This window comes from Heterodontus francisci, chromosome 11, assembly GCF_036365525.1.
Source record: "Heterodontus francisci isolate sHetFra1 chromosome 11, sHetFra1.hap1, whole genome shotgun sequence".
Taxonomy (NCBI): domain Eukaryota; kingdom Metazoa; phylum Chordata; class Chondrichthyes; order Heterodontiformes; family Heterodontidae; genus Heterodontus; species Heterodontus francisci.
The window spans coordinates 20,902,439-20,963,386 of record NC_090381.1 but is presented as its reverse complement, the minus strand read 5'-3'; the positions used below and the strand labels follow the sequence as shown (position 1 = coordinate 20,963,386).

Here is a 60,948-nt window from a genome sequence, read left to right as displayed (position 1 = left end):
TATCTCTGGCCACCCACTGAGCCACAGCTGACACCTAAAGGTAAAGAGATCTGCATTGTCTGGGAAACCACAAATCTGTCCAAAGTTCGGAAACTGGTGTTCCTGCTCTCAGTGACGATCAGAGAGAAGGGGCAGAGAGAGAGAAAGAGGAGGGGACAGAGAGAGAAAGAGAGGGCGGGACAGAGAGAGAGGGGGCGGGGAGGGCAGAGAGAGAGAGGGTGACAGAGAGAGAGGGGGCAAATAGAGAGAGGGGACAGAGAGACAGAGAGGGGCAGGGACAGAGATGGGGGGATCAGAGAGAGAAGGGGCAGAGAGAGAAGGGAAGACAGAGAGAGAGGACAGAGAGAGGTGGAGGCAGAGAGAGGGGGGACAGAGAGGGTAGTAAGGGGACAGAGAAAGAGAGAGGTGACAGAGAGAGAGAGAAAGGGTGTACAGAGATGGGGGGGACACAGAGAGAGGGGATGGGGGGGGGGAACAACACAGGGGGACGACATGGTGGGGAATGACAGAGAGGGAACAATAAAGTGAAGGGGATGACATGGGTCGGGGAACAACACAGAGGGGGGAACCCTGGAGGAACACTGAGAGGGGGGCAGAGAGGGAGGGGGAGAGACAGACAGCTGGAATATTCCACATTGCTCCAAGTATGCAGGCAGACATTGACTACTTGTACAAGTAAAAAAATGCCAGGTATCTCACTAAATCAGTGTCCAACATAGTGATGAGAAAGTAAGTCAATAAATGAGTCTTCTCATTTAAAGCTTCTTCACAAAAATGTACCTTTGTTGTTGTTTTGAATAATTGAAAGATACATTTTAATGCCTTTACGAAATTGTCTCGCTCCCCCGCCCCAACTTTTAAGATAAAAATTGTAATGTGCCCCGCCCCCCCCCGAAAAGGTTGGAAACCCCTGGTTCAGCGTTTTAATGAACAAATCACACTTCACCGAGACACGCTTTCATTTTCAGTTGTGGAGTGGCCAGAAAGCGGCAGTGTGTTTCCAAGGAGTGTGACTTGATGTGTTTAGTCTGAGATGCCGAGAGAGAGAGAGAGCTTTGTGTTCTCCTTGAGGACGCCTGTTGTTCTTTGTGTGTAAGGCGGGTTGTTCAGTGCTAGAGAGTGTGGATGTGAGCGGAGCCTCCGATCAGGGCTTTTTCCATAAATGGGTTTGTTTGTGAAAGTTGCTGGAAGCCCAGAGGCATTTTAACGCGAGGCACATCGGAAAAACGTCTCACCATAAAAGGGGAGCGAGTGGAGAGGGAGTGGGAGAGGCAGCGGAGGGAGCGGTGAGCTCGATTTGTCAGCACATCACCAAAGGAACAGTCTTGGAATTCAACCCCCAGAGCCGCATCCCCCTGGACAACAAGGCAAGAAGTTCCACTTGCAGAAAAGCCCAGAGCAGGAGGTCAGTCCAACTCAAAACCTCTCCATTTGGGAAAGTATTTTCCTGGCAGGCTGCTGCCTGGGATAATTCAGAGCAGTTTCTCACTGCGATCTGGAGATGGAAGACGTTTTGTTCCTTTGCCTCCTTGCTTTAGCCATGTTGCTGTTTCTAACACCTTGGAGGAGGAGGATCAGTCTCTCCACATCTTCACTGAAATCTCCCAGCTCACCTGGCCAACTTCCCAACTTTATTCTTCTTTCTCCCGGGAGTTCAGCAGCTTGTGGTCGAGGTCCACCTGTGTTTAAAAAGTTCGTGGTTTCCTTTTTGTCTTAACACTGGCTTTATTTTTTTTGCTGAGAATTTCTTACGCCTCATACTTTGATTTGGCGAAGGGCTTCCAGTGATAGCGGCTCTCACACTTCACCCTCAATTTCTTTCGCCTGGGGGTTTTTTTTGGTCGAGTTTGTTGCAGGTTTTGAAAGCGATTTTTCCAAATCCAGTTTTGCTAATGATTTTCAGGCTTTAATTTTGCAGGTTTGAAACGGATTTTTAAGCCGCAGCAGATTTGACGGAGGGTTTTTTTTCCCCAGTTTGTTTTGGGTTGCATGCTGATTTATTTCTGGCACATTTGATGCTTACGTTACAGCTTTGTTGGTGATTTTTTTTTTTTGCCTGCCTGAATGTTACTGCGGATTTGTTTAGCTTGTAAGTTTGGAGCTGATTTTTTTTTTCAGTTTGTTGCAATTTTCTGAACTAGGTTTGGATGAAGATGGGCCTTAAGCCTGTTTAAATCCCAGCTTAAATCTTGCTGCTGCAGCATCTATTTCTTACGTCTGGCCTGGCCTCAGTGTCAGTGCCCTAGGTTTAATCTTTCTTCTTGGTAGACTAGGCAATGAATTCCAGTCATCAATCACTTTTGATAAAGAAATATTCCCTGGCATTTGCCAGCCGTGGCTCAGTGGTAGTGCTCTTGCCAGAAGCTTGTGGGGGTCAGTGTCCACTCCAGAGGCTTCAGCACAAGATAAGACTTTAAACCAAGTCCCTGTCTGCCCTCTCGGGGTGGATGCAAAATAACCCTCAGCATTTTTTGAAGAGCAGGGGAGTTATCCCTGATGTCCTGGCCCAATATTTATTCCTCAACTAACACCACTAAAATAGTCGAGCTTCAAAAATAAAAGCACTTTGGGACATCAGGAGGTGAAAGGCGCAACATAAATGCCAAGTTCTGTCTCCTTTCTTTCTGCCATGCCCTTTCCAACCCTCACCCTGTGCTCTGTACTGTCCTGGGTTTACTCTATCCCATTCAGTATTGTATATATTTCTGTGTGTGCTTCAAAACACCTTTAGCTTATCCAGCTCCTGAGTTTATCTTCTGGTGATCCTCAATGTCATCACTGTCCTCAGCACTGCCCTTTATGCCTCAATGACCAGCTCCACATGTGGCCTGACAAGGATATTGCATAGCTTCAGCATTACTGCTGGGAGTTTGAACACACATTTAGCAAAAGAAAATAAGAATGTGCATTTATACATCTATAACACGTTATTATTTATTCTTGGGATGCAGGCAATGCTGGCAAGGTCAGCATTTATTGCTCATTTCTGGTTTTTGCCAGAAAGTGGTGGTAAGCCTTCTTCTTAAATTACAGTCAGTGTGGTGAAGGTGCTCCCATGGTGCTATTGGGTAGGGAGTTCCAAGAATTTGACTCAGTGACGATGAAGCTATTCAGAATCTCATGACGTCTAAAAGTGCTGTATAGCCAGTGTCATGCAGGCCCTCACCTGCCAAGAATGAGGCACACATTATTTCACCACATGAACATTAAAACTTAAAATTGGTGCTGGGAAGAAAAGAGGGCCTGCCTCAAGGAATTGCCAGGCCCCTCACCGGAAAGACTTTTTTTGCATACTAGCAGACAGTGTTGGAACAAAGGAACCAGTCCCTACTTCTCCAATACACAGAAGACCTGGTTTGACCAGTTTAGTCACATGACTAACTGGCTGTTTCAACTTGCCACAGAGTGTTTGAAAGGCAGAAAGCTCTTTGCTCCTGGACTGAAAAGATCCCTCTCCTGTCTGCTTCCATCTCTTTCTCACAGAACTGAAGAGCCATTGAAGACACATGAACCCCAAGACAGAAAAGTCTCCTACAGTGAACAAGGTTTAAGAAGAATACTGGGCCCCAACCAAAAGCAAGACTACCTACAATCAAGGACTACAGCGAGCTCAAACACAGTAAAAACCCCTCTTCAGAGATTGCCTCAAACTTTATTTTTCTTCTGCTCTTTTCTGTCTCCATTTGCGTATCGTGTATGCATGCTAGAGTGGGACGTAGTGTGTATCCATAGGCGTTAACTGAATTAGAGTTTAAGTTTAAATTTCACTTTTCTTCTTTAAACCTGAGCGTGCTCATTTCTTTGCCTTATAATTGGAAAGTGGTGAGCAAGAATTCACCAAGGGGAAGCTCAAAACACTGTTTAAAAATGAAACCCTGTTACGATAAGACCCCTTTCTCACCTGGTTGTAACACCAGTTAAGTACTTTTGAAGTGTAGTCACTGTTGTGATGTAGGAAATTGCAGCATTCAATTTCTGTACAGCAGAGTCCCACAAATAGAGATAAATAATCAGATAGTCTGTTTTCTTAGCGATGTTGGTTGAGTGATAAATATTGGCAAGGACACTGGGGAGAATCCTCTGCTCTTTTTTGAGATAGTGCTGTGGAATCTTTTGTGGAATCTACTCCCCAAGTAGCATCAGCCTAGATTAGGCAGTCAAGTCTCTGCAGTGAGCCTTGAACCCACAACCTTCTGACTCAGAAATAAGTGTGCAACCCACCGAGCCACAGCTGACACCTAAGAGTAAAGAGATCTGCATTGTCTGGGAAACAAATCCTGACCTCCAGTGAGGCAAGCAAGAATTCTATTACTGAACCACCCATATGGTCGTAAATTTAACCCACCACCCTAATAGGCATATGAACATACATACATATGAACTAGGAGCAGGAGTAGGCTAATCGGCCCTCCAGCCTGTTCCACCATTCTATAAGATCTTGGCTGATCTGTTTGTGGACACAACTCCACTTTCCTGCCTACCCTGATAACCTTTGACTCCCTTGTTTGTCAAGAATCTGTCTACCTCTACCTTAAAAACATTCAATGACCCTGCTTCCACCACTCTTCGGGGAAGAGAGCTCCACAGACTCATGACCCTCAGAACAAACTTCCCCTCATCTGTCTGAAATGGGAGATCCCTTATTTTTAAACTCTGCCCGCTAATTTTAGTCTCTCCCACAAGAGGAAACATCCTTTCAACATCCAAACTTTCAAATCCCCTCAGGATCTTATACTTCAATAAGATCACCTCTCATCCTTCTAAACTCCAATAAATACAGACCCAACCTGTTCAACCTTTCCTCATAAGATAACCCTCTCATCCCAGGAATCAGTTGAGTGAAACGTCCTGGAACTGCTTCCAATGGAACTGTATCCTTTAAGTAAGGAGACCAAAACTGTACACAATACTCTAGATGTGGTCTCACCAATGCCCTGTACAACTGTAGCAAAACATCTCTACTTTTATATTCCTTTTGCCTTGCAATAGACCAAAACATTGCATGTGTCTTCTTAATCACTTGCTGAATACTAACTGTGTTTCATGTACTAGGACACTCAGATCCCTCTGCATCTCAGTTCTGCAATCTCGCTCTCTGTTTAAATATGTTGCCTTTCTATTCTGGTCAAAGTGGACAAGTTCACACTTTCCCATATTATACTTCTGCCAAATCTTTGCCACTCACTTAACCTACCTATATCCCTTTGCAGACTCCTTATATCCACTTCACAACTTACTCTCCGACCCATCTTTGTGTCATCAGCAAATTTAGCTACCGTACATTCTGTCCCTTCAACCAAGTCATTGATATAGATTGTAAACAGTTGAGGCCCGAGCACTGATCCCTGTGGCAGTCCACTAGTTACAGCTTGCAAACCTGAAAACGATCCATACTCTGTTTCTTGTTAGCTAACCAATCCTCTATCCATGCTAATATGTTACCTTCTATACCATGGGCTGTTTTGTTTAGTAACCTTTGATGTGGGACCTTGTCAAATGCCTTACTACTGTGCTTCCAAATTCCTTACTGTCTAGCCTTTGTCTCTCCATTCACCATGACATTTCTGCAGCAACTAATCAGGTCAATCACACCTTAATCTCCACCCTTGATGTACTTGTCCCCATTAAAATATTTACTCTTGCTCATCCTGGTCATTCCACCTGGTATGGCTGTGATCGCCACTCCCTTAAGTCTAAAGGACAGAAACTTGAACGTTTATGGCAGACAACCAGTTTAACCACTTAGCAGTAGATCTGGATGGACACCATAAAGCTGATTGGAACTTGCTTTCTGTCAAAATTGCTCACAATTCCAGGATCATCCTGGAATGCAAAGATAACCTCTGGCTTCTTTTCACTACAAAATGGCCTCCTTAAACCTCTTTCCCAGGTCCCGTCCACCCTCACCACCAACAACAAAAGCGAAGAGCTCATGGAGTTGTTTGTCACTAAGATTGAGACATCCAATCAGCTGCTTCTGTCTCTTCCCTCTTTTCCAGTGGCCCACCTGGCCAAACTTCTTTTAAGGTTCCCTCTTGGCCCCAGTCCTGAACTCATCTTTCTCTCGTTTCTCTTCGATCTCCCCTCATGTCCTCTGAGCTCATCTTGTCCATGAGACCCACCTCCTGCTCCCTCAGCCTTTTCCCCCACTAAACTGCTGAGCACGCAACTTCCCTTTCTGGTCCTCATGTTTGATATTGTTAACAGTTCCGTCTCGTCAGATACTTTCCCTCTCTCCTCTAAGTCCGTCATCATTGCCCCTCTCCTCAAAGAAAACCCCCTTGATTCCTCCATCCTTGCAAACTACCACCCCATCTCCAACGTCCCTTTCCTCTCCAAAGTCCTTGAATGTTTTTTGCCTCCCAGATTCGTGCCTACATTTCCCACAACTCCATGTTTGAATCTGTCCAGTCAGATTTCCACCCCTTCCAGAGTACTGAAACAGCTCTTATCAAAGTCACAAATGACATCTTATGTGACTGTGACAAAGGTAAATGTTCCCTCCACATCCTTTTCGACCTGTCTGCAGCCTTTGACATGGTTGATCACACTATCCTTCTCCAAAGCCTCTCCACTGTCATCCAGCTGGGTGAGAGTGCTCTCACTTGGTTCCATTCTTATCTATCTAATCGGATCCGGAGTATCACTTGCAATGGCTTCTCTTCCCCTCCAGCACTGTTACCTCTGGAGCTCCAAGGATCTATCCTTGGCCCCCTCCTATTTCTCACCTACATCCTGCTCCTCGGCGACATCATCCAAAACCACAGCGTTAGTTTTCACATGTACACTGACGACACACAGCTCTACCTCACTACCACCTCTCTCAACCGAGTCACTGTCTCAGATTTGTCAGACTGCTTGTCCGACCTTCAGTACTGGTTCAGTAAAATTTTCTCCAACAAATTATAGGGAAAATTGAAGCCATTGTCTTCAGTCTCTGCCACTGACTCCATCCCTCTCCATGGCAACTGTCTGAGGCTGAACCAGACTGTTTGCAGCCTTGGTGTTATATCTGACGCTGAGATAAGCTCCCAACCCTATATCCTCTCCATCACCAAGACTGTTTACTTTCACCTCTAACATTGCTTGACTCCGCTCTGACAGAGCTTATCTACTGCTGAAACCTTCATCCATGCCTTTGTTACCTCTAGACCTGACTATTACAATGTGCTCCTGGCTGACCTCCCATATTCTACTGTCCATAAACCTGGGGTCATTCAAAACCCTGCTGCCTATGTTTTAACTCGTACCAAGTCCTGTTCCCCGTTCACCCCTGTGCTTGCTGACCTACATTGCCTTGTGATTAAGCAACACCTTGATTTTTAAAACTTTAATTTTAATTTTCAAATCCCTCCATGGCCTCCCCACTCCCTTTCTCTCTAATTTCCTCCAGCCCTATGAACCTGCAAGATCTGTGCTCCTCCAATTCTGGCCTCTTGAACATCCCCAATTTGAATTACTCTATCATTGATGGCTGTGCCTTCAACTGCCCAGACCCTAAGCTCTCTATTTCTCTACCTCTCCTTCACTGAGTCTTTAAAACCTAGCTCTGACTAAGCTTTTGATCCTCTGTTTTAATATTTTATTTAGTGCTGTCTCAAATTCTGTTTGATAATGCTCCAGTGAAGCCTCATGGAATGTTTTACTATGTTAAAAGGTGCTATATAAATCCAAGTTGTTGCTTTGTTTATTTTGCATTTTACTCTCTAGATGTGAATGGTGAGCCATGGAGTTAATCGCCATTTAAATTTTTCCTTCGGCAAGTTCTATCCTACCCACAAAGTATAAATATCTCCTACTTCCGGTTCAGTTCTGGTCACCACAATACAACAGGATACTGCAGCTGATGAGAGATTACAGAAGAGAGCAGTGAGAATGATTGCGGGGATGGAGGGATTGGATTATGAGGAGTGATTGTGTAAATTGGTCATGCTCTTGCTGGAAAAGAGAAGGTTGAGAGCTGATATGATTGCTGTTCTCTGGATTCTAAAAGGAATACATAATTTAGACCATGACGGGCTGTTTCAACTTGTCCAGAACAATAGAACCAGAGGACATGGCCTGCACTTGAAAAAGTGTAAATTCAAAATGAATCTGGGGAAATACTATTTCAGTGAGTGAATCGTCAGTCTGTCGAAAAGATTTCCCATGGAGTCAGTCGAAGCAGATAGTACTGCTCCATTCAAATTCAAATTAGATGGATTACTTTCAAAAAAACATTTTGGAATCCAGTGTATGAATAAATTGAGACAGCTGTCATATGATCCCCCCCACACAAATCTGTCATATTACCCCTATGCACCTTTACTCGTTTTTCTCTTGCTCTTGTTTTCAGATGGCAGCTGTTCACCAGTCTCGACAGATCTTGTTTCTTTTATTTCCCATTACCACTCCCTTTGGCCCTGCACCACAACTGTTTTGTCATTTGATTGCTCCTGTCTTCCACCCTCTCACAAACCTTCTCTTGTTCTTTATCCCACCCTTCCCCCCTCCGCCCCTTTATCTTTCCTAAAACCTATTACATTCAAATTTTTTTCCGTTCTGTTGAAGGGTCATCGGCCTGAAACGTTAACTCTGTTTCTCTGTCTCTCCACAGATGCTACCAGAACTGCTGAGTATTTCCAGCACTTTGTTTTCAAATCTGAAATAGCCTCTTCCCTCGGTTCCATGAGCTACTGTTCTAGGAAATTGTCTTGAATGCATTCCGTGAATCCGTCCTCCAAACTACTTTTGCCAATTTGATTTGTCCAGTCTATATGAAGATTAAATTTCCCCATGATTGTTGCATTGGCTTTGTTACAAACTCCTCATTTTTCTTGATTAACACTCTGTCCAACAGAACAGTTTCTGTAAGGGGGCCCATAAACTACTCATACCAGTGTTTTCTGATCCTTGTTATTTCTTATCTCTACCCATACTGATTTCCCTTCCTGAGCATTGTCCTTATGTCATCCTTTATTATCAGGGCTTACCCACCCACCTCCTCCATTTCCACTTTGGCTTTTCGAAACCTTGAATACCCTGAAGTATCCCAATCTTGGTCACCGTGCAATCACGTCTCTGTAATGGCTGTTAGGTTGAACCCATTTTTCCTCAATCTGTGCCATTAGGTGAAATTTAATGCAGAGAAGTGTGAAGTGATACATTTTGGTAGGAAAAATGAGGTGAGGCAATATAAAATAAAGGATACAGTTCTAAAGGGGGCACAGGAGCAGAGAGACCAGGGAGTATCTGTGCACAAATTGTTGACGGTGGCAGGGCAGGTTGAAAAAGTGGTTAAAAAGGCCATGCAGTATCGTGGGATTTATAAAGGGAGGCCGAGAGTGCAAAAGCAAGGAAGTTATGGTAAACCTTTCTAAAACACTGTTTGGCCTTCAATTCTGAGCACCACACTTTAGGAAGAATGCGAGAGCTTTAGAAAAGTTGCAGAAAATATTCACAAGAATGATTTCAGGGATGAGGGAATTCAGTTACAAGGATAGATTGGAGAAGCTGGGATTCTTCTCCTTAGAGAAGAGAAAGTTGAGAGGAGATTTGATAGAGGTGCACAAAATCATGGCGTCTAGACAGAGCAGATCGAGAGATACTTCCCATTGGTGGAAGGGTCAAGAACCAGAGGTCACAGATTGAAGGTGATTGGCAAAATAACCAAAGGCAATGAGAATTTTTTTTTAAATGCAGCGAGTTGTTAGGATCCGGAATGCACTGCCTGAGAGTGTGGGGGAGGCCGGTTCAATGGTGGCTTTCAAAAGGGAATTGGATAAATACCTGACAATAAAAAATTTGCAGGACTACAGGGAAAGAATGGTGGAGTGAGACTAACTAAATTGCTCTTGCAGAGAGCTGGCATTGACACGACAGGCCAAATGGCCTCCTTCTGTGCCGTAACCATTATATGATTCTACGAATAATTTGTTTATCTTGTTACAAACACCTTATGCATTCAGATAAAGTACCTTTAATTTTAAGGTATTTTTCGCCAATTTCACCTTATTCACTAATGCACAATGACTGTTAAAACGTACGTCCCTTCCTGTCACACTCTGCTTATCTTTACCCAAATCACTACACAATCACACACAAGACTCTGTGGCCTTGGCTTGTCTCTTTAGATTTATAGATTTCCCTCACTTGCACACACCCCACCCTTTAATTTAAAACACTATCTACAACCCTCGTTGTACAATTTGCCAAGACACTGGTCCCAGCACAGTTTAACTGGAGTCAATCCCAAAAGAACAGGACTCTCTTTCCCCAGTATAGATACCACTGCCCCATGAATCAAAACTCCTTCCAACACCACTCTTTCAACCATACATTCAACTCTTTGATCCATTTGACCCCATGCCAATTTGCATGTGGCTCAGGTAGTAATCCAGAGAATATTACCTTTGAAGTTCTAAATTTTAATTTGGACCCAAACTCCTCAAACTCTTTCAGCAGAACCTTATTCCTCGTTCTACCTATGTCATTGGTTCCGATGGGGACCACAACAACTGGATTCTTCCCCTCCTACTCCACATTCTTTTCCAGCTGCAGGGAGATGCCCTTAACCTACAACACAACATTCAGAACTCCTGCTGGAGAGAACAGTATCTACCCCACTGACTATACAGTCCCCTATCACTACCACATTCCTTTTCACTCCCACTTGAATGGCTTCTTGTACCACGTACTGTGGTCAGTTTGCTCATCCACTTTGCAGATTTTGCCTTCATCTACACAGGCAACAAGGACCTTGTACCTGTTGGATAAGGGAAAAGGTCAAGGCTCCTCTAGCACTGGGGTCCACTTACCTGCTTGATTCACAGTCACACCCTCTAGTCCCTGACCACTACTTAACCTAAGAGGCATGACTGCCTCCCAAATTATAGTGTCCAGCGAACTCTCCCCCTCCATGATGCCCAGCAATTTCTGCAGCTCAGACTCCAGCTCAACAACTCTGAGCTGTAACTCCTCAAGATGCAGACACTTACTGCAGCTGTGGTTCTCTGGTATCATGATGCTGTCCACAAACTCACATCTTCTGCAGCTGCAGCATACCATCTGCACTTTCATCCCTATATAAGTCATTTCTTTATTTCATTAGTCTATGTATTTTAATCAACTTAGCTTATACTTTTGAGTCTTTTAACTAATTACTTTACCTAGTTTAAGTTATAGATTATTAAATTAAATACTTACCTGTAACTACAAATATTGGAGGCAAAAAGCAGCACCTCTTTGCCCCTCTGCACCAAATTTCCAACCATTACACTCTGTTCTACAACCACTCCATTCACCAGCCCATACTGTTTACTTTTATAGACCTTTTTGAGCCACACCCAAGTTACACCTGCTGACTCAGCTTCCTGCTCAAAGTAATTAGCACCCTTTTTTTTCCAAAATATACTTTATTCATAAAAATCTGTGAAAAATACATTACAAAAGAGTTCAAAACAGCACCAAGTTGACATTCCAAAAAGTGCAAAGGAAATCAGTTTTCTTCAATCCTGGAGTGAGTTGCCTCACAACCCTTCCATTCCGTTTTACCTGCCATGTACATTTTACAGCAAAACCATATTTGGTGTTTACAGCCCGAGGGGTTTCCCACGTGTCCAACCCCTCAGTTCACTTTCGTGGGAGGACCTTACACTGTGGTCTTTCCCCCATTGAGCCTTTGCAGCATCTGCCCCAAGCTTTAGTGTGTCCCTCAGCACGTAGTCCTGGATCTTTGAATGTGCCAGTCTGCAACACTCGTTCGTGGACAACTGTTTGCGGTGGAAGACCAGCAAGTTTCGTGCAGACCAAAGAGTGTCTTTCACCAAATTGATGGTCCTCCAGCAGCAGTTGATGTTTATCTCGGTGTGCAGACTCCTGTGTTATAGAGCTGATTGGGATGAACCTCGACAAAAACCACTGCATCTCTTTCCACACCCGCTTTTCAAAGACACATTCCAGAAAGAGGCGGGCAACCGTCTCTTCCCCACCAGCCACCGCGAGGGCAGCGTGTGGAGGGGGTGAGACTCCGGGCATGCAGGAAGGATCTGATGGGGAGGGCCCTTCTCACCACCAGCCAAGCTACATCTTGGTGCTTGTTTGAAAGTTCTGGTGATGAGGTATTCTGCCAAATGACTTTGGCGGTCTGCTCGGGGAACCATCCGACAGGATCCACCATCTTCTTTTCCCGTAGGGCCTTGAGGACATTCCGTGCAGGCCACTGCCTGATGGATCGGTGGTCAAAGGTGTTTTCCCGCAGAAAATTTCCCACGACGGATAGGTGATATGGCACAGTCCAACTGGATGGAGCGTTCCGCGGCAATGTGACCAGGCCCACCCTTCGCAACACCGGGGACAGATAGAACCTCAGCACGTAGTGACACTTGGAGTTTGCGTACTGGAGGTCTACACACAGCTTGATGCAGCCGCACACGAAGGTGGTCATCAGGATGAGGGCAACGTTGGGTACATTTTTCCTGCCCTTATCCAGAGGTTTGAACATTGTGTCCCTCTGGACCCGGTCCATTTTAGATCCCCAGATGAAGCGGAAAATGGCTCAGGTGACCGCCACAGCGCAGGAGTGGGGTATGGGCCAGACCTGCGCCACGTACAGCAACAACGTGAGCGCCTCGCACCTGATTACCAGGTTCTTACCCACAATGGGGAGAGAACGCTGCTCCCGCATGCTCAGTTTATGGTGTACCATGGCTGCTCGCTCCTTCCAGGTTTTGGTGCACGCCCCGGCCCTTCTGAACCATATCCCCAGCACCTTCAGGTAGTCTGGCTTGATGGTGAAGGGAACAAAGGATTGGTCAGCCCAGTTCCCAAAGAACATGGCCTCACTCTTGCTGTGATTTACTTTGGTTCCCGAGGCCAGTTCAACCTGGTTGCAGATGCTCATCAGTCTGCGCACGGACAGCGGATCCGAGCAGAAGACGATGATGTACAGGGAGGTTTTTACCTGAGTGCCTCCGCTGTCTGTGATTGTCACCCCTCTTCTGCTCGCATCCTTCCTAATGGACTCAGCAAAGGGTTCAATACAGCAAACAGACAAGACCGGGGAGAGAGGACAGCCCTGTCTGACTCCAGATTAGATCGGGAAACTTTCCGATTCCCACCCGTTGATTGAGACTGCATTACTGATGTTTGTGTGGAGCAGTTTGATCCAATTGCAGATTCCCTCCCCAAACCCCATTTTGGAGAGCATGTCCATCATGTAGGTGTGCGATATCCTGTCAAAAGCCTTCTCCTGGTCCAAGTTGATGAGGCAGGTGTCCACCCTCCTGTCCCGTACATAGGCGATCGTATCCCTGAGTAGCGCGAGACTATCAGAGATCTTCCTGCTGGGTACAGTGCAGGTCTGGTCAGGGTGAATCACCGACTCCCAGACTTGACCTGACTGGCGATGACTTTGGACAGAATCTTGTAATCAACATTAAGCAGTGAGATGGGCCGCCAATTTCTGATTTCCGCCCTCTCCCCCTTCAGCTTGTAGATGAGGGTGATGATGCCTTTCCTCATGGATTCTGACATGCTGCCGGCCAGAAGTATACTCTCATACACTTCTAGCAGGTCTGGGCCAGTCCCACAGAGTCGAATACAACTCAACCGGTAAGCTGTCGCTTCCGGGAGTTTTACTCGTCTCGAAGAACCGGACGGGGTTTGTTCGCTCATCCAGAGTTAGTGGCTTGTCCAGTCTCTCCCTCCTGCTGTCATCTAAGACTGGGAAGCCGTGCTGTCCATGGGCTTCATGTCGTACAGCCCAACGTAAAAGGATTTGCTGATCCTTAGTATGTCAGACTACTGTGATGTTACTGAGCCATCCTCTTCCTTCAGGCTGCTGATCACAGAGCTCTCTCTGTACCTTTTGGAAGAAGTAACGCGAGCACGTCTCATCCTGCTCGATGGAGCGGACTCTGGACCAGAAGATGATCTTGGAGGCCTCCGTGGCAAAGAGTGAGGCCTGCTGGCTCTTCACCTCTTGGAGGTCCTCCTTGACCTCGACCCGCATCGACTGCAGATTTTGCATTCTTTTCTGGAGTCGGGACACTTCCCTCTGTCTGACTCTCGCCCACTGAACACCTTTGAGGATAAAAAACCTCTTGATGTTCTCCTTGATCGCCTCCCACCAGTGAACTGGAGACTCAAAGAAGGGTTTCACGGTTCTCCAACCTTTGTAATCCCTTTTGAGTTCCTCAACGTTCTCTGGGGTTAGCAGTGGAGCATTGAGCTTCCATATCCCCCTGCCAACCTGCTGGTCATCCTGTAAGTGACAGTCGGCCAGTAAGAGGCGGTGGATCTGACTGTGACAGCACGGGACACAAACAGGAAGTCAATCCTGGAACGGGCAGACACGTCCGGTCTTGACCAGGTGTATCTACGCTGCGCTGTCTGCAGGTTTGCTGAAGACGTCGTGCAGCTTGGCATCTTTTACTGTGTCCATTAGGAATCTGGACGTAGCGTCCAGTTTGCTGTCGTCACTGCTGGATCGTCCAGCTGCATCAATGATACAGCTGAAGTCACCACCTTGAATGACTGGCCTGGACGTCGGCAACAGCAGTGGGAGCCGCTGGAAGACGGTCAGCCGCTCGCTGCATTGATTCGGGGCGTACATGTTGATCAACCGGAGTGGAGCATTGTTGTACATTACATCTGCTACGAGGAGGCAACCGCCCACCACCTCCTTAACTTCGGAGATGGTGAAGTTACCTCCCCGCAGCAGAATACCCAGGCCGGAAGAACGGGAATCAATACCCCCTGACTAGATCGTTGGCCCGTGGGACCACCATCGTTACCATTGCTTGTAGCTGCTGAGGTGTGGTATTCCACACTCCTGCAGAAACAGTAGGTCGGCTTTGACCTTGGCGAGGTAGTCCATGGTTGAAACACATCGCGTAGTGAATTTAATGCTACGCATGTTAATCAAAGCAATCTTTATACCAATTTTTAAGTTAGTTGTTGCTTCCCACACCAGTTGTCCTTGCTAGTCTCAGTCCTTGGGTATGTTCCTGCATACCCATTGTCGACACAAGCTGTTTCACATTCGTTGGGTTTCGAAACCCCTCCTGGTTTTTCATGGGGGGTTTGTTACACTGGGGTGACATGGTCGTGGCGGGGCGGAGGGGGGGGGGGGGGTCTTGTAGGCAGCAAGGATGGGGCTGTCCTCTGCTGTTGTTGTCTTTCCCCTCTGTTCCTCCTTGAAGACATCACTGCTCCCGGCTTCCCGGAGCTGGAGTGCGCCAGACGCTTCTTTGCTCTCGGTGTCCCAGAGCTGGGATGCGCTGGGCATGTCGCTAGGTTCAGTGCTTCGGGTTTGGGGCGTGCTGGACCCATCACAGCTTCCAGTGCCCTGGAGCTGGGGGGCTTTCTCTTTCAGCTCCTTTGAGTTCTGCTGCTTCTTTTGCAGGTGCCGTCTTTCCGGCCCTTCCTTGTCCAATGCGGAGGAGCTGCCATAGTCTGTCTCAGACAGTAGCTTCCTCTTGCCACTGGTTCTGGTGGTGACCTGTTCCTTTTTTGAAGGTTTTGTCTTTGTGGTTTTCCTTTGTACCACTTGCCACTGACCAGTTTGTCCATCTGCTGCCTCCTCCTCCATTGATTCTGTCTGTAGAGGGGTTTCCGGACACGGGTTATGTGTTGGGTCGCTGATTGCAGCTGCCTCCCCTTTCTTCTCCTCAGCTAGACATTCCTCGCTGCAGAGAGGGTTGCTTGTCTCCTTCCCAGCACCAGACGCATTCGCCATTCCTTCTCCCGGCCTTTCCTTGGATTTTGTTGCCTGAGCATAACTGAGGCAGTGTTCGGGGCAGGTTTTGTACAGGTGGCCTGCCTCACCGCACAGGTTGCAGCATTTACTCTGCTTACAGTCCTTCGTCTGATGGCCTTCCTTCTTTCAGTTCTTTCAGACGACTGTGCTGCAGTTAGCTGTCACATGACCAGATTTGTCACAGGTGCAACAAACTCTGAGCTGCCCCGCATAGACCAAGAAGCCTCGACTTCCCCAGATAGCGAAGCTGGAGGATGGATGATGGCTCCGTTGGCATCGACCTTCAAGGTCACCTTGACCTGCCGCTTGCTGGTCCAAAGCCCAAATGGGTCCTCGACATCAGTACTGCTCCCGCCCCCTCGACGTACCTGGTGAGGAAGATGAGCATATCGACGACAGGAACATGGGGATTGTAGAGGTGGATTGTCACCACCCGGTCGCATTGTGACAGCAGCGTGAAGAGTGGCTCCACTGTGAGGATCAACAGCAGCACCTGGTCTCCCCTCTCCTTGAACACCTTCAGGAACTTGATGCATCCCGCCACGTTCCTGAATGTCACATCGAAATATCCACTGCTGGGGAAGTCCTGCAGGCAGAAGATGTCCGCAGCTTGTAATCCACAGCAATCAATAAGGATTTTCTTAATGAAGAAGGTACGGTCAACCAGTGCACCTCCTTCATTATCCTTCACCACCACCCGAACGGTGTTGAGCTCTCCCTGGCATCTATTCAAGCACTCACAGCTGATTGCCAGTTCACCACTACTGACAGGCAGTTTCTGCTAACTGCTGATTAACTTGCATTCCTTTTAAAGTTTTTAAAGTTCTAATTTAAATTCATAAAGTTAAACCAAATTGATACAGTTTGCTAATGATACCAAACTGGAAGGTGTGGCAGACAGTAAGGATGATACCAATTGACTGCAACAGGACATAGATAGGCTAGCAGAATGGACAGACAAGTGGCAGATTGAAGAATTTAATACAGAGAAGCGTGAGGTGATGCTTTTTGGCAGTGGGCTAGGAAGCGGCAATATAGACTTAAAGGCACTACACTAAAGAGTGTGTAGGGACAGAGGGACCTAGGGGTTCATGTGCACAGATTTTTGAAGATGGCAGGACATATTGTGAGAGTAGTTGGCAAAGCATATGGGATCTTGGGTTTCATAAACAGAGGCATTGAGTACAAAAGCAGGGAAGTTATGCTGAATCTTTATAAAGCTCTGGTTAGGCCCCAACTAGAGTATTGCATCCAGTTCAGGTCACCATACTTTAGGAAGGATGTGAGGGTCTTTGAGAGGGTGCAGAGGAGATTTACTGGGATGGTTCCACAGATGAGATTAGGTTGGATCAAGGGAGGTTGAGCGGTGATTTGATAGAGGTATACATGATTATGACAGGTTTAGATAAGATAGTCAAAAGCAATTCCCATTGGCTGATGGTACAGGACTAGGGGACACAGATGTAAGGTTCTGTGCTAGAGACACAGTGGGAATCTTTTACACAGTGAGTGGTAATGACCTGGAACTCACTGCCTACGAGGGTGGTGGAAGTGGAGACGATCACTGATTTCAAAAGGAAATTGAATAGGCACTTGAGGGAAAATAAACGTGTAGGGCTACAGTGATAGAGCTCAGGAATGGGACTGACTGGATTGCTATACAGAGAGCTGGCATGGACTTGATGGGCTACAATTCTAGAGTCCCACTTGCAACAAATTCCCAACCTTTACACTCTGTTTGTAATGCACTCTCTCCTGTGAGCATACTGTGCTGACCTTTGTGTTGATATTCTCCAGTACAATTCAGGTTTGGCTCTATCTAACCTCATGGTTTCCTTTCTCCCAGATGGAGATGCTTCGACGCTCTTCCGTCTTTGCTGCTGAAGTGATGGAAGTGTTTGATCGCTCTCCTCCCGATAAGGAGCTTATTTCTCAAGCGAAGGCACTGTGTCGAGATTACATCCACTCCCGTCTGATCCGAGCTGGTATTGTCTGGAGTAAACCGGAGCCTGCAGTTTCCAGTCCAGCGAGCAAACTTACTGAGGTATCAGCTGCACTCCTTCACTTGGGTAAGTCCACCAGCTGCAGGGACACAGAACCAGAGAGAGAGAAAGGAATCAAGAGCAAGGGATAGAAATTCACAGAGTTTATGCCAAGGGATGGAAAGGGGATTAAGAACAATAAATAAGCTAAAGTCAGAAACAGTGCACATTTGTCACACTTGCAGCTGATACAAAACTACGGAGAGGTTTGGGATTGTAGACGTACTCATGTCTGATGAAGCAGTTAGAATTACCGAGAATCTCAACAATATTTCCAATCCGGCAGAAGCTCAAGTTGGTACATTTTGCAGCAATTAACAAAGCAAACAGAATATTGCAATACAGGAGGTCATTTATGACTCTGTGCTGCTAATGTGGGCTTTGCCATCTGGCAATGCTAATCTGAAACTTTGATGGCACTGCCCATGATTTCCCAACCTTTAAAATGAAAGCTGAAAGGCAGTTTGAGCCCAATTTCCAATCGGTGCTCCCCCGTCCTCCCCCGTCCTCTCCCATCCTCTCCCATCCTCTCCCATCCTCTCCCATCCTCTCCCATCCTCCCCCGTCCTCCCCCGTCCTCCCCCGTCCTCTCCCGTCCTCCCCCGTCCTCTCCCATCCTCCCCCATCCTCCCCCATCCTCTCCCATCCTCTCCCATCCTCCCCCATCCTCTCCCATCCTCTCCCGTCCTCTCCCGTCCTCCCCCATCCTCTCCCGTCCTCTCCCATCCTCCCCCATCCTTCCCCATCCTCTCCCATCCTCTCCCATCCTCCCCCATCCTCTCCCATCCTCTCCCGTCCTCTCCCGTCCTCCCCCATCCTCTCCCATCCTCTCCCGTCCTCTCCCGTCCTCCCCCATCCTCCCCCATCCTCTCCCATCCTCTCCCATCCTCCCCCATCCTCTCCCATCCTCTCCCGTCCTCTCCCGTCCTCCCCCATCCTCTCCCGTCCTCTCCCATCCTCCCCCATCCTCCCCCATCCTCTCCCATCCTCTCCCATCCTCCCCCATCCTCTCCCATCCTCTCCCGTCCTCTCCCGTCCTCCCCCATCCTCCCCCATCCTCCCCCATCCTCTCCCATCCTCTCCCATCCTCCCCCATCCTCTCCCATCCTCTCCCGTCCTCTCCCGTCCTCCCCCATCCTCTCCCGTCCTCTCCCATCCTCCCCCATCCTCCCCCATCCTCTCCCATCCTCTCCCATCCTCCCCCATCCTCTCCCATCCTCTCCCATCCTCCTCCATCCTCTCCCATCCTCTCCCATCCTCCCCCATCCTCTCCCATCCTCTCCCATCCTCCCCCATCCTCCTCCATCCTCTCCCATCCTCTCCCATCCTCCTCCATCCTCTCCCATCCTCTCCCATCCTCTCCCGTCCTCTCCCATCCTCCCCCATCCTCTCCCATCCTCCCCCATCCTCCCCCATCCTCCCCCATCCTCTCCCATCCTCTCCCATCCTCTCCCATCCTCCCCCATCCTCTCCCATCCTCCCCCATCCTCTCCCATCCTCATCCATCCTCCCCCATCCTCTCCCATCCTCCCCCATCCTCTCCCATCCTCCCCCATCCTCCCCCATCCTCTCCCATCCTCATCCATCCTCTCCCACCCTCTCCCATCATCCCCCATCCTCCCCCATCCTCCCCCATCCTCTCCCATCCTCCCCCATCCTCTCCCATCCTCCCCCATCCTCCCCCATCCTCCCCCATCCTCTCCCATCCTCTCCCATCCTCCCCCATCCTCCCCCATCCTCTCCCATCCTCTCCCGTCCTCTCCCATCCTCCCCCATCCTCTCCCATCCTCTCCCATCCTCCCCCATCCTCCCCCATCCTCCCCCATCCTCTCCCATCCTCCCCCATCCTCCCCCATCCTCTCCCATCCTCTCCCATCCTCCCCCATCCTCTCCCATCCTCTCCCATCCTCTCCCGTCCTCTCCCATCCTCCCCCATCCTCTCCCATCCTCTCCCATCATCCCCCATCCTCCCCCATCCTCCCCCATCCTCTCCCATCCTCCCCCATCCTCTCCCATCCTCCCCCATCCTCCCCCATCCTCCCCCATCCTCCCCCATCCTCTCCCATCCTCCCCCATCCTCTCCCATCCTCCCCCATCCTCCCCCATCCTCCCCCATCCTCTCCCATCCTCTCCCATCCTCCCCCATCCTCTCCCATCCTCTCCCGTCCTCTCCCATCCTCCCCCATCCTCTCCCGTCCTCTCCCATCCTCCCCCATCCTCCCCCATCCTCCCCCATCCTCTCCCATCCTCTCCCATCCTCCCCCATCCTCTCCCATCCTCTCCCATCCTCTCCCGTCCTCTCCCATCCTCCCCCATCCTCTCCCATCCTCCCCCATCCTCTCCCATCCTCCCCCATCCTCTCCCATCCTCTCCCATCCTCCCCCATCCTCTCCCATCCTCCCCCATCCTCCCCCATCCTCCCCCATCCTCTCCCATCCTCTCCCATCCTCCCCCATCCTCTCCCATCTTCTCCCATCCTCCCCCATCCTCCCCCATCCTCTCCCATCCTCCCCCATCCTCTCCCATCCTCCCCCATCCTCTCCCATCCTCCCCCATCTTCTCCCATCCTCCCCCATCCTCTCCCATCTTCTCCCATCCTCCCCCATCCTCCCCCATCCTCCCCCATCCTCTCCCATCCTCTCCCATCCTCTCCCATCCTCTCCCATCCTCCCCCATCCTCCCCCATTCTCTCCCATCCTCTCCCAGCTGCTCCCAGCAACTTGCAAGCATAACATTCTGTCCTCTGCTGACTTCAGCAAGAATCATGGAGGCATAAGGAAAATATGAAAGTTGTGCACAGAAGTACCAGGGGGCTGATCTCCACCTTGAGAAAAGTTTAAAGAAAGTTTAAAAGGAGGTGAATAAGAAGGGACTTGAAAGATGTATAAAAGATACGAAATGAAATGGAAAGGATTAATGTAAGAAACTATCTCAAGTTAAACCACAACAGCAGAAAAAGTAACATAGGCAGAAGTTAGCAAAAGGCAAGTAGGGGACTGGTATCAGGAAGTATTACTTCATACAGAATGAATGATATCTGGGAGGGTAGTCGAGGAAAAAAAACTTGGAAATAATTCAAGAGTTATTTGGATGCTGTGATGTTGAGACCATGAGTTTTAATGGAATGATGGGGTAGGTGAGACCCACTGGTGTTCCTCTATACTTTGGCATCTTTGTAAAGTCAAAGAGAATGGGAAATCGATAGAATGAGAAGTGGGCATATTCTAACTGATTTTTCTGGGTTCCCGATTCGGGACTAATGATTGCTGATCCTGGTGACACACTGGATTGCCAGTTTGTGGCCCCAAGGAGTGTTGGGGATGCAAATTAAATCTCCCATTCCCCTGAATTTCTAATATCAAGTGCATAGGCACATTGTTGTGGGGAGGAGGAGGAGTGGGGGAGGGGAATCAGATGAGGAAGTCTCTGCTGGGTTGTGTAAGCGTATTTCCTTACAGCTGACTCAGATCAACATAGGGCTTTGTTTAGAGAGTGAGAGAGTTAATAGAATCATTCAGCACAGGAGGAGGCCATTCAGCCTATTGTGCCTGTGTTGGCTCTTTGAAATAGCTATCCAAATAGTCCCACTCCCCATTCTTTCCCTGTAGTACTGCAAGTTTCCCCTTTTCAAGTATTTATCCAGTTCCCTTTTGAAAATTCCTATTGAATCTGCTTTCAGACAGCGCATTCCAGATCACAACAAAATGCAGTGTTTTAGAGATTTATATTCCACGTCTCTTACATTTTCAAAAACGTTTTTCTTTGTCCTGTTTCAGCTTTGACTTTCAGTCTCTTTGGAATAGCATTGAATAAGACTGGCCACCAATTATTTTGAAAGACGTTTCCTCAGGGCTTTCCCACAATGCTCACAGTAGCTCCAGCAGGCCCATATGACATGAGGAATGAGCTGTACCAGCCTCCAGATGGGTGCAAGTGGGCCCTGTCCAAAAATCTGAATCGTCACCCCCCGCCCCTTACACAGCGGGCCGAGGGGTGTTCAGTGGGATCTCCAAGGGGGCCTAGACTACCGACTAAAGCTCTCCTCTTCCCCCGCCAGGGCTGGCAGGCACCAGCTGGATGGGCAGGTAAATATGAAGAAGCACTCCCAGTGCCGAGGGCACCTGCCAGCCCGTTACAGATTGGGTTCTCCGCAGTCCAGGGGCCTACCATTTTTAAAAATAGAAAATGCCGGAAAAGCGGGAAAGGTTAGTCAGTATCTGAAAGGGGAAGATAGATTTTTTGGGTGCAATTCGTCATCAAAACTGGCACGGTGACGCTGGAGATGGTCTTTTATAGAATTGACCAAAACAAAGTAGATCAAGGAACAGATAGCTCAGTCCCGTGAAGGGTCTTCTCCATTTCTGATGTAGGGCCCCACTCAAAACCCTAACCTATAAGACCGCAGAAACACTTAGTACAGACAGAGGCCATTCGGCCCATCAGGTCTATCCTCTTTCAGATACTGCCATGCTTTTTCCACCGTTTTCTGCTGTTAGTTCATATTTTCAGAATTTCAATTTTCCTTCTTAACCCACAGATTTCCTGAATTTCTAAGATGTTGACCTAAAAATAGTAATTCCCAAGTGTTGCCTTTGACCCTGGCTTGTATTTCAACTGGAGGTTACATTTCAGTCATTTAAAGGTCAAATCTGGTTATTTGGTTATGTGCTTCATAATCCTCTATATTTGTGAAACACTTTAATACTGAGGGGTAGATTGTTGACTTTGTGCAATACTGTAAAACAGGTGATAGCGAATCAGCACCCCATTTTCCATCTCTCCCCATTGAAGTTAATGAAAGTAAGAATGGGGAGAGATTTAAAACAAGCTATGGATTTGCTCTCACCTGTTTTACAGTATCACACAAAGTCAACATTGACCCCAAATTGTCACATGTTTATGGTGGATACATGTCCTCTTGTTGAAAATTCCATTAAAAAGCACCATAACCCACCCTGACGATACAGCTGTCTGTCATCAGGACCTGCCATAGAACATTATAGCTGTCCTTTGAACAGGAGTCTGTGTGTGCCAAATCCGGAAAGTCTCAGGACGAGTTCTGTAGCAGGCTCTCGTAAATAAAACCACCCAATGCATTTTTTCATCCTCTCTGTGCACACTTTTCAGGACCTTAGGATAATTCATTGAATGTTTCACAGAAGTACTTCTGAAGTGCAGTTCCTGTTATAATGTAGGAAACGTGGCAGTCAATTTGCACACAGCAAGCTCCCACAAACAGCAATGCGGTAATAACCAGATAATCTGTTTTAGTGATGTTGGTTGAGGGGATAAATATTGGCGAGGACACCAGGGAGAACTCCCCTGCTCTTCTTCGAAATAGTGCCATGGGATCTTTTATGTCAACCTAGCAGGGTAGACAAGGCCTTGGTTTAATATCTTGTCCATAAGATAATACCTGGAGCATCAGCCTGGATTTTTATGTTCAAGTTCTTGGGCTCAAATCCACAACCTTCTGACTCAGAGGCGAGAGTGACCAACTGAGGCACAGCTGATACAAGATTGTAAGCCAGATAGGCCTCGGTGCTAACTCAACCAACATGGATACCAATCTGCTCATCTTACTCCATACCAGCAGAAGTAAATTCACTGGACACAGTTGAAATAGAGTACAACAAATGTAATTCTCCAATGGTGAAATTGTTTATTTAACTAAAGTTTTTTGGCTGGATATTTTCCTTTGGTGACAGTGGGGGAGGGGCAGCTTTGGCTTGTAGCCAGATAAAGGGAAAGCAGGGAAGCAGTAGAAGTAGTTGGAATGAATTGTCTTAAATCCATGAGTTCCCCACGTGCTGGAGATGCGGGTTGAGGGGTAGGGAAGTGGGGTTTAAGGAGGTGGTTAGTCATGGATAAGAAAAATCTGGGGTTACCTTTGCTTTCTGAAATGGTTTTGGAGTAGTGGACAACTCTAGGAGAGGAGATTGAGGCCTGATGATGCTTAGTGTGGTACAACCAGATGTGGCGATGGATTGTTAAACCTGCTATGTGCCAGCCACGCTCAAGTCTGTAGCCCTTAACTTGATGAAGCAAAGGTAGGGGCCATACCAGAGGAAATGACCAGGACAGGAGAGAGTAAGGCTTTAACTGGTGGCAATTGTATCAAAGGTGGAAGTGAGGGGATTACTAATTAATGTAGGGCCATAGGCCAGATAGATGGCAGCTTGAAATTTCAAATGTAAGTGGCGGGGGTGGGTGGGGAGGGGAAGTGCTTTGTCCAGTGTCAACTCAGAAGGAAATGGGGTTTGAAGGAGGTGTAGGTAGTGAGGGATACTAGGAGTTGATCAGAGATATCTGATTGAGACTGTGGGAATAGAGACGCCATGTGGGACAATAAGGTTGAGGGGGCGGCTGTGAATATGGCGGGCTAGGCACGTTTATCTGGAAAAAGATGTTTAGCCTCAGGGTGACTCTCCCTGTATAGAACTTGCTAAAGGTGGAGTGCTTGACACAGGGTGCAATGAGGTGTTGCTTTGCTGACAAACTGGAGAAAGATGATGCTTGGGGATTATCTATAAAAATCGAAGAGTCAAACAAAACGTTGGAATGCTGGCTACAGAACATCCCTTGGAATGGTGCTTATGTAGCTAAAGCACGTGTCATAGTTTGTGCTTGAGTCTGTACAATTGAGTGAGTGGAGGAAGAATAATTGGAAAAAGCTTCAGCTTTAGGGAGGTCTCCAGCTTCACCATCACCCACCCAAGGTCTCCTGGAAGCCTCATAGGGCTTTAAATTAGGAGGTTTGCTTTCTCCTATTGTGCACTACCTTGTCCTGTAATAATGGAAGGTTGAAATGCGCAACTCAAGTGTCTGCACTGTGCCCCAGCTCATTTGTGAGATGAAAATGCATCATGCAGTTAGGTTTTACTGTAAGCTTGCTTGGTGGCCTCAATGTTTGAAATGTTTATGAGGCACTAGTTCTGATATTAAGTGGCAATGTTAAAGTGAGCCCTAGTGGATTATGGGCATGTGTGTGAAGCTTTGAAAAGAAGGATCATTAACTTTCAATGTTGTCTCCTTCATTGTTTGAAAATCCAATATCCACATCCAACAGGAGTTTGCCCTTGTCTTGTTGGTGTTTGCAATTCATGTTGACTTGAGGATCATGTTGTTGTAAAGTTGTTACAACACATGATTGACTGTTTACATTGCCTGTAAAAGGACAGTTGGCATATCATGTGTTAGTTCCTTTCAACCTCTGCTACAGCATCTGATTTTATACTACATATTCTCTAAACAAAATTCCAGTTCAAAGCTAAAAGCAAAATACTGCAGGTGCCTACACTGCCTCCCAGTTAAACAAAGCCTCAATCTTAAAATTCTCATCCTTGTTTGCAAATCCCTCCATGGCCTCTCCCCTCCCTTTCTCTGTGGCCCTCGGTTAAGTGGGGGTAGTGGGGGGAAGTCAGTGGGCCAACCACAGCTAGCAGCAGCCATTAGAAGTGATGTGGCTCCAGGAAGATTCTGCTGCTCTTGGCTCCATGTGAATTTTTTGTTTAACATATTAGTTTACCCCCTTTCAGTGGCTGCCACTTCCTAGGCCACATCTGTGCTTGGAAATCCTGAGCAGAACAGGCCTGCCGTCTGCTCCATTCAGGGCAGCTCAATTTTCCTGAGGGGTCCTAAGAGAGGTGTTGGCATATGAAGGAGGGCTGACGCCTATGTTAGGTGGCTGTCCCTGATGCCTGAAAATCGATCTAGGCCAATATGATGTCGTGTGTTTACCAGATGTCTTTGGGGCACAGGGTATAACCACTCAAAATTGGTAATTTGTGCTTTCATATTCCACCTGCAAAATAGGTGAACCAGTTTGTACCCCTGAGCCTATTATATCTGCCATTGTACCATGCACTACATAGATAGTGGTAGAGTAGGGTTGAGGTACAGATGGGCATGAATGGAATGTCTTGGCCCCAAGCTCTGAAATTCCTTCCCTAAAACTCAACGCCTCTCTACCTCTCTTTCGACCTTTAAGATAGTATTTAAAACTACGTTTTGACCAAGACTGTCCATTCGCAAGTCCTCAGATAATGAAGCAGTGCATGCCCACATACAGCAAGACCTGAATAATATTCAGGAATGGGCTGATGAGTGGCAAGTAACATTTACAAGTGCCAGGCAATGACCATCGTCAATAAAAGAAAGTCTAACCATCTCCTCTTGACAATCAACAGCATTACCATCACTGAATCCCCTACCAACAACATCCTGGGGGTCACCATTAACTAGAAACTGAACTGGAACAGCCATATAAATACTGTGGCTACAAGAGCATGTCAGAGGCTGGGAATTCTGCAGTGACTAACTCATCTTCTGACTCCCCAAAAGCCTGTCCACCATCTACAAGGCACAAGTCAGGAGTGTGATGGAATACCCTCCACTTGCCTGGATGGGTGCAGCTCCAACAACACTCAAGAAGCTCGACACCATCCAGGACAAAGCAGCCCGCTTGATCGGCACCTCATCCACCACCTTAAACATTCACTCCCTCCACCACCGACGCACAGTGGCAGCAGTGTGTACCATCTACAAGATGCACTGCAGCAACTCACCAAGGTTCCTTTGATAGCACCTTCCAAAACCGCGACCTCTATCACCTAGAAGGACAAGGACAGCAGATGCATGGGAACACCACCACCTGCAAGTTCCCCTCCAAGTCACACACCATCCTGACTTGGAACTATATCACTGTTCCTTCACTGTCGCTGGGTCAAAATCCTGGAACTCCCTTCCTAACAGCACTGTTGGTGTACCAACACCCCAAGGACTGCAGCAGTTCAAGAACTGGCTCACCACCATCTTCTCAAGGGCAATTTATGGATGAACAATAGTTGCTGGTCTAGCCAGTGATACGCACAACCTACGAACAGATATTAAAAAAATCTCCTTATGTAGCTTAGTGTCAAATGTTGTTTACTAACGCTCCTGTGAAATCTTTGGGACGTTTTACTGTATTAAAGGTGCTATATAAATACAGGTTGTTGTTGTTGTAAACCTGCTGCATAATCAGAGTAATTTCTCCCTCCTGTCTGCTGATGATCCTGCTGCTCTTGAGACTAAATTAGCTTAAACAATGAGGCTTGATCTGACCTCAGATTTAATCTTAATCTGAGCCATAAGGTTAAGTCCTACGCCGGGGACCTGAGCACAAAATCTAGGCTGACACTCCAGCGCAGTACTGAGGGATTTCTCCACTGTCAGAGATGTCGTCTTTCAGATGCGACATTAAACTGAGGCCCTGTCTTCTTACTAAGGTGGATGTAAAAGATCTCATGGCACTATTTCAAAGAAGAGCAAGGGAATTATCCCTCAGGTCCTGGCCAATATTTATACCCCAATCAACAGCACAAAACAGATTATCTGGTCATTATCATATTGCTGTTTGTGGGAGCTTGCTGTGCACAAATTAACTACCATGTTTCCTGCATTACAACAGTAAGTACACTTCAAAAAATACTTCATTGGCTGTAAAGCACTTTGGAACGTCCTGAGGGCGTGAAAGCCCCTGTAGAAATACAAATCTGACTTTTTTCTTCTTGGTGTATTGGAACGCAGTGTTAGATGTCACTTGTCCTGTATCAGTTTAGCAGCAGAGCAATGACCTGTATTCAGCAGCATGTGGAAATCTGCAAACAGATCACTGCTGAAATCCAGAACAACTTCAGTAGCTCCAATACTCCTAGATTGTCTTCACAAAGGATGATTATTACCTGTGATTGACAGTTAAAGGAATCCACAACTGCATACACTCTGAACCTTGATTGTGTTGGTACCCATCTGCACTGTGCCTGTACACTGCCTGCCCATATTGTTTTGCCTTGTGTGTTTGCATTGAGTTGTCAAATACTTATATTGAGTTCCTGCTGTCTGTAGTCAGTTATCACTGTTGATGTTGTGGTTCAGTGGATAGCACCTTTGCCTCTGAGTTAGAAGGTCATGTGTTTAATTCCCACGCCAGAAACTTGTGTGCATCATCTAGGCTGACATGGTAGTGCTGAGGGAGTGTTGCTCTGTGAAAGATGCTGTATTTCAACAGATGTTAAACTGAGGGCCCTGTCTGCTCTCTCAAGTGGATGTAGAAGATCCCATGGCACTATTTTCAGCAAGAGCAGGAAGGTTCTCCCTGGTGTCCTTACCAGCATTTATCCTTCAACCAAAGTGGCGTAGTGGTTAGCACTGCAGCCTCACAGCTCCAGGGACCCGGGTTCGATTCTGGGTACTGCCTGTGTGGAGTTTGCAAGTTCTCCCTGTGACCGTGTGGGTTTCCACCGGGTGCCCCGGTTTCCTCCCACAGCCAAAGACTTGCAGGTTGATTGGTAAATTGGCCATTATAAATTGCCCCTAGTGTAGGTAGGCAGTAAGAAATATGGGATTACTGCAGGGTTAGTATAAATGGGTGGTTGTTGGTCGGCACAGACTCGGTGGACTGAAAGGCCTGTTTCAGTGCTGTATCTCTAAATAAATAAAAACAGATTATTTGTCTATTATCATATTGCTGTTTGTGGGACCTTGCTGTGTGCAAATTGGCTGCATGTTCCTGCATTATAACAGGGATAACACTCCAAAAAGTACCAACTGAGCTACCAGAGAGGATGTTTTACACCTTCATGTTTCTATCTTGAACAGCAAATTAACACTCACAAGAAAGGCAATTATGTTACTTTCTCCCTTCTCTCAAGGTGACGAGTTGGAGTACATCAGACCAAACGTCTACAGGAACATTGCCAAACAGTTGAATATCTCAGTCAGTTCTGAAAGCATTGTGTCGGATGCATTCCTGGCTGTTGCCACTGAGCTTTTCGCTGCAGGTAAATTCCAGAAATGTTAATTCATTTGTGTATATGTCAGGTGGGAATGGGATGCTGCTCCCCACTGCATTCATATTGTTGAGCAACCCCTGTTCTGTGTATAAAATGTACATCACTAATCCTCAGATTTCGTATGGATCCCCTTGAGATTCCTTTTACATGTTTAGGTGCTTGTACAGATTTGCATTCCTGCTGTCTCTAGCCTGCAGTGTTTTGCAGAGCAGCATGAACAAGCAATCTGCTTCCAGATCTCAACCAATACTGTCATGAGGTAAGTGTAAAGAAATTCATGTGACTCCACCATCAGTTTTCTCTTTCCTCTGGTGAAATGACTTGTCTGCTTGGCACATCATCTAACCGGGTAACTGAGATGAGGAACTGTAGCTTAAGCTATGCTACAAGCAAAAACTGCCATTTGCCAGCTTGCAGGTAACATTTGTGTATCTTTGATTTTTCAATGCATCTTATTGATGCATTTCCGATCATTTAGTGTTTATCTTTTACCTCTGGCTCTTTAATAAATGCCCATATCATTGTGTGTCGCTACAGCCTATAATTCAGATCTCGGCTTGCCAATTCCTTCATGTGTAATAATGAAATAGCTCCCAGTCCGAGTGCTGTAGTTTATGTCTTCTTCATAGGTAGTGGAAATTTGAACTCTCTCCCCTAAAAACTGGTGAGAGGCAATTGAAAATTTCAGAACAGATGGATTGATTTTTGTTAGGTGAGGGTATTAACCGAATGCAACAAAGGCGTGTAGATGGAGTTAAGATACTGATCAGCCATGATCCAACTGAATGGCGGAACAGGCTCAAGGGGTTATTGACCTCCTCCTGTTCCTATGTTACCCAATCATTTCTACAGTTTCTAAATCAGAGTTAAAACAGTTGCTTTATCTGCTTGGCCCAGTAGTGGCCATGTCCTTTCCCCACCACAGCCTCCAATGATGTGTTGATTTGATGTGATAGTTGAGGCAGAAATGTCATTGGTACATATTGGGAATGAGATTAAATGGATAGCTCTTTTGAAGAGCTTGCATACGTATAAAGGGCTGAATGGCCTCCTGTGTTGCAACATTTTAAGGCTATGAAAATTACCGATTTGATATGGTATGATGTGTGCAATGATTCTGGAGTTCCCATCAAACTTGTTGATAGACATGGAATTGAATGGGTCATTTAGGAGTTTATTTAGATAGACTAGACGGAGTAGTATGAACTATTGATGTCTTTCCCTTCTTGTGTTCCCTCATACCAATACAGTAATTATTCATTTGAATAATAAAGTTTAACACTTCATTGTTAGTCCCAAAGAGCTGGATTTCAGCCAGTGAAATGTGTTACAATGGCAAATATTTCTCAATAATAACTTGATATTGCTCACACTTCTCTGAAGTGTGTACCTTGGCTAGCTCTTTAAACAGTGAGAGCAATAGATTGTGGGCTGGGCGTTGAAAGTTCATTGTGTTGCAAGAGCATTACATCTTGTAGAATTCTTGCTCTAATGTGAAGGATTCAAACCATGGACAGAAACCAAGGTGCATTTAAACATTAAAAAGAAATTAGAAATCTTAGATAATATCTAAGTCACTGTCATACACTCTGATGGTGTGGACCTGCATGGAACAGGCCAGAAAATAAGGAGCAACAGTGAAAGGATCTGTTGGTAGGCAATGTGGAACTCTGTGTTTTACTCACTGAATTAATAATAGAAAACAGCTGGGAGGTGAAAGATCAGAACACACATGGGATGTTGGCATTATATGGAATGTTGTCAGTTGGACGTATTCAATGTATTGGTGCCAGTTACTTATGGGTGCCAACTCTCCAGGATTGCCCTGGAGTCTCCAGCAATTGAAGATTAATCTCCAGGACACTGCTGTGAGCAAATGCAGGAGAAAAATTACAAGTATTAAAAAAAAAATGGTGTTATTTTTCATTTTCATTTAACGTTTCTGCTTATTAGTTATAAAACTGTTGTAAATGTGGCAAAAGGCTGAAGAATCATCCAATCAGGTAAAAAAAAGAGGCTGTTGGTGTGGGTAGGCGGGGCACCATGAAGATGGACATGTTGGGCAACCAATGGTGGGAGCATGGGGTGGGAGATCATGTGATGAAGCCTCCTGGAATAGTCCAATCAGAGCTGACAACCCTAAGTGCTCCTGTGTTTATAACTTTGCTGCAGATAAGGAGTGGAACATTTCCTCCGCATCTGTTTCAGTCTTAGCTTTGCTCCCTCAATGGCTGTCTGTTTAATGTACCACTCAATGTGCTGATTTGTGGTTTGAGATTAAAGGACCGATTTTAACACTGCCCGCAGGCATTTCAAATTGCTGGGTGACTCACTCATCAACATTCACTCTCTTCCCGCAAATTTAAGTTGCAGAAACCATGGGGTTCTTTATAAATATGCAGATTAGGTTCTGGTGATGTCACTAGGATCCAGTTGCTATTTTAATCAAGATGTTGAATTGAGAGCTGGGGCCAGAACTGGAGCAGGTGTGGTTAGGCATCTCCTTGCCTGGGCTCCATCCTAGTCACAAGGTCCTCCCAGCTAAGCCCCTGCCTGGGGCCTCCTGCCACCTGACACGATGCTCCTGCCCGCAGGTTGGCCGCCACTCCTCACCAGTCACACGTGGGAAGCTAACCAGGCGCATCTCTGCTCCTGCCTCTGCTCATTTGCTGCTAAAACCCTCATCCATGCCTTTGTTTTCGTTAGACTAGATTATTCCAACACACTCCTGACCGGCCTCCCACCTTGTACCCTCCCTATAAACTTGAGCTCATCCAAAACTCTGCTGCCCAAGGCTTAACTTGCACCAAGTCCCGTTCACCTGTGCTCACTGACCAACATTGGCTCCCAATCTGTCAACGCCTTAATTTTAAAATTCTCATCCATTTGGAAAATCACTCTAACATGGTAGTTTTCAGCTCCATTTCCACAGACAGTCCAGCGATGGTGACGTCCCATTCCTAGCCCTGCAGAGATCCAACGTAAAGAGATTTACATATTGCAAGAATGGCTCTGAGGTTTTGGTGCAGCATATGGATTCACAGTGAACATTAAAGCTGTTGTGTGCATGTTAAAACCTTTGAATTGCTCTTTAATGGAAACCTTGCAAAAAGAAGAGCTTCAATGAGGTGGGCCATGAACCAAGAACACAAAAAGCGGGAGGATGATGTTGGTCCTCTGTGGGAAGTCATGGTTTGGGAAAGAAAGTTCTCACTCACTGGGCGGATGGGGGCCACAGCATGAACCATCTGGTTGGGAAACATGCTTGAGATTCCTGCCTAGCTCTCTGTAGCAAACCTCCTCTCGGCAGATTATTAGCTCATTCCACAGACAGTGATGGAAAGACAAAAGGCCAGTGGCTTTATTTAGTCAGGAAGTCATTCAATTTTTTCCTTAAACTCCTTGTGTTTGTATAAAGAATGCTTATTTGGGACACATACTCTAACATGTCTTTCTGCTCTAATGTTTTACTCACATATTTCTTATTTCTCTCTCCTGATTAATTTACATCTTTTAGTTTTCCCTTTTACCTGTATTGCCTAAAGCATAATTTCTGATTGTTAGCCTACTCTCTTTTTGTTTATTTCTGAACTATGACCTTTTCAGCCTGAGCCCTCCCCCCACTTCCCCACCCCATTTACTAGTTTAAACTCCTTGTGATTGCCCTATTTATCCTTGCCGCTAGGACCCTGGTCCCAGTCCGGTTCAGATGGAACCTGTCTCAATGGTACAGTTCTTTCCTGTCCTAGTACTAGTGCCAGTGTCCCATATCACTCCTTCAGCCACATGTTCACCTCTCTGAACTGCTTATCCCTATACTAATTTGCATGTGGCTTGGGTAATAATCCAGTGATTATGACCCTTGAGATCCTGCTCTTTAATTTAGCTCCTAGCTCCTGGTGCTCTCCAGACAGGATCTCTTAGCCACTCTTTCCTATGTTGTTAGTCCCAACGTGGGCCACAATGTCTAGATCCTCCCCTTTCTTCTCCAATGTCCTTTCAAGCCTTCTTTACTCAGAGAGTGGTGGGTAAGTGGACTCACTACCATATGGAGTGGTTGAGGTGATTAGCATAGATGCATTTAAGGAGAAGCTAGATAAACACAAGGGAGAAAGGAAGGATATGCTGAGATGAAGAAAGGTGTGTGAGGAAGAAGCCCCAGCATTGACCAGTTGGGGCTGAATGGCCTGTTTCTGTGCTGTAAATGCGACGTAACTCTATGAACTCGGATTCTGCAATGTAACTGCAGTGATCTCAGCACAGGAGTACTACGTTTGGTACGAAGGGAATTAAGGAATATGGGGATAGTGTTGGAAGGCAGAGTTGAGGTGGGGGATCAGCTATGATTTTGTTGAATGGCGCAGCAGGGCTCAAAGGGCCAAATGGCTGACTATAGCTCCTGTTTCTTATGTTCGTATGCTGCAACAGGCGGTGGTCCCATAGGACTCCTGGCTTGCACTAGCTGCAGTCAAACCCCAAACAGAGAGAAATAAACATCCGAAGCTTTAATATCAGCTCACAAAATTGGCGTTTATTGCAAACTAGAAAGTGATGCCGACGCAGCAGTATGACTCAGTGTTGTTGACTCATGGTACTTGAAAATAGCAAGCAAAGCTTGGTGTATCAATCATGTCTTGTTGGCGCGTTTTATGGTCTGGAGACAATGTGGGAGCAACGTTTGTGCAGAACTCCCTCCTGTGACATCATTCTGTAGGATTTGAGCAGAGTTCCTCATTCCTTTCCCAGAACGGAAAGCAAATCAAATAGGCTTGATTTTCCTCAACCACGTCTATTAGACTGAGCTGGCGACACCTTTCCAAGCCCAGCCTGCTCGCTCAGTTTAGGCTAACTGTAGACTCAGTCTCTGGGGATGAAGTGGGGGCACAGATTCAGGCTTTGAAAGGCCTTCCAGACATTAGCAGTGAGAAAGCCCCGAACCCGTTCACTCACCTGTCGGGAGGACACGGCCAGAGGTGGGCCTGAAGTGAAATATTTGCCTGCTTCCTCTTCATCCTGTCCCCTAGTTGCCATCTCTGGTTGAGTATATTCCTAAGGGTTTTATCACATCACCTGCAGCCTCCAAACTCCTCACTCAGTCAAATATTCAAGTATTCTTATAACTAGTAAACAAAAGCATTCAAAAAAGGGAAAATAACAATTTTTCAATGCCCCTTTGATTCTCCTTCTGAGTTGCTCGTAACAATCTTTAATTCCTGGAGGGTTGGCAGCCCTACCCGGGACGCCCTCTGTCCCTGAGAATCGTGAGACGTGCCCGTGCCTGACGCATCTTCAGCTGCCCCGACAGTGGAGCGTCTGGTGGCGTTGGTCACAGCAAATTGAGCTGGGAAGCCAGAACGGCCCCTCCGGTCATTGAAATGGGAATGCTGAGCCTGCACCTACCCCAGGAGCAGGCCAAGTGACAGACTGCAGAGAAGCTGCAGGAAATCCTGGAACAGCACATCGGGAAGATCTCCTCACTACACCTGGGAATGCTTTACCCTAATCTCTGCTCCCAGGCTGCCTCCTAAAATAGCAATAAAATATCAGACTCTTCAATGGGAGGTGACAGCTATAACAATATGTTCCGTGAAAACTTTTAAGGGTGTTGTTATTTAAGCTTGAGGTCCATGGATCCGAATGTTTCTGTGAGATGGGTAGATTTCTGTCTGTGAATTGTATATTTACTTATTCCTGTTTGTTATTTCTGTTGCTGTACACTAATGGAAATGTTTTCTGCAATGACAGTCTCGTTCCCTTTGGATTTCCAATTGGTCCTTTAAAAATTGAAATCAGAGAGCCTGTCAATATATGTAGGCAGCGCCTGGGAATGTATCACTGTTCGTAGGGGATTCCCAGGAGTCATAATTATTGGGCAGGATTTTCCCAGTTCCGGGGTGGCGGACTGGGAGGCGGGGGTTGGCCAGGGAAATAGTGGGGAGCTGCGTTGAGACAGCTCCCAGACGCAGACCCGCCACCGGGGATGTTTCCCAGCGGTGGGGCTGGATGTGGATCAGCTGCCGGCACAATGGAGACAGGCAGCCAATTTAAATCATTAAAGGCCCTATTCCCAACTAGGCGGCATTTTGCCAGCGGTGGAGTGGCCCCTGGCCGCATGGGGAGGCTGCCAGCTTCATGGAGGAGGCCTCACTGTGGCCATCTGGGTTGTGGTTGTGGTTGGGGGAGTGGAGGTTTATTGGAGCTGGAGGCTCCATGCGGCGCAGTGGTTAGCACCGCAGCCTCATAGCTCCAGGGACCCGGGTTCGATGCTGGGTACTGCCTGTGTGGAGTTTGCAAGTTCTCCCTGTGTCTGCGTGGGTTTCCTCCGGGTGCTCCGGTTTCCTCCCACATGCCAAAGACTTGCAGGTTGATAGGTTAATTGGCCATTATAAATTGCCCCTAGTATAGGTAGGTGGTAGGGAAATATAGGGACAGGTGGGGATGTGGTAGGAATATGGGATTAGTGTAGGATTAGTATAAATGGGTGGTTGATGGTCGGCACAGACTCAGTGGGCCGAAGGGGCCTGTTTCAGTGCTGTATCTCTAAACAAACCGGAGATTGTGAGCAGGGAGGGCTGCCTCTGTGGCCCAGTGGGTCATTGGACCATCTGGAGGAGCCTGCCTGCTTGGCCCCTCTGATTTAAAATGTTTTATTTACCTCTCCGAGGCTGTCTCTGTGCTGGGGCACCCTCTTCATCCCAGAGCTGCCTCAGCAATGCCCACTTCTTCTGATGGGGCTGCTGGGACTTCAGAGCTGCTGGCTCTCTGATTGGGCCAGTAGTAACTACATCCCGCCCACCGTCCTTAATTAGATGGCGAGTCTGGAAGCGGCCAATTAGAAGGCCTGCTTGAAGATTGCTGAGCCAGTCCCACTGCCAGCAAGTATGAGCCTGGGAACCCCATTTGGTCCCGACGTTGGGGTCCCAGAGTCCGGGGTAACATCTTGCCCATAGAGTCATGGAGTTATAACGGCCCATCGAGTCTGTGCCAGCACTCTGCAGAGCAATCTAGTCAGTCCCATTCCCCCGCTCTATCTCCCTAGCCCTGCAAATTTATTTCCCTCACGTGCTCATCCAATTTCCTTTTGAAATCATTGATCATCGCTGCTCCCACTACCCTCGTAGGCAGTGAGTTCCAGGACATTACCACTCGCTGAGTAAAAAAGATCTTCCTCACATTCCCCCTTGCATCTCCGGCCCAAAACCTTCAATCTGTGTGCCCTAATCCTTGTAGCATTAGCTGATGGGAACAGCCTTTTTTTGTCTACCTTATCTAAACCTGTTATACTCTTGTACACCTCTATCAAATCTCCCCTCAATCTCCTTTTCTCCCAGGAGAACAACCCAGCTTCTCCAACCTAACCTTGTAACTAAAATCCCTCATCCCATTCTGGTAAATCTCCCCCATACCCTCTCAAGGACCCTCACATCCTTCCTAAAGTGTGATGACCAGAACTGGATGCAACGTTAGGATATTCCCAGGAGTGTGTCAGTGTTTGTAGAGAATTCCTAGGTATGTGTCAGTATTTGTAGGGGGTTCCCGGGAGTGTGTCAGTATTTGCAGGAGATTCCCAGGAGTGTGTCAGTATCTGTATGGGATTCCTGGGAGTTTGTCAGTATTTATTGAAGACCCATGGATATGTCAAATTTTGATGGGAATACCCAAGAATCTGCATATACTGATGGTTCCAAGAGTGTTGGCAAGGTGTTTGCAGGAATGTGTCATTATTAACTGTGGGAATCCGAAAAGCATCAGTATTTGCAAAGATTCATAGAAGTTTGTCAACACACAGAATGGGTTCAAAACCTTTAATTTACGTGACATCTCAGCACAAAACCTTCCCTGTTCAACTGAAAAGGCGATGGGAAGAGGGCAGGGAAATGGTGAAAGCTCTTTTAGCGAACCGTCACCGGCACAATGGGCAGAATGGCCTCTCGTTCTGTACAAAAGGAAATAATGTGTGGATATTAATCTTCAACAACAAAAATCATTTTGCTATATGTTGAGTTGTCCTGTATCTTTATGGTTCTGTATATTGAGTGCTCTTGTATTTTTGCTGTGTAGGTATAACCTGGGGGAAGGTAGTGGCCCTCTATGCTGTAGCTGGAGGACTGGCCATAGACTGTGTGAAGCAGGGGCAGCACGCCATGGTGCACACCATAGTCGACTGCTTAGGAGAGTTTGTCCGGAAAACATTGGTGACGTGGCTCAGGCGACGAGGCGGATGGGTAAGAGACAATCTTTTCAGCTGCTTTCAATATTTATATAAATATTGGTCCCATCAACATAATGAATAAGGATTTTCCCCTAAAAAGTATTAGTTAATGCAATGATTACTTATCACGTGATCAAGCCTTCAGACCAGAAAGGTCCCAGTTTGATCACTGATCGGTGCCGGGGTCTCAGTTAGAACAGTGTTAGGGGGTTCAAGATTTCTTCAATGCCCCTAGAGTTAAAGGAATAATCAAGCAGGGTTCTCACTCTGGATTACTGTCAACTTTCCTCTGTGTGTCAATGCTGAATAAGGACAGTGTTCAGGTTCTTAACAGTGCCTGTCCATACATGAAGAATATGTGATTCATTGTTGTGGAATGTTAAAATTTTCATCCTTATGTTCAAATCCCTCCAGAGCCTCGCCCTTCCCTAATTTCCGTAACATCCTCCAACCCTCAAAGAACTTTACGTTCCTTTAAGAGAATGCCTCCCTTCAATCCAGCATTGACGGTCGTGCCTTCAGCCACCTTATCCCTAAACTCTGGAATTCCACCCCTAAACATCTCTGTCTCTCTACCTTTCTCTCCTCCTTTAAGACTCTCCTTAAAATTTATCTCTTTGACTAAACGTTTGGTCATTTATTCTTTGGCTTGGCATCAATTTTTGTCTGAAAATGCTCCTGTGACATGCCTTGGGACATTTTCCTGCATTAAAGGCACTATATAAATAGAGGTTTTTGCTTTTGTTGTTTCTCTGTTCCTCAACATACAGAGATAAAACCAGTTAAACTACACACTTTTGAATAAAACAAATTACTGCTTTCAGGATGAATATAGTTCTAAAGAGTTGGAAGACGTTTTTTGAGGGGGCAACGGAAATTGTTAAACCCTTGTTCTGTTGCCTAATGACTGGTCTGAGATGGAGTACAGGTTCCTTTTCTGTTTCTGTTCACCATTCACCCATATGACACAGCATAAAATTCTATTGATATAGATATCTTTCATCAGTTAACACTTTCTACCACTGTTGCTCATATGTTTATTGATATTTACTTCTGTGGTCAACTTAACAGCCAGAGAAAAGTACACTCATTACTATCTGGGAGTATAGTTTGACCCAACACTGCAAAGAAATCCTTTGGTATAAAGGAAACATAGAAAATAGGAACAGGAGTAGGCCATTCGGCCCTTCGAGCCTGCTCCGCCATTCATTATGATCATGGCTGATCATCCAACTCAGTCGCCTGTTCCCGCTTTCGCCCCATACCCTTTGATCTCTTTAGACCCAAGAGCTATATCTAACTCCTTTTCGAAAACATACAATGTTTTGGCCTCAACTGCTTTCTGTGGTTGCAAATTCCACAGGTTCACCACTCTCTGGGTGAAGAAATTTCTCATCTCAGTCCTGAAAGGTTTACCCCGTATCCTTAGACTATGACCCCTGGTTCTGGACTCCCCCACCATCGAGAACATCCTTCCTGAATCTACCCTGTCAAGTCCTGTTAGAATTTTATAGGTTTCTATGAGACCCCTCCTCACTCTTCTGAACTCCAGCGAATATAATCCTAACCGACTTAGCTGAACAGTGCAGGCAGCATTGTAAAGAACCTGGCAGTGTAGGAGTACTTGTACAACCTTATCTGGGTTACATATTGATTCCATTACACCATGCCTGCTTCAGCTAATCTGCTGCTGAGACCCTCATCCATGCCTGGGTTAGCTATCTGCTATCCATATTGTTTTCTTAGCATGCTCACTGACCTACACTGGCTTCTGCTCTGGCAGCACCTTGATTTCAAAGTTCATATCCTTGTTTTCGAATTCCCCCATGACTTTGCTCCTCTCTATCTCTACATCCCTCTGACATCTCTGTGCTGCTCCAATTCTGGCCCTTTGAGCATGCCCAGTTTTAATCACTCCACCCTCAACTGCCTAGGCCCTAAGCTCTGGAATTCCATCCGTAAACCTCTCTGCCTCTCTCTCCTTCTTTAAGACATTCCTTAAAACCTACCACTTTGACCAAGCTTTTGGTCACCTATCCCAATATTATATGGCTCGGTGTCAAATTTGGTTTGATGATGCTCCTCTGAAGCGCCTTGGGACATTTTGCTATGTTAAAGACGCTTTATTAATGCAAGTTATTGTTCAGTGTTAACACAGAACTGTAGTGTAGAGTTCAGAACATGTGTAAGCATGTGCAATTCCTTGTACTGACCCCACACTTATTCTATACATACCATTTAAATGGTATTGTCATCTGAGGCTTATGCAAAATAGTGTTGTTTTACTTCAAACTTGAGTAATATGGCAGAGAATGAAATCATTTCAAACTGAATTCAGCAGCTTGAGTTCCCAAACAGGTGCTGTTTAATAATTCTCATCTGTTCTGACCCTAGGCTGATATTACAAAGTCTGTGGTTAGCAATGATCCCAGCATCCGGGATCATTGGCTCATCTCTGTCCTCTGTACCTGTGGACATTTCCTCAAAGCGATCTTCCTTTTCCTACTGCGTGAGCGATGACTCCACCTGGGAAGATGTGGCTACTGTTAACTGCCCTTTTCTGACACAATACAGAATTCTCCACATGCTTGAAAACACAGCAGCAATTGGAAGCAAATTCTGAACTTGGTGGACTGGAATATGAATCCTTTCGGAGTCATGGGCTAAACGGGGAACATGTAGCTAAACATACAGTGGAACTGTGACATTAGAATTCTACTGACTCTTTTCTCCAAATGGTCTCGATTTCTAGCTGAGAAAAGTTTGATCTGTCAGATGATAATCATATAAAGGAAAGGTCCCAGCCTGCTTGCAAAAGGGCAGCCAGTTTTAAGAATCAAGAATGAACAGACATGAATGTGGTGCAATTCATTAATTTTTTTAAGCTGTCATTCTGATGACTCCATCTTTGATTCCACAAACTAGCTGCACAAGAGTGAATTTCTAGCTGGCAAAACAAAAATCCAGGAAAATAATAATTTAAAATGCAAGACAGAACAGTAACCCAGATATTGGCAAACAGTTGGCAGATTTTGGGACAATCCTTTCTCCTGCTAAGGCCCAGCTTTACAATTACCAGATTCTGCCGCTCGGTTGTCAATTTAGACCCAGTTTAAGGTTTTTGTGTAGCTTTAGGAAAAAAAGAATTCTACTATATCGGCGTTTGTAGAGGTAGTCAGGTTGTCAGCTTGTTACTATGACCGTTTCTTCCATTTAGATAAAGTCCTATCCAGGTTAATAACTGTGGTGGGAGTAATCATTCCAGTACACACCTTCTTGTAACGGGAAGTCACAGTACATACGAACATACAAATTAGGAGCAGGAGTAGGCCGCTCGGCCCCTCGAGCCTGTTCTGCCATTCAATAAGGTAATGGCTGATCTGAGTGTAGCCTCAACTGCACACTCCCGCCTACCCCCAATAGCCTTCCACCCCCTTGTTTATCAAGAATCTATCTATCTCTGCCTTAAAAATATTCAAAGACTCATGTTTCCACCGCCTTTTGAGGAAGAGCATTCCAAAGACTCACGACCCGCTGAGATTAAATTTCTCCTCATCTCCGTCTTAAATGGATGACCCCTTATTTTTAAACAGTGACCCCTAGTTCTAGATTCTCCCACAAGGGGAAACATCCCTTCCACATCCATCCTGTCAAGACCCTTCAGAATCTTATGTTTCAATCAAGTCACCTCTTACTCTTATAAACTCCAGCAGGTACAAGCCTAGCCTGTCCAACCTTTCCTCATAAGACATCCTGCCCATTGCAGGTACTAGTCTAGTAAACCTTCTCTGAACTGCTTCCAGTACATTTACATCCTTCCTTAAAATAAGCAGACCCAATACTGTACACTGTACTCCAGATGCGGTCTCACCAATGTCCTGAGTCCTGTCTTGATCATTTCATAACATTTACTGGAATTGGATATTATCACTTAAAATCTAGAAACAATGCTTTTATTTCATAGGCTGCCATTTAAGGATAAATACAGACATTACTTGGCCGAACAAGCTCATCCTTCCATACAAACCTAGCCCCAGAAATTTAATGGCACCATGTCTGTTTTCAGGTACTAACCAGGCACCTAAGCCTCCAATATAGTGAGCAGGAGGTGTGCATTCATTTCAAGCCGCAAGTGTGCCATCTGCCATGTTGACATAGAGAGAAAAATAGGCATCCAGAGCCTACTCCTTTAACAGTTCTTAGAGCCTTTGCATATGCAAATAGCAGGCGTAATGCCTGTTTGAGGCGTGCACTGCAGGACTGAGCTGCATTAAGGCAGCTGGTGCCGGCCTGGCTGCATTTGGAAAAATTCAGTCCACATGCAGCCTAACCAGAGGTCCTTAAAGGGACCTCTGCAACCCGCCACCAGAAAGGTAAGATTTAAAAAAACTTACAGGAACGTGAAGGCGGGTGGTGCCACAGTGCTCCTGTCTCCACGGCAGAACTGCAGACCGTAGCTGGCCCCACTCTCCCACTCATGATAGCACCCCCTTCCCCTTTAAGCACCTACCAGGGTAACCCCGTGACATAATAACCCCCCGCCCACCCCACCATTTTTAACAAACACCATCTCAGAAACACTGGATGTAGCTCACATCTGTTGAAAACAGATGTGCAGTATTGCTCGACACAATAGAAAAGGCAGAAATAAATCAAAAGTAATTACACTGCCTTTTCTGTCTTTTTGCCACTATTGTTTCAGTGTCTACCTTTGTATCTTCCTCTGTTGGACCTGCATTTTAGTACTCTAACCTGTTCAAAAGATGTCATTATGGGTTTCCCATTGGGAATTATCTTTGAGGAAGAAGAGGAGGTCAAACAGGCACCACAGCAGCTGAATGGCACCCACCCACCAGTGTCCCCATCCTAAAATATACAGCTCAAGGCATACTGACCTCAAGTTAATTCAGGTGTAGGGTTTTGGAGGCTGCACCTCACCAGGGTGGCAGTCGATAAGTTACACTCATGCTGGAACCTGACCTGAAGCCCACTTCCATCATTGGTAGCTCTGCCAGTGGCTGTAAAGGCCACCCTGAATTTATATGCTAAGCATGGAATGGTGCCACAATGTTAATAATTAGGCCTTAAAAAAGTTGCTGCACCAGAGACATATGAAATGTCCATTCTGTTCTTCTGTCAATTCCAAAGGCAATAGGCACAATATTGTTACACAGTTGTGTTCAGGCTAAAAATAATGGTCCATTCTTTTGACAAATAAGTATTTTACACAGAAATAGTAATTGAAAGTTATTGATAGTACAAATAGACAATAAATGTTGGCCTTGCCAGCAATGCCCACATCTTATGAATGAATAAAAACACTTTGAAACTAATATAGAATCAATTCACAAGAGTTTAAAGTATCTTTTTCAGAACAAATTTCGTACAGTTTAATAATCTGCAAGACCTTTGGAAGCAGTAGTCTTTTGATCCAGGGGTTGATTTTAACTCCCAATGGGTTTCAGGTGGAATCAATGCAAAACACACAGACCTTAGGATTGAGGTCTGGGCAGCCCGAAGGTACTGGCTGTTGGTAATAGTAAGGAAGGTAAGACAATAGCGAAGTTGAATATTAACAGGTACGGTAATTATAGGGTTAACCAGCTCAAATCCAACTCTATAAGAAACGCCTGTAAAACTGTGAGAAAGATGTGCGGAAGAAATGTTAACTGGTGGCCAGACAGCACATTTTCTGAGAAGATGTGATAAAGAGTGAGGAAGTAGTGGAGGTTTGAGCATGAGCAATGTCTTAAAAGATAAGAGAGTACAGACTTGCAGTTAGTATGCAAGACTTGCAGGGACAGCTTGACTGTTCAAGCATCTGAAATGTCCAGTGAACAGATAAAGGTGCACTGTGTGAGAATGCGGAGGTGGTGGTCCTGACTTCAGCAAGGGTAAACATTCTCCCAGCATCTACCCTGTGAAGTCCTTTAAGAATTTTATGATCACCTCTCTAATTCTTCTAAATTCTAGAGAATATAGGCCTAGTCCATTCAGTCTCTCCTAATAGATCAATTTTGTCATCCCAGGAATCAATCTAGTAGACCTTTGTTGCATTCTCACCAAGGCAAGTACATCTTGGGGGTGTGGGGGAGTGTGAGTAAGTAAGGAGACCAAAACTGTACACAGTATTCCAGGTGTGGTCTCACTAAGGCCCTGTATAATTATAGTATTACTCTTATACTCCAATCCCTCTGTAATAAAGGCCAACATACCATGTCCATTCCGAGTTGCCTTGTATAACCTGCATGTTAACTTTGTGTGATTTATGTACAAAGACACCTAGGTCCTTCTGAAAACCAACATTTCCCAGTCTCTCTGCCATTTCAAGGTATAGACTGTGGCAATTTGATTTGACCTGCAACCATGGTCAAAAACTGACCTAGTCTGATCACAACTGCCTGGAGCTTAGTGCGTTTCCGGTGAACAAATACAGGCCAATAGATCTAGTGGTTGGCCAGCGTAATCTGATGAGACCCTTGTTTGTAAATTCATCAGCTGAACAAATTCATTCACTTGGGCTCTTGGTTGGGAGGTTCAGAGTTTATCTCCTGAGTGGTGGATTATCTTTGCTGGGGAAAGATCTGAAGTTCAACGGCTGAGTCTGCCACAGCCACACTATATAACAGTTGCACTGCATTTCAGCAAACCTCATTTACTTGATTTATTTTAGGACTAGATTTGATTATTTACACAACAGCCCACACCTTGGTGATGTAATCCATTGAGATGTGACCATAAACCCCATGAAAAATACTTGATGTGTTGCATGTGAGATCGGGAAGAAGACTCCCACTCTGATTAGGGCCCTCATCAATTAACATAAAGCCTTCAGATAACTGTTGAAATGGTTTTGCAATACATTCTCCCAGTATATTGTCCAGGAAAGAGTGAGAGGTTGCCCTCTTTCCTTGAATTCTTTTTTTCTGAGGTGCAGTGCCAAAACTGTATGAATACAATACTCCAAATACAGTCTGACCAAGGCTCTGCACAAGTGAAGCATAACTTCCTCTTGAATTCCTGCCTCCTGTGATAAAAGGCTGAGAGTCCATGAGCTTTTTTGATTACTCTTTGTATCTGTGCACCAGCTTTTGGCGATTTGTGTACCTGGACATCTAGGCTTCTAAAGCAGTTTGCCTACGCTCACGGTCTCAGTTCCGATTTCAACAGCTTCTGAGGTCATCCACTGGAGGGTTAACCCAATAGGTCAGCCAATGGAAGCTTATCCTATTACGTGGGCCTCTCATTACCCCATTAGGTAGACCACTGGAGGATCACACCCATTATATGTTACTGCATTCAGGAATGTTACAACATGTGCTTTGTTGAATGATAACTTTCTTTAATCCACTGATTGGAGATCTGAATTTATTTATTTTTTTAAAAAGACATTTTTAAGACAATCTGCCAGTAAAGTCATCCTTTCAGCTTAAGACGATCACCTAGTTTGCTGCACTGTATCCTACATTGCAAAGGACTGTGAGGAGAGATGTAAAATGTCTGCTCAGTCCCCAGCAAGAACCAAGACCCAGGAAGTTTAAAGGAACTACCGTTCTTGCAGCAAGCAGAGAAATACTGCTAACTGCAATGTTTGAATGACTGAGTGACTGTCATGTGACAAGCCCCTCCCCATCTGTGGTTTTTAAGCTGGTGTTTTCTCTGCAGAAGAGAAGCAACTGAACTCTAACATGAGCAGACCCTAAGTGGGGGTCCCTCACTCTCCATTCCAGCTTAAAAGTGTTCAAATCCTGCTTGTTGACTTTTGCACATTCTGGCTACAACCAGAGACCCCATTGGAGGAAATCATCCACATCGCTATCTCCAGAGGCTCACCAAACCAGTCATCTACCTCTTCAAACTAAAAGCCTCAGGCCCAATGAATTCAGCTGGAAGCCAGCCAAATCACTAAACTCCAGGACTGTATACCTTTTTTATAGACTCTAACTCAACCAATTTATCTTTCACCACTCTGTAACCTATTTGTGTGTGTGTAAACCTCTAGTGTGTGTGTGAGTGTGAAAGTTAGTGCATTGTTTATTATTTTAGTTCGGTTCAGGTACAATAAAGTTAACCGCTTTCTTTGTTAACTCAAGAAAATCTGTCTGATTGATTACTTACTTGCTATAACGAGAATCAAACACCTAATGAATTGGCCAGTATATCCACTTTAAGAAAGAGTTAAACCTGTTGTTAAACAAGGAGGGAAAAGAGGGAAGTCCGATTCCCAGTTTCAAGCTCATATCTCTAGCTCTGGAATCATGCCCTGCTTATAATTACACTTCATGAATTTCATGACTTAGGACATCAATCACTGCCCAGTCAGCACTGTTGAATCAGTATTCTGGGACTCTATCTGTTCAAGGCGGCGGGCCACCACACACCAACTAAACTAGCATGAAATACAGCCTTGACAGCACCATACTCATTCCACAAATAAATTTAAATTTTTTACTAAGGTGTCAAATAGGTCATTAATCCTCATTATTAATTTTCAAGGTTTAATGCATCAGTGAGATGGTTTTCTCAAAGATCCACATCAATACATTTCCATGAAAGGATATTTACAGCTCGGCACATGATTTAACATGGTTAAAATCACAGGGCAAATGGTGAAAACTGTGGGGTAGTTACAGCAGATGCTTTTCTGGTAGGAGCGGGTTAGTCCCAGTTATTCTATTTAGGAGCACTTCAAGAATGAAGTCAGCTTAGTTTAGTGCTCAGGAGCAGTGATATCTAGTTGCAAAGCATCAATTCCTTTCTCACACCTCCAAGGGTCTGAATGCAGTGTGGCGAGAACCAGGAGGGTCACTCTCTCTCCCTCAGTTGGGGATGCTGTGTGGGACAAGGAGACAGATCCAAGAAAGATGACAGAGAAAATTTATCCATTTTAAAAAGAGGAAGCATCATAGGGACGGATATAATCTAGCAGATTACAATGTCTGGTATATGCTCCTGAGTATTTATAACCTGACGTTTAATTACTGAACCAAATGAACATGAATCTTGCTCAACTAGGGAGATAAAGCAAAAACATCCCAAAAAGTTTCCCTGATTGTCACAACATCCCATGAAGTCAACAGCAGTCAACAAACTTCCAAAGCACCCAACAACAAACAGTGATTTGCAATTAGAATAGTACTGTTATACAATAAACTATAAAAAAATAAAATTAAAATCTCCAACTGCTAAAGCCTTCAAGTGTAAGGCTGCAGTATAAATGGAGAACATATAGGACAGTCAGTGCATTTGGAGTTTGGGGTGAATGTCTGATACATGAATATACTGTGTTAGAAACTGCGGGTGTATGTTATATGAAGATGCTGCAACAGAGGCTGTTGATCAGTTGCCATAAAAACGGTTTGCTCCAACTTTCCTTCTTCCGTGAGTCTGAATGTCCGTGTAATCTGAAAGTAAAGAAACAAATCAAGGAAAACTTGTCGATGAGAAGGATACTTCATGAAAACAAAGAGTAAGGAACATTCCATTCTTGCGAAAATACAGTCCTCATGAACCATTTGGCCAATGTGAGAGCTTGCCTCAGCTGGTAGTGATCGCACTCTCAGTCAGGTGATCATCAACTCAAGTCTCGTTCTAGTAGCTGAAAGCATAATCTAGGCTGGCATCTAGTGCTAAAATTGTCTGAAAGGCTAAACATTTAGTTTAAATGTTAAACCACGATCCCAAATGGCTGTCCCTGTGATTCAGGCGGGCATTAAAGATTTCACACTATTGCAAGGGGAGGCAAGAACTCTCTCGGTGTCCTAACCAACATTTCTCCCTCAATCAATACTATCACAAAATGATTAAATGACCAATCATCCAATGGTTGTGAAGCATTTTAGGCCTTTTAGCTATTTGGCCCAGAACTGCTACAAAGTTACATTCAACTTACAAAGGGCTAATTCCCAGGAATATGATATTTTTGGTTTAGCATTTAAAGTCATTCAGAATGTTAATTAAGAACAGGATGTTGTTATATAGTTCACAGTCTACTGCTAGAATGGTTATCACTCAATGCACCAGCATGGAGTTCACTGAACAGGTTGCACCAGCTTCCACATAAAAGGGAAATCTTTTCATTCAAGCTGGTAACTTTGATTAGCAACACAGTGGATCATTCCTGGACACGGAATTGAGGGAAGGGTCTGGACAGATGTGAGATCTCTCCCTTGCCAGGCAGCCTGAGACATAAAGAAATATTTTAATCCAACACAGGAGATCGAGAGGCTCCAATCCAATCAACATGTATTGCCTGTAATAAAGGAAGTTGGGTACCTGCTGACTCAGACATTTAACGTGTAAATGAGATTAGCCTATAATGGAAATAAAAACAAGAAATGCTGGAACCACTCAGCAGATCTGGCAGCATCTGTGAAAAGAGAAGCAGAGTTAACGTTTCGGGTCAGTGACCCTTGTTCCGAAGAAGGGTGTTCCTGGTCCTTGTCTCCCGCTCTATTTATTCCTCTACCGCTGCTTCTTCTGCTGCCATTGTGCAGATCTGCACTCTGTGTTTGCGTCCTTGTCTCCGCTCTATTTACTGCTACTGCAGACCAGCTTCCAAACAGAAAGAAACATGCATGTGGTATGCATACAAGATTACGGCATCCAGTACACACAAGGGATCTATACTACAATCCTCACCTCATGCTATGATTTTACTAAATATTAAGTAGTAAAGATGCATTCCTGATCATAGGAGACATGAGGTGCTTTCATGAGATGCTAAGCCCCAAGACAATATCAACTGTAAACCCATGAAATTTGTTACAGGCTGTTTGGAGAACCTCTCAAATAACAGAAAATGTGGAAAACACTCAACAGATCAGGCAGCTTCTATGCAAAGAGTAATAGATCTATCTGTCCTTTTATCAGAACCTTGTGTGCAAAGTGGCCACTGCACTTCAAAGTAATTAACCGTATCCGTGAAGTGCTTGGTCAAACTATATAAATGCAAGTAATCTACCAATTAGGCACACTACAGCCTGCCGGACTGAACATTGAGTTCAATAATTTCAGAGCATGACAGCCCCCCATTTTACTTTCATTTTTAGTTATTTTTTCTTCCTTGTTTTTACATTCTTTTTTACATTTTTTACAATCTTTTTTTTGCATTTATTTCATTTCATCTTAGTTTGTTCAGTTTGCTTACCCACTGTTTTTTTTCAGGTTTGCTCTTGCTGCTGTTCAATTTTCAGTGTATTCACACCTAATCTGTACTAATGCTTTGTCTTTCAACACATCATTAACATATTGTTTGCCTTTGCTCCGTGACCTTTTGGTCAGCTATGTGGCCTGGTCCAATCTGCACCTTCTCCTTTGTTATCTCTTGCCCCATCCCCATCTCACTTGCTTATAATCTGTGACTTTTCTAATATTTGTCAGTTCCGAAGAAGGGTCACTGACCCGAAACGTTAACTCTGCTTCTCTTTCCACAGATGCTACCAGACCTGCTGAGTGATTCCAGCATTTCTTGTTTTTATTTCAGATTTCCAGCATCCGCAGTATTTTGCTTTTATATTATATAAATACAAGCTCTTTCTTTTTTTAAATTTAGAGATACAGCACTGAAACAGGCCCTTCGGCCCACCGAGTCTGTGCCGACCAACAACCACCCATTTATACTAACCCTACAGTAATCTCATATTCCCCATCACCTACCTACACTAGGGGCGATTTACAATGGCCAATTTACCTATCAACCTGCAAGTCTTTGGCTGTGGGAGGAAACCGGAGCACCCGGCGAAAACCCACGCGGTCACAGGGAGAACTTGCAAACTCCGCACAGGCAGAATTGAACCCGGGTCCCTGGAGCTGTGAGGCTGCAGTACTAACCACTGCGCCACTGTGCTGCCCTTTGGTGTGAACAGTAGCCATTATTTAATTCAGTTCAATTACACAATGAGCAAAATTAGGGAACCCCACTCCATTTTGCTTTAATTAAATCTACATTAGGATTTATCACTGAATTACATAGAGTTATAATGGCACAGAAGGAAGCCATGCAGCCCATCGAGTCTATGCCAGCTCTCTGCACAGCAATCCAGTCAGTCCCATTCCCCCACTCTATCCTCGTTGCCCAGCAAGGTTATTTCCCTCAAGTACCCACCGAATTTCCTCTTGAAATCATTAATCCTCTCTGCTTTCACTGCCCTCGCAGGTAGCACGTTCCAAGTGTACACATAACCATGAAACTTAGGTGCAAACAGCGCTTATGAAAGAAACCTACTCTAAGCATCGGGAGCTTTTACAGCAGAGGTCTGCAACCTTTTTTTGATACCTGAAGAGCCTTTTTTTTAAAAAAGAAATTGCCTAAAATAAAGACTATTAGGAGTCACAAGATGAAAAACTGGCATTTCTAAACCAAATACTTTGGCAAATTGACAAGTGTCTAACGTAGAATGCATAATTTGCATATATAATAAAATACGTGTTGAATTTACATATCAAAAGAAAAAACAATCGAAATTAAAATAAACCTAACTCTGAATTATCGCGTTTTTTGAAATTTTATATATAATTTTGTCAGTAAAGTCTTCTTTAAAACAAACTTTAACTTAAGATGCGTAGAATTAAGACAATTCTTTTCGGTTATTGATTCTCATGAAAAAAAAGCTTCTAATAATTTATTGTCTCAGCTATATTAGAAACAATAATGGTCGCAACCATAAAACCTGTTCATTGAATCAAAGACATATCCATCACCATGATGTAGCGATCCCACTCGAAAAGGTTTATTTCGAGACGGATGATGTTTTTTGTTTGAAAAAAAAAAGTGAAACCATAAAGTACAGCATAATGATTTGCTTTTTATACCCACAATAAAATCATAGCTCTTACTTTTCTTGACTTAATTATTTTTAGGATTTTTTCATGTTAATGTGATCCAACTGGAAAATGTTGAGAGTCGCAAATGAGATGCTAAAGAGCTGCATGTGGAGCCACAGGTTGCAGACCCCTGATTTAGGCTATCACTTTTACCAACAATGAGTAACAGCAGAATGGTACAGAAGTTCTAGGGTTCACAGCTCACGGGAAATGCAGCAGTGGAAATACAAAAATAAACTGAAGAGTTATATAAATTTTTTTTTTTTTAAAAAGACAGGCACACTTATCTTCAACAAGATGGAGGACAAAGTCACATGACACATACCTTCGCCTGCCATGAAATACACATCCATGTCTGCTGGAACTGAAACTCATTAACCCCGTCTGCATTGAAATTAAATAGCTCATCACACATGGATGTGAGCTATCCACAAAGTGAACTAAAACAAAGGCATTAGCAGATTCTCCGTCTCTAGCCACAATCACTACAATAAAGTGTGAACATTCCCACATCTTATCAAAATGGACTGAGATCAGGAACCGAAGGCCTAAAGTCACGTGGGTGAAACTAACAATGAATTTACCTTTAAAGATAACCTTTTTGGAGGACGAAGGGAGTCAGCAGTCATCAGAACATCAGTCTGAGATCTTCAGCCACAGAGAGAACATCAAAAGCCATCTTGAATTCCAGCGCAAGGCTGAAAGATAAGCCATGATCTAACTGAATGGCAGAGCAGGCTCACTGGACTGAATGGCCTACTCTGGTTCCTATATTCCTATCAATTCCAGCTAAGACAGGTGAATCCTACTGAATCGAGTTGGCAACCCACTGCAGCAGAGAAATGACAGAGTACATCTTGAAGGTATGCTGACCGTCAGAATATATTGCAAAAGGAGTTTGAGAGAGAGAGAGAGTTAGAGAGAGAGTTTGAGAGAGAGAGTGAGCGAGCGAGCGAGAGCCCTTCTGGCTTCTGCCCAGTCCGAGTCACTGGCTTGTCCGCTTTGTCCAAGGGGAACTCTCAACTTTCACAGAGATGGACAGATGGTCACATGACTGTCAGTGTATTCTCTGGTGCCTTCTAACGAGAGTCAAGTTAAGGAATTTCAATCTCTCCACTTCACTCTTTCAATGTTAATCTCCCAGGATGGCTTTGAATGTCTTGCTAATGAAAGCAATCTCAGGTAGTTCAATCATTCGAGCCATTGTTTTCGGCACAGGCTTATCAGACATGTGTCTCCTCTTTGATGCTTTGTAATATTCAAGGTGCTCAAATGAAAATTGCGATGGCCATCTTGGCTGCCAGCTTTTTTTTTTAAGTTATCTGTAGGATTCCAGCTCTTTTTGTTTCAATAAAAGTTTAATGTAGGTTTCCAATAGATGAATTTAAAAATCCTCCTTTGGTATAGCAGGTTTTCTCATGAACATACGCATTAGGAGCAGGAGTAGGCCACTCAGCCCCTCGAGCCTGCTCCACCATTCAACAAGATCATTGGCTGATCTGATTGTAACCTCAACTCCACATTCCTGCCTACCCCCGATAACCCTTAAACTCCTTGCTTATCAAGAATCTATTTACTCTAGCTTAAAAATATGCAAAGACTCTGTTTCCACCGCCTTTTGAAGAAGAGTTCCAAAGACTCACTACCTCAGAGAAATAATTTCTCATCTCTGTCTTAAATGTGCGACCCCTTATTTTTAAACAGTGACCCCTAGTTCCAGATTCTCTCACAAGAGGAAACATTCTTTTCAAATCCACCCTGTCAAGACTCCTCAGGATCTTATATGTTTCAGTCTAGTCACCTCTTACTCTTCTAAACTCCAGTGGATACAAGCCTAGCCTGTCCAACCTTTCCTCATAAGACAACCCGCCCATTCCAGGTATTAGTCTAGTAAACCTTCTTGACACTTTCCAGATAGGATTTGTGTATACACCCCAGAGATGCACCAGTAATATTAACGCCTTATACAAAAAATAGGGAAAAGTCTGAAAGAGACAAAGACTTCACCTGATTTCTCTCTTTTGCTCGTCATTTGTGCGCCAAAGCTGTACGAACTAGCAACCCTTCCTGCTTCAAGCAGCTGAGGAAGAATGGTGTCTTACAGATACAGACTGTTTATAAAGTCCTTATGCAACTTTAAACTTTAATAACTTTGGATGCACATACGATGGAAGCAAATTGTAAACAGCATATGAAAGCATGATTCATAAAGGGTTAACAGTTCAAAATTCTAGGGACAGGATCACAATTGCAATTCATGAAATTAGCAGCAACGCAGAATGCTTTCAATAAGTTGGAAAATCGGATTGAACAATGTATCACAAAAGATGGTGGTTACGTTAAAGACTAGAAATTTGCACTACATTGTTAAAACGTCATTAATTATGCTTTCAAAAGCCATTTACAGCTTGCTTCTAAAATGTGGACATCCAAAGTTATTAAAGTTCAAAGTTGCACAAGGACTTTATAAACACCCTGTACTTAATTGGTGTATATTTAGTGTTACAGATTGGTGAGGAGGGGTCTCAAGCTCCCCCTCTCGCACTTCCTCTTATTTAACTGCAACAACAGGTTTTTTCCTTTTAAACAGTGGTTGTGCTTACCACTTCTGAGTGTTTTACACCTTTTTCTTTTATTGTGATCGTGAAAGAACTAGACAGGTTTTCTTCAGTATAAACAAGAGGTAAGTTTATTATACTTAACACTCTAACCCGATTTAAAATCACACACACAAATAGATTACAGAGGGAAAAAATAGATTTGGATTAAAGTTCAGAATAAATGGAACTTAAATACAGTCTGTAAAAGTGGATGATCCAGTAGTCCTTGGCTGAAGCTGTATTCTTACAGTTCTTGGTTGGTCAAAGTGAATTTTTGTTGGCTTGCTTTGCTCAAGGTTTTCCTGAAGGCAGAATCTGTAGTTAGCTCTCTTCCCCTGGCTTCTGGATGTAGCAGTCTGTTGGCTTGGAGGATCCCCAGTCACAGATAGTTTTCAAACTCGATGTTTTCTGGGGAGAAAGGGAAGCACGCAGCTTTCTGCTGCTGTTGCAGTCTCAGTTACTGCTAGTCTTCTAACAAAACTTCTAGTTTCTTCAGAGATGGACCGACAGATAGTCACATGGTTCTCTCAATCCCCTTTGTTTCTAATGAAGTTTTCTGGAACCTTCTAATGAAATTCAAGGTTCCACATTCCCCAGGATGCCAATTCACACTTGGAGGGGATTGACTCTTTCAAAGTTAATGCGTGAGGATTGCCTTGACTGCTGTGCTAATGATGCCATTTTAGGTAATTCAGTCACTTAGAGCAAGCCATTGTCCTGGCTGGGCTTCTTGTTAAGACTTTTTGTCTCCAGTTCAATGTCCTAGTATTTCAGATGTAAATTGCAGTGGCCATCTTGCCTGCTAGTTTTTTTTTTAAAATTACTGAAGGATTTTTTTCCACTAAAAGTCTAATGTAAGTTTCCAAACGATGAAATTAATATTTCCCATTTGGCATAGAGGGTTTTTCCTGACATTGGCCTTCAACAAGTTTTTAGAACCACAACAGCATCCAGCTTCTTCTAAAGATTTATCAATAAATACCATTAACAGGAATCTAGTTTACCCATTTACCACTTAAGAAGGCATCTTCCTTTTCAAATCAGAGAGAATTGTACAAATTTCACTCACAAGGATGCTAACTTCCAGGTAACTGTATGAACTCCTAAAGGAACTCATCTTACTGCTCACCTCATAACTTGGTATAGAACAAAAATTGAAACTAGGACCCTCTATGTCTGTTTGCCATTGTACTGGGTGGTATGGAGCTGAAGCAATAGCACACACTTAAAATTAGCCTCAATGTCTGGAGGCTAGGGAGCTGAATAAAAAATATCAGCAAAGGTTCCCACTCCTGATCTTCACCGGAAAGTGGATATTGGCAATGCAAGTGTCAGGCTCATCAGTAATAACCATACCCATCCCACAAGATGGATGAAAAAAACCTACACTCAGAGTCTAGCCTCCAAGATGAATAAGCGTGAGATGCTGGAGAGCTGCAGTCTCAGGAACCACAACCAGCATTAACTTTAGGACAGAAGGAAAGTGATGGAAGATTCCAGGACCAAACCATAAAATTGGCTTTAAGAGTGATCCTAAGAGCCATCAGCTTAGTGAGACAGAGATACGGAGAAGAGAACTTGTATAAAAACCCAGTATAGGGCATCTTAGTTATCAAGATAGGTTGAGAGAGTTGGGACTCCAAACTTAAGATAAGCGTAGACTTAGGGGTGATGTGATCGAGATTTATAAGGTGACGAAAGGAATAGATTGTGTTCCAGTTCACAACTTCTTCCAATTATATATATTAGGGAGAACCAGGGGTCACAATTTTAAATTGTGGAAGGCCTGGTCTAAATTTGATGTCAGGAGGTGGTTCTTTTCCCAGAGAACAGTGGACCTCTGGAACAGGCTGCTGTCTCCTGCGACAGAGGCCGATTCACTGAATTCCTTCAAACAAGAGCTAGACCTGTTTCTGCTTGGGACAGACACCAGCTCTTACAAAAGGTAGGCTCTTAGGGAATTCAAGGCCAGAATGATTTCCTGGACTAGCTTTGATCGCCTGTCTGTGTGGAATTGGGGGGGGGTATTGGTCGGAGGGGAATTTCCCACATTGATTTTTCCCTAAATTGGCCTAGAAGTTTTGCCTCTCCTGGGAGATCACATAGTTTCATAGACGACTCTGCAAAGTCCTCCTTACTAACATTGACTCCGGACCCACGCAGTATCATGGCATCAGGTTAAACATGGGGGAACCCAGCACATCAGTGCAAATGATGAGGCTAAAGCACTTGCATCCATCTTCAGCCAGAAATGCTGAGTGGATGATCCATCTCGGCCTCCTCCTAAGGTCCGCAGCATCACAGATGCCAGTCTTCAGCCAATCCGATTCACTCAGCGTGATATCAAGAAACGACTGAAGGTACTGGATACTGCAAAGCCTATTGGCCCTGACAACATTCCAGCAACAGTACTGAAGACTTGAGCTCCAGAACTAGCCGCAACCCTAGCAAAGCTGTTCCAGTACAGCTACAACACTGGCATCTAACTGGCAATGTGGAAAATTGCCCGGGTATGTCCTGAGTACAAAAAGCAGGACGAATCCAAACCAGCCACTTACCGCCCTATCAGTCTAGTCTCAATCATCAGTAAAGTGATGGAAGATGTTGTCAACAGTGCAATCAAGCAGCACTTGCTCAGCAATAACCTGCTCACTGACACTCAGTTTGGGTTCTGCCATGGCCACTCAGCTCCTGACCTCATTACAGCATTAGTCCAAACATGGACAAAAGAGCTGAAGTCCAGAGGTGAGGTGAGAGTGACTGCCCTTGACAGCATTTGATCGAGTATGGCATCAAGGAGCCCTAGCAAAACTGAAGTCAATAGAAATTAGGGGAAAACTCTCTGCTGGTTGGATTTATACGTAGCACAAAGGAAGATGGTTTCAGTTGTTGGAGGTCAACCATCTCAGTCCCCAGGACACCACTGCAGGAGTTCCTCAGGGGAGTGTCCTAGGCCCAACCATCTTCAGCTGCTTCATTAATGACCTTCTCTCTATCATAAGATCAGAAGTGGGATTGCCCACTGATGATTGCACAATGGTCAGCACCATTTGCAACTTCTCAGATAATGAAACAGCCCATGTCCGGATGGAGCAAGACCTGGACAACAATCCAGGCTTGGGCTGATAAGTGGCAAGCAACATTCATACCACACAAGTGTCAGGTAATGACCATCTCAGCAAGGAAGAATCTAGAGATACTAACCATCTTCCCTTGACGTTCAATGGCTTTACCATCGCTGAATCCCCCTCTATCAACACCCTGGAGGTGGTCACCATTGACCAGAAACTGAACTGGACCAGCCACATAAATTCTGTGGCTACAACAGCAGGTCAGAGGCTGGGAATTCTGTGGTGAAAAACTCACCTCCTGTCTCCCCTATGCCAGTCCACCATGTACAAAGCACAAGTCAGGAGTGTGATGGAATACTCTCCACTTGCCTGGATGGGTGCAGCTCCAACAACACTCAAGAAGCTTGACACCATCCAGGCCAAAGAAGCCTGCTTGATTGGCACCCCATCCACCACCTTCAACATTCACTTCCTTCACCACAGACGCACAGTTGCAACAGTGTGTACTATCTACAAGATGCACTGCAGCAACTCACCAAGGCTCCTTCAACAGTACCTTTCAAACTTGTGACCTCTGCCACCTAGAAGGACAAGGGCAACAGATGCATGGGAGCACCATCATCTGCTAGTTCCCCTCCAAGTCACACACCATCCTGACTTGGAACTATATCACCGTTCCTTCACTGTCACTGAGTCAGGACCCTGGAACTTCCTAACACTGTTGGTGTACGTACACACCCAGGATTGCAACAGTTCAAGAAGGCAGCTCAGCACCACCGCCTCAAGGGCAATTAGGGATGGGCAACAAATGCTGGCCTAGCCAGCGACGCCCACATCCCAATAACGAATAAAAAAAAGTTTTGGGTGGGGTGGGGAATGTATATATTGAGACACACAAGGTATCGCAATTGTGCAGTACAGGCTGAATGGAACAAAGGGTCTTTACCTGTTCATATTTTTGTACGCATTTACATAGTGCCTTTTAAAAAGAAGTTTTGAAGTGCAGTCACTGTTGCAACATAGGAGGACATGAAAAGTTGTGGACAATAAGATTCCACAAATTGCACTGATGAAAAAAAAATCAAATAACGTTTTAATGATGTTGATCAAGGGATAACTGGTGGTCTGGATGCCTGCAGAATGCTCTGTTCTTTGACTAGTGCCATGGGACCTTTTACACCCACCCGAGAAGCCAGCCAGGATCTCACTTTAACAACTCATCTGAAAGACACTGCACTGAAATAGGAGACCAGATGAGGTGCTCAAGTCTCTGGAGTTGGGCTTGAGCCCAGAACCTTCTGATGCAGAGGCACAAATGCCACCCCTGAACTCAGGCTGGCAAATGAAAGGAAACATACGAATTAGGAGCAGGAGTAGGCCACTCAGCCCATCGAGCCTGCTCTGCCATTCAATAAGTTCATGGCTGAACTGATTACTCCACATTTCCACCTAGCTCCAATAATCTTCCACCCCCTTGCTTATCAAGAATCTATCTACCTCTGCCTTAAAAATATTCAAAGACTCTGCTTCCACTGCCTTTTGAGGAAGAGAATTCCAAATACTCACGATCCTCAGAAAAAATTTCTCCTCGTCTCTGTCTTAAATGGGCGACCCCTTATTTTTAAACAGTGACCCCTAGGTCTAGATTCTCCCACAAGGGGAAACATCCTTTCCACATCCACCCTGTCAAGACCCCTCAGGATCTTATATGTTTCTTAATGTCAAAGGGATCAAGGGATATGGGGAGAAAGCAGGAACAGGGTACTGAATTAGACGATCAGCCATGATATTTTTGAATGGCGGTGCAGGCCCGAAGGACCTACTCCTGCTCTTATTTTCTATGCTTTCTATGTTTTAATCAAGTCGCCTCTTACTCTTCTAAATTCCAGCGGATACAAGCCTAGCCTGTCCATTCTTTCCTCGTAAGACAGCTCGCCCATTCCAGGTATTAGTCTAGTAAACCTTCTCTGTACTGCCTCCAACGTATTTACATCCTTCCTTAAATAAGGAGACTAATACTGTACAGTATTCCAGATGGGGTCTCACCAATGCCCTGTATAGCTGAAGCATAACCTCCCTACTTTTGTATTCAATTCCCCTCGTGATAAACAATAACATTCTATTAGCTTTCCTAATTTAACACATTAAATATATATAAATCTTTCATTTCCTTTTGCAATATATTCTGAAGGCCAGTATACCTGATAGCGCAACCTGAACAGGCATGTTTTCCTTCCCCAGAAGAGTAGCTCTGGGTCAACTCTGCTTTGGACCAACTCAATGCAAGTGCTGTGAAAATACAGCAAGTATGACTGTGTCGCAGGAATTTTTGCAGGGCTATAATTGTGCACTGTAATAATGTGCAGTGTTAGGTCTCTTATCTGTCATTGTAATCAGCACCTGCCCACCTCACACACTGAGGGAGGGCCTGTCACGTGACTGACTTGAGATAGTTATCTACAGCAGCATCCTATCTACCCACACAACACAAAACAAAACTTAAAAATGACACTTGAATTAGTTGATTTCTTTTTCCATGTGACTGTGTCACTTTTGTTCCATAATGCACAACTGTGTGTGCAAGCAATTGCCCAGACCCAGACCAAAAACGCCACAAACACATCCTGTCACTACTTTTACAAGCACTGTTCCTATGTCTGTAAAACAGTTCTGATGTGGCAGAGTCATTGTACAGAGGACCAGCACTGCAAAACAGTGGGTTATACATCAGCTTGCATTTATATAGTGCCTTCAGCACAGTTATTTGCTTTACAAAAGAGGTATGTACGACCTTTGGCTATTTGCAAATGAGGATGAGGCTTTGGATATCAATGAGTTTGGGACTGGATGTTGTTGAGGTTGAAATGGAGCAAGTGGGGTTTTGGATAGGTTGGGAGTTTGTGTGGGTTGGTGCTGCAGAAGTCAGGAGGGGAGTGCTGGAGAAACTGATTCTGAAAGTGACAAAAGTGTAAATGAGTTTCAGTAGCAGTGAAATCTGAAGTAAGTCAAAGTTAGAAGTGGAAATAGGCAGTTGTCGTGATAAATGGATTAGAGGTTGGAAGCTCAGCACAGGATCAATCAGAATACCAACATCACACATTGTCAAATTCAGCCAGTGAGGAGGATGGAACTAGTGGCTTGCAGAGTTTCTGGCAAGAACTGAACAGGCTGGCTTCAATCTCACCTACACAAAGCTGAAGAAAGCATCAGCTCACCCACAATTGATGTGCGAGAAGCAGTTGGAGGAGAAGTGAGGAACAGATATTGGAGCAAACACCATGCTTATATCATCATTGAAGGAAGGATGTAAATGAAGAGTGGCAGCTGGATTGGAATCTTGCAGCATATCAGAAGTGACAGTACAAGCTCAGGAGAAGGCAGCTGATATACTGGCTCTACTGGGGCAGGCAGGAATGGTATCACAGAGGTGATGCATAGAGGAAGAGGCAATTAAGGAGGATGGAGCAAGCAACCATATTGAGGGCTGCAGAGAGGTTGAGGACAGGAAAGTGAGATATCGTGCCATGTGCTGCTGTAAATCTCTCCCCCCATCCACCAATTTGTCCAATTTCTTTCTTTTTGCACTCTTTCCAACTTCCTTTTTCCCTTCTCTGCATGATTCACATACACCTTCACTGTTTCAACATCCAATTGTCTCATTTTCTTTCTCTACTGTATGTGTCTCATTCTTTGTACATGTCTCTACATCTCACTATATGTGCTTCGCTGTTCTCTATCCTCTCACCTCTCATGCAAAAGGTACAGTCAAGTCTCAGGCCGACTGACTTTGGCCCAATCTTCCACCCCAAAGGAGAATGGGTTTGGGATTTCAGACAGCTGTTCAAGGAAATGCAAATCTGCTGGAGCACAGACAGGCCTTGGGAAAGAAGCAGGGTCACAGCATATGGCGAAATGCTTAGTATCATACAGCACAGTAGGAAGCCATTCGGCCTATCGAGCCTGTACTGCCGCTTTGAAAGAGCTCTCCAATTAGTCCCACTCCTGCTCTTTCCCCATAGCCCTGCAAATTTTTACCCTTCAAGTATTTATCCTATTCCCTTTTGAAAGTTACTATTGAATCTGCTTGTGTCACCCTTTCAGGCAGTGCATTCCAGATCATCATTGCTTGCTGTGTAAAATAAATTCTCATCTTTCCTCTGGCTCTTTTGGCAATGACTGTAAACAGTGTTCTTTGTTTATTGACCTGCCTGTCAGTGGTCAAAGTTTTTCCTTATTTACTCCACCAAAATCCTTCATAATTTTGAATGTTTCTCAAGCCATCCATGAGGACCAACGTTTAGGGGACCTGGAGGAAATGGGGAAGAGTGCAATCTCATACTATACCAAGGCTTCATCGGGAAAAGGTGAGTTCCACAACAGAAGCAGCAGAGCAGCGAGACCTGGTAGTACATGGAAGGGGGAAAAGTCTGGGGGCGATTAGGAGGATCGAGGTAGTGTCCTTGGTCCAACCATCTTCAGCTGCTTCATCAATCACCTTTCGTCCATCATAAGGTCAGAAGTGGGGTCGTTTGCTGATGACTGCACAGTGTTCAGTACGATTCGTGACTCCTCAGATACTGAAGCAGTCCGTGACCATTTGCAGCAAGACCTGGCCAACATTCAGGCTTCGGCTGATAAATGGCAGGCAATCATCACCGAGAGAGAATAAACCACCTACCCTTGACATTCAATGGCATTACCATTGCTGAATCCTCCAACAACAATATCCTGGGGGTGACCATTGACCAAAAGCAAGAGCAAAGCAGCCTGCTTGATTGGCACCCCAACCACCACCTGTTCACTGTGACAACAGTGTGTACCAACTACTAGATGCACTGTAGCAACTCACCAAGCCTCCTTTGGCAGCACCTTCCAAACCCATGACCCCTACCAACCAGTAGGATAACAGCTATATCGCCATTCCTTCTCTGTCGCTGGGTCAGAAACCCGGAACTCCCTTCCTAACACATCTGCGGGTATACCCACACCAGCTGGACTGCAGCGGTTCAAAAAGGTGTCTCACCATCACCGTCTCAAGGGCAATTAGGGATGGGCAACAAATACTGGCCTCTCCAGCAATGCTCACATCCCTTGAAAGAATTTTTTTAAAAAGGTTTGGAGAGGCAGGGCTGCTGCTTATCTTGCCAGAGACCATACTATTTGACGAGTGGGTGGCATAGTGGTAATGTCACTGGACTAGTAATCCAGAAACCCAGGCTAATGCTCTGGGGACATGGGTTCAAATCCCACCGTGGCAGATGGTGAAATTTGAATTCAATTAACAAAAAAAAATCTGGAATTAAAAAGCTAGTCTAATGGTGACCATGAAACCATTGTCGATTGTTGTAAAAACCTACCTGGTTCACTAATATCCTTGAGGGAAGGAAATCTGCCATCCTTTGCTGGTCTGGTCTACATGTGACTCCAGACCCACATCAATGTGGTTGACTCTTAAAATGCCCTCTGAAATGACCTAACAAGCCACTCAGTTCAAGGGCAATTAGGGATGGGCAATAAATGCTGGCCTAGACAGCGACGCTCACATCCCAAGAACGAATAAAACAAAAAGCTTGGTGCCAAAGGCTTGGGCTAAAAGCACCAGTTCAGGCAGCATGTACTGCCTC

General features: G+C 45.1%; 1 protein-coding gene across 2 annotated transcripts; it reads left to right on the top strand.

Moving 5' to 3' along the window:
- Positions 1-986: 986 nt before the first annotated feature.
- boka (BCL2 family apoptosis regulator BOK a) lies at positions 987-44,970 on the top strand. Of its 2 annotated transcripts, XM_068041771.1 has the most exons (6): positions 987-1,405; positions 3,484-3,619; positions 17,586-17,808; positions 28,476-28,604; positions 36,678-36,841; positions 39,223-44,970. In XM_068041771.1, the coding sequence occupies exons 3-6, from the start codon at positions 17,586-17,588 to the stop codon at positions 39,346-39,348; spliced, it is 642 nt and encodes a 213-aa protein (XP_067897872.1). In that variant the 5' UTR covers positions 987-1,405; positions 3,484-3,619; the 3' UTR covers positions 39,349-44,970. The 2 variants fall into 2 exon arrangements, with proteins under 2 accessions (XP_067897872.1, XP_067897871.1); XM_068041770.1 differs by lacking the exon at positions 3,484-3,619 and having other exon boundaries at positions 39,223-44,969.
- Positions 44,971-60,948: the final 15,978 nt, after the last annotated feature.

What these genes read in the sequence shown, in the direction of transcription:
- boka (XM_068041771.1), top strand. Translation starts at nt 17,586, where the DNA reads ATGGAGATGCTTCGACGCTCTTCCGTCTTTGCTGCTGAAGTGATGGAA. An exon ending in CACTGAGCTTTTCGCTGCAG is followed by an intron (nt 28,605 to 36,677) that starts GTAAATTCCAGA and finishes TTTGCTGTGTAG; the next exon opens with GTATAACCTGGGGGAAGGTA. An exon ending in TCAGGCGACGAGGCGGATGG is followed by an intron (nt 36,842 to 39,222) that starts GTAAGAGACAAT and finishes TTCTGACCCTAG; the next exon opens with GCTGATATTACAAAGTCTGT.